The 60948-nt window shown below is 42.8% G+C and overlaps 1 protein-coding gene across 6 annotated transcripts; it reads right to left on the reverse strand.

Moving 5' to 3' along the window:
* Positions 1-13897: 13897 nt before the first annotated feature.
* Positions 13898-56269, reverse strand: SLC25A14 (solute carrier family 25 member 14). Of its 6 annotated transcripts, none has more exons than XM_033944223.1 (11): positions 56121-56267; positions 54913-55008; positions 40764-40855; positions 36571-36718; positions 33617-33711; positions 31899-31984; positions 25643-25738; positions 19372-19496; positions 19053-19188; positions 15601-15681; positions 13898-14037 (listed from the first exon to the last, which is right to left on the reverse strand). In XM_033944223.1, the coding sequence occupies exons 2-11, from the start codon at positions 54975-54977 to the stop codon at positions 13996-13998; spliced, it is 966 nt and encodes a 321-aa protein (XP_033800114.1). In that variant the 5' UTR covers positions 54978-55008; positions 56121-56267; the 3' UTR covers positions 13898-13995. The 6 variants fall into 6 exon arrangements, with proteins under 6 accessions (XP_033800114.1, XP_033800116.1, XP_033800117.1 ...); XM_033944225.1 differs by lacking the exon at positions 54913-55008 and adding an exon at positions 48142-48228 and having other exon boundaries at positions 56121-56266; XM_033944226.1 differs by lacking the exon at positions 56121-56267 and adding an exon at positions 48142-48228 and having other exon boundaries at positions 54913-54979.
* Between the last annotated feature and the right edge of the window lie 4679 nt (positions 56270-60948).

Here is a 60948-nt window from a genome sequence, read left to right on the forward strand (position 1 = left end):
TAGGATTGCCAGTGAGAGGGATTTTCAGTGGTACTAATCATAATATTATTGAGTTTTTTAATAGCTACATGTACAGGGTGAGGCAAAAATAAGTAACCCTATAGAGTTTTTGTTGTTTTTTTTCAGCAACTGCTTGCAATTTCAATGTGAAATTTTACAGCTTTATGTGGGTGGAAATAGAGCTTCTCTGGTAGCAGTGATTTTCAAAGCGCTAACTGGATAGCTGCCCAAAACGACTTAAGATATCATAAAGGCTATCCTAACTGTATCTGGTTAGTTATCCAGTTGGTCTGAATTAGAGAATCACAAATAAACAGATAGAGGAACCAGTTCAAAAAATACTTTCCACTTTCAACGGTGCTCAGAATCCAAGATGGAATGTAAGAACTCAGAGTGGGGGATTAACCCCTACCAGAACTCTTGTGGTATCTATCATTGCACCATGACTGCTGTGAAAAGTTGTTTTGAAACATTGAATACAATAAGTGATACTTTGTAACTTGCACACTTTCAAATTGCTTATAATGTATAAATGATTCAAGGTTAAGTAACTTAGCTGAAGATTGCTGCTAGCGTTAGTTTGGCTGGGTCCTGACGCGTTTCGCCTTACTGGCTTCCTCAGAGAACCCGCATACAATCTTGCATATTGTTATTTATCCTGGTTTGAAATCAGTGAAATTTTCTTTTCCTGTGACTTTTCTCTGAATTAGAGAATGACACAGGGAAAAAATCTGTCCCCGTCACCTCCCCGTCCCCCCATCCTCTGCACCGCCCCGTCACCGCTGTTTCCTTCACCACCCCGTCACCGTCACCACCATCCCTTTCACCACCCCGTCACCACCACTGCCATCCCATTCACCGCCCCCGCAGCATTCATATAAGCCTTAGTACTGTAATATTTAGCTTATTCCTTTCTTATAAATCAAAGTTTCTGCTGCTGAACTAGAGAAAGAGATGTTCAGCTGGCAGGGCTTTGTTTATAAATTTTTATCAACACAACTAATATACTACTTTATCCTAAAGCAATAAATAAATAGAATTTTTTTTTTCTACTTTTGTTGTCTGGTTTCTGATTTCCACATCTTCTCATTCAATTCCTTCCATCCACTGTGTGTCTTCTCTCTGCGTCTTCCATTTGCTGTTACTGTGCTTCTCTCTTCACCCCCCCAATTGGTCTAGCACCCATCTTCTTCCCTCCACTCCCCCATAGTCTGGCATCTGTCTTCTTCCCTTCCAGCATCTTCTCCCCACTCTGTCTTCCACATTTCCCTTCAGGGTTTGTTCCTCTCCACCCTCCTTCAATGTCTGTTCTATTCCTTTCCACCACCACCCTTCCCTCCCTCCTTTACCATCTGTTCTTTTCTACCACCCTTCAGCTCCTCTCGTGTGGCCTATCTATCTACCTTTCTCCCTCTTATTTTCGTGGCACGTTACAATGTAATTTGTGCAACTGGAACCTGCGAGCTCGGTCCCTGTCCCATCCCCACAAACCATCTCGCTTCTGTGCTCCTATTTTCCCCATTTCTAATATCTCCCCTATGTATGTGCCATTGCCCCCCACCCCCCTGTGTCCATATACCATCCCCATGGCAAGTCCCCTTTATGTCTCTGTTCCTATGCCCCATGCACATAATTTCCCCTCTTTCTGTTACCTTCCTGTGTCCAGATTTCCCCTATCTTCCTCTTCCATACCAGTGTGTCTCTGCTTTTCAACCCCATCTAGCTTCTCTCCCTCTTTCTTCCCCCCCCCTGCTTCCAGCATCTGGCTCACCTGCCTGTCCTCCCCTTTCTTTCCTGCTGTGAATTTTTCTTTCCCTCTTCATCCCCTTGGCCCAGAATCCTTTTCCCTTTCACTCCCTCCTTCCAGTGTGAGCTGGAACTGGCTGACAATATTATATTTTGAATAACTAATTTGTTTGAGGTGTTGGCTAAGGTTGGTTAACAGATCTTTGAGCAGGCCTGGTTCAGGACCTAAATGAGGAAAGCCTGTTCCTGCTTTCTGCACGAACCCTTGTCTCACCACTATAAAGAGCACGTTGATTAGATAAAACTATTTTACAATTTAAAAAAACCAAAAACAAATACTGCTGTCACGCTGAGGGATGAAGGTCAGAGAAGGAATTATAGGATTCCAGAATCATTGGGGGGGGGGGGGGGTTATAAAATCAAATCACCAATCTGACCAAAATAAAACAACAAAATGGGACAACATACTCCTACAAGAAATGCTAAACAGAGGCAGTAACACGAGCGATCGCGCGGTCCCCACAGCCCCCACCCGCCCGATGGTAGCGTTTAGCCCGCTCCCTCCCTCCAGCTCACCTTAGTTTGCAGGCTTTCTTTTTCAGCGACCTGCACGCTTTCAAAGAGCAGCGCACGCGCGGCTGCTCAGTGTTCAATCTTCTGCTCTGATGCAACTTCCTGTTTCCGATTGCGTCAGAGCAGAAGATTGAATACTGAGCAGCCGCGCATGCAAGTCGCTGAAAAAGAAAGCCTGCAAACTAAGGTGAGCTGGAGAGAGGGAGCGGGCTAAACGCTACCATCGGGCGGGTGGGGGCTGCGGGGACCGCAGGGACCGCGCGATCCTTGATGCCTCACTGTGGAGACAAGACCATTCACCGCTCCGGCCTTGTCCCCGTCCCCGCAGCCACTGCTATATTTCTTTCCCCGTTTCAGCGGGTTACCCGCGGCTAAATGCGATAGCCACGGGTAAACCGCCACCGTGTCATTCTCTAGTCTGAATATCATTTTTAACCAGAATGCTGATTAGGGCTATATCCAGATACTGGTGCAAAATGTCTCTTTTTTCTTTAACCATACTGTGTGGTTTAGTTTAGTTGATATAAATATAAAAAAGAAAATTTAAAATCTAAACTGTTTACAATAAAAAATAAGGGAAGGGAAATAACAATATAGAAATAGGACATGAACAACACTAAACAGACTGAAACACAAGGATAAAAATATGAGGAACAGTTACAATAATTCAAAGGTTCAAAATGGGTGGTAAAACACAAGAAGAGGAATTAGTTCTGTCTTAAAGTCTGAAAAGAAAAAAAAAATCAAATTAAACCATAATTAAGAAAAATCTAAGCATTAAAAGCTTGAAAGAAATAATGAGCTTTTAATTGGGCTTTAAATCTTAAGAATGAAGTTTCAATTCTTAAATAGTAAGGAAGAGAATTCCATAAAGTTGGTGCCATAACTGAAGAAGATGAATTTCTACATGTATCCAAGAATAATTGCTGAAAAGAAAGAACACACAAAAAACTCCTAAAACGAAACTGCCAAAGAAAAACTTCAAAGGAACCACAAAAAGGCAGGAATAGTCAAGGGTCTCAAGGAACACTCATAGGAGATCACTGTAGCCAATAAAACTAGAAATTAATAATATATTGAGTGAAACGGGGCATTCTCAGTGTGGGGAATCCGGGACAGGAGGAACAAAACCTCCACCACAGAAGCTGACCAAGCAGGAGCAAAAAGCCCCTACCCGCACACCATCATTGGTGTACATAACTGATAATACAGTGACAAGTGAGCAGTAAAAATAAAAACAGCTTATAACAAACTTTTAAATAATTGCTAGAGTGAAGTCACTAAGAGTGCTCCTTGAAAACCCCCCCCCCAGTCAACTCCCAAAGAGCAAATGTTGAAAACTTAGCTTGAGAGCTGTATTTGTAGCTGCTTTCATCAAAAGCGCAGGCTTCCACAACGAACAGGAGGCCCGACCAGTCACCACAATTGAAGACCTCCTGTGGCCGGGTTGAAAAGAAAGAACAGACAATAATTGCTTCTGAGAGGAACGAAGAGTCTTCTGCGGAGCATATTGATCCAAAAAACTAAACAAAAAAAAGATGGAAAACCTGATGATTGGATCTGAAAAGTAAGTATATTGCATGTATAATGAATGCAAAATAGGACCAGGAGGATATGCTCTGCTTTCAAAAGGGGAGGCGCCATTTTCCAAACTTTGTTTTCATTGCAGTGGGTTGATTTTTTCCATGCGAAGCAGCACTTTGTTCCTTAAGAAGCAGGCTCGGCCTTTGAAATGGAGCCCGTTGAACTTCACTGGCATGCGGAACGTTTTGGGGGCGATTGATTGTTCTTACAGCCCGAAGATAAGTACTGCATTGGTTGAAAGCTACATCTTTTCCCCTGCAATATTGTTTGTACATTGCTTCGGCGGTGACCTTTAAACAGATGCTGAGTGTGTTTAAAGATAGCAGTGACTTATGATATACTATGAGTATTCCACAATTATTATTTAGTCACTTTATTATTTAGCTTCATTTTGCACTATCACACATGACGGTTAGGGCCCGGAGATGTAACACAAATTACCCTTTGGGGTTTTTTCAGTGACAACTTTGCAATAGGGTCTATTGATTGTTCCCTACTCTAGTTGTGAGTTGTGATTACTGAGGGCCCTTCAACATAGGGAAATGCAAGGTCATGCACGTGGGGAAAAAAACCCCGATGTTCACATACAGAATGGGGGGGAACACCGCTAGGGGTCAGTAACCTGGAGAGAGACCTGGGAGTGATGGTAGACGCAACACTGAAGGCATCGGCGCAGTGCGCCGCAGCCTCAAAGAAAGCAAACAGAATGTTGGGTATCATTAAGAAGGGTATTACGACCAGGACGAAGGAAGTCATCATGCCGCTGTATCGTGCAATGGTGCGGACGCATCTGGAGTACTGTGTCCAGTACTGGTCGCCGTACCTCAAGAAGGACATGGCAGTACTTGAGGGAGTACAGAGAAGAGCAACTAAACTGATAAAGGGAATGGAAAATCTCCCATATACCGACAGATTGAAGCAGTTGGGACTTTTCTCACTGGAAAAGCGGAGACTTAGAGGAGACATGATAGAAACCTTCAAGATCCTGAAGGGCATAGAAAAAGTAGACAGGGACAGATTTTTCAAATTATGGGGCACCACAAGTACAAGGGGGCACTCGGAGAAATTGAAAGGGGACAGGTTTAGAACAAACGCTAGGAAGTTCTTTTTCACTCAGAGGGTGGTGGATACATGGAACACACTTCCAGAGGCTGTTGTAGACAAGAAAACACTAAATGGTTTCAAAGAAGGTTTGGATAGATTCCTAGAAGAAAAAGGGATTGAAGGGTATAGATAGGTATAGACCACTACTCAGGTAATGGGCCTGATGGGCCGCCTTGGGAGCGGACCGCTGGGCAGGATGGACCTATGGTCTGCCTCAGCGGAGGCAACTTCTTATGTTCTTAACACCAAATTATTTAACAGTCTAATTCTTTTCCGTGGCTATCGCTACACACACTGCAAGGAGAGATTTTCTTGCCTATACATTATCATTTCTCCTTTTGGGCTATTATTTTTGTAAAATCCTTATTCAAAAGGGGAGTGACATGATCAAATTTTGAACGATTATACAGAAGTTTCACAGCAGTATTTTGCACAAGCTGTAATCTATGAAGCTGATAATTTGGAAGATCTTTAAGAATGGAATTACAATAATCTAGAGAATACTAAAGAATGAAGAGGAATGCGAAGAAATGAATGAATAGAGCAAATATGACGAAGAGCAAAGATAGATGAGGAAACCACTTTAGAAATATGGGAGTGAAAAGATAACATATTATCCAATATCACCCCAAGGATCTTAGTAGATGCAGTAAGTTTGAGAGAAATGCCTTTCATGGTAAAACTTGACAGATTTGGAACTGGCTTGCCAAAAGAGAAAAATATTACTGCAGTTTTTTCTGACTTGATCTTTAATTTGTTTTCTGTCAGCCAATCGACCACACTGCCCAGTTTCTCGGAATTAAGAGAATAGGTGTGAGAAGTATGTGAGTCCAACGGAAGCAAAAGCTGTATATCATCAGCATAAAAAAAAAAAGACAAACCCAAATGATTGAAGCAGAAGTGTCAAAGGGGCCAAAAATATATTAAAAAGTATAGGGCCCAGAACAGGTCCTTGAGGACAAGGCAGGATTAACCAATAGGCCTAGTAGGCATGTGCCTAGGGCCCGAAATGGTCAGGGGATCCCGATGAAGGAGGGCATCAACATTGTTTTTTCCAAACGGTGATGGGCATCGATTGGCAATGCGGCCCCCCCCCCCCCCCCATCGATGGAAATTAAGACAAAGCAAGCAACGCAGGTAAGAAAGGCAATGGGAACTGTAATTTTGCAAGCGGTGCTGCTTGCACAAAGCTTCCCTCTGACGCAGCTTCCTGTTTCCGCCTGGGCACATGGTGGGGTGGGGCGGGGCAGGGGGCCCAGTGTACTTGTGTGCCTAGGGGCCCTCGACAAATTAATCCTGCCTTGCTTGGGGAACTCCTGATTCGAATAATTGTGAGCTGGAAAAAGTGCCAGAATAGTGTACAGCATAGGAACAATCGGAGAGATAAGAATGGAACCACTGGAAGGCTATCTCAGTGATCTGTAGGTCTTTCAGTTGATTCAGTAAAATAGATTGGTCCACCAAAATGAAAGCAGCAGACATGTCCAAAGAAAAAAAAACCTGCATCCTGATTAATATCAAGAATCTGCCTGATATGATTTAAAAGACCAAGAAGAGTATGTTCAGTAGAATGAAATGAACGAAAACCAGACTGACGATGATAAAAAGCACTGGCATTTGTTAGGCTAGCATTTATTTAAAAAATGCCGACTACCCCAGGGGTAAATTTTTAAATCCTGCTTATAGAAAAACTGGAAGCTAGTAACATATGACTGAGCTAATCTGATATCTGTATCCCTATATGGATATAATGTGTGTTGTAGTATGTTTAATCAATTACGGCCTCTTTTACAAAGCCGCGCAGCAAGAGCCCTGAAGCCCTTTAAATCTCTATGGGCTTCGGGGCCGTTAGCGGAGCGCAGCTTTGTAAAAGAGGCCATTAGAGTTTGTATATTTATCAAAGGGTAAAGGGGATAGGACTTGATATACCACTTTTTCTGTGTGGTTACAATCAAAGGAGTTTACATATTTTGAGACAGGTACTTATTTTTGTACCTGAATAATGAAGTATTAAGTGACTTGCCCAGAGTCACAAGGAGCTGCAGTGGGAATTGAACTCACAACCTCAAGGTGCTGAGGGTGTCAGGTCAAAAGTGCGCTGGGACAAAGGCACGCCCAGACAATTGAGCGCAGCGCGGAGGCATGCGCCGCTCAAAATTACTGTTTTTAGGGCTCCGACGGGGGGGAGGGGGCGTTGGGGGAGACCCCCCCACTTTACTTAATAGATATCGCGCCGCATTGTGGGGGCATTGTGGGAGGTTTGTAACCCCCCACATTTTACTGAAAACTTCACTTTTTCCCTGTTTTTAGGGAAAAAGTTAAGTTTACAGTAAAATGTGGAGCGTTACAACCCCCCATAACGCCGGCGCGATGTCTATTAAGTAAAGTGGGGGGGTTCCCCAACAAAACCCCCCGTCGTAGCCCCTAAAAACAGTAATTTTGAGCGGGGTGTGCCTCCACGCTGCACTCAATTGTCTGGGCGCGCCTTTGTCTTTCGCGCCGTTGTCTATGAACCGGTGCTGAGGCTGCTGCTCTAACCATCAGGTAACCCCTGAAAGGCAAACGGCAATAATACAGGCAGGTCAGAACTACCACTTAGGTGGCTATATTTAGATCAGAAAAGGACAGAGGAGTTTACAAAAACGCTTATGGGGGTCGATATTCAAAATGGTTGAAATGGCCAGAAATGGCTCCTGGCTGTTTCAATCGCTTGTCTGGGGCTGACCAGGCATATTCAGTGGCACTTAACTGAAAAGTAAAATGTCCACTTAGCACCCTAGCCAAAACCAACTACTTTGTGAGTGTTCTGGGGGTGGAGTCTAAGTGCCGTTATCCAGCACTTACCCTCCCCCCCTTTTACTAAGTTGCGGTAGAGGTTTCAACCATTGCCTAGAACGCTAAATGCTCTGATGCATTTAGCACCCCGGACCACAGTAGAAACCTCTACCGTGGCTTAGTAAAAGAGGGCCTTAATCAGCTAGGATAACTGTATATATAGGATAAAAGAAAACACAGTCCTATCGTTATGCAGTTCATTGTAGTGGTTAAGTGCTGACTATCACACTTAACCGGCTATGTTTTCTCCAGCTGCATACAAGGGCTGTTCAAAAAGTATCAGACTTTTATTCATAAAAAATGCTCATATTCAGATACAGCAATCTTATACTAATCTCCTTCAAAGTAGTCCCCTTGGGCTGCCACACACTTCTTCCAACGATTCTGCTTCTGTTGGATGCAGCGCTGGAACTCCTCTTTTGAGATTGCTCGCAACTGGTCTGTCGCATTCTGCATGATGTCTTCTCTTGACTGAAATCTGGACCCTTTCAGGGGCATGTTCAGCTTGGGGAAAAGCCAGAAGTCACACGGAGCCATGTCGGGAGAGTAGGGAGCCTGAGGAATCACAGCTGTGTTGTGTTTGGCCAGGAAACTTTGTATCAAATGTGAAGAATGGGCACGTGTGTTATCGTGATGGAGCTGCCAATTGCCCGCTGTCCACAGGTCCGGCTGTTTGCGTCTCACAGCGTTATGAAAGCAATGCAGAACCTCTTGGTAGTACCCCTTGGTGATTCCATGATCCTGCATCACCAGAGTCCTCACTTGGCCAATGACGATCTCATTTCTGGGCCTACCAGAACGTGCTTCACTCTCCACTGAGGTGCGGCCATCTCTGAAGTGGTTGTACCACTCCTTTATCTGTGTGATGCCCATTGCTTCTTCCCCGAAGTCCTGGTGAATCTTGTGGATCGTTTCCACTTGGGAATCGCCAAGCTTTACACAAAATTTAATGCAGTAGCGTTGTTCAACTTTTTCTGTCATTTTGCCAAAAATGAAAATCGGACGGCGCTCACTTATACTTCCTCACACATTGGCGGTCTGCCGGCGACTGACAGCTTCTGTAGGTGGGAAAAAATTCAAGCATGCGCATTTGTGCAATAGGGTCGCCTACATACGTGCACCAAACCATGCCTCTCTAGCTTTATTTGTTTACATATGAAAAATTAAGGTCCGATACTTTTTGAACAGCCCTCTTATGCCTGGATATTCAATATATGTGCCACGTTAAATCCAGGCTTAGCGTATGGGAAACTCCCACATTAGAACACGTTAAGCCCAGATTTTAGTGCACTTCAGTAAAAGGGCCCCTATCTTTTCTGTTAATGTGGCAGTTAGGATGGTGCATTAACCGTTAATTGCAATAACTGTTGCTAACAGGGAATGAAATGAATGGGGACGGCGCCTTGCAACTAAAGCAGAGCTAGTTACCATGCATCAACTGTTAACATGGCAAATAATGTGTCGCAGGTAACATCACTCAAAAATATACAATTAACTGGATTGCAGCATCTGCAATGCAATTAAAAGACAGTAATGATACCTTTGAAAGCTGCCACTTTAAACCCTTTCCCACTTGCTGTCTGACAGCAGCCATCTTGCCCAAGATGGACTGAATTCATGTAATTGGCTTCAAAAGCCCCTGTTTTCCTCAAATTGTTTAACCTCTGGTATAAGTGCCTTCTTAATAGCCATCAAAGCAGACCACGGTGTATCCAGAGTTATATCACACTTAACCGCCTCAGTTATATCACACATCACTCGCCTCAGTTGTAGAAAAAGGTTTTGTGTTTTTCCTGTTCAAAGGCCCAGACCTGGAAACATTTGCCTGGGCCTTTGGGAGCACTGAAAAACTAGATCATGAGGCTTTGATTGCTTAGTTCAAACCCAATTGATCTCTGAACTCCATAGGGATAGAGGTTAAGGGATTGGGACTTGTTAGACCACCTTTTTTTTTTTTGTACGTCAAGCATTTTCCCTATCTGTTCCGTTGGGATTAAAGGTCACAAGAAGCAGTGCAGGGTTTGAACCCACAACCCACAGGGAGCTGAGGTTGTAGCTCTAATCACTGCACCACACTCTCCTCCTCTGACATAATTCCAAACTCCACTGCTTGCACTATAGAATCTGTCTCAGCCAGCACCATGTACAAAGTTTTTTGTGAAGAGGTCATGAAAGAAACCTAAGTTGTTAGCAAAGAGATGCACACAGCGAACTTACTACACCTTTAGCATTGATACTGCGTGCTGCTTTGACTGTCCACAACCATGCACTGCAGTCTTCTTAACTGAAGCTGGCTGCACATGCTGCATATAGAGCTCTGCCTCACATTTAGACATATCACGTAATGCAAAAGAAGAACTATCCAAAGTAAGTCACAATAACAGCAGAACTACCTGATTAATGTTGTCCAGTAGATGCCATCTTGCCCTCCCCCATGAATATCTTTTTGTGAGAGGTACTGTTTGCTAGTTAGAGGTCTATAAAATACTGAGTAGAGTGGAACAAGTAAACATGAATCACTCGTTTACTCTTTAAATACACAAGGTCTAGGGAGAACATAATGCAGCTACTACATTGTAAATTTAAAATAAATCAGAGAAATTCATTGCTAGAGAATGTGATAAAAGCAGTTAGCTTAACAGGGTTTAAAAAAAAAAAACAAAAAAAACCGTTTTGGACAAGTTCTACCGGAAATATCCATAAACCGTTATTGAAATGGATTTGGGAAAATTTGCTGCTTATTTCTAGGATAAGAAGCATAAAATCTGTTTTACTCTTTAGGGATATTGCCTGGTACTTGTGACCTGGATTGGCCACTACTGGAAACTATATTAGGCTTGATGAATCTTCGGTCTCCTTATGTTCCTGTGTTCTTATTTAGTTTCCAGAGGTCAAAATAAGTTCTGGTGAATTGAGCCTATTTTGATTCTGGAAACTTAAGGTTAATAATCATCAGTGATAGCACTTGCATCCCATGTACTGACTAAATGTATCTTTATTGTAAACCGTTTCTATCCTATGTACTGTCAAATGTATCTTTATTGTAAACCGCTTCGAACTTCACGGTATAGCGGTATATAAGAAATAAATTATTATTATTATTATTATTATAAAGCACAGTTCACACAAACAAATATACTACTACATATTGCATAGCAAGTTAACAAGCCACATTTAGGGAGCACCATTATCTGAGCCAACAATCCAAGGGGACACCACGTTTGTCCATGTAACGGTTGATCGCAGGATTTTTTGGCCTTGTGATGGCTGACTGCAACTTAATGTTGGTAACCAAATGTGATGTCCCTCTCTCTCTCCCTCCTTTCCTTGTCCCTCCTCCCTCCCGTGTCCCAACGTGCACCTCTTCCTCCATTCTGTATACAGAGCTTGTGCCCCCGTCCCACAGGTTTACCTCTATTTTGGTCATCTCCCTCTTCCTCGAGCTGCGGATCCTCTGTGCTGCATGCGGCTGAGCTGGAAGCTTTCCATCTGACATCAGAGGGACTTCCCTCGAGGTCAGAGGGAAGGCTTCTGGCTCAGCCATGTGCAACATGGAAGATCTGCAGCTCGAGGGAAAGGACCAGAACAGAGGTACATCAGCAGGAAGGGGGCACAAACCCGGGACACAGAACAGAGGGAGGGAGAAAGAGGGGCACGTTGAGACATGGTAGGGAAGAGGGACACAGAAGGAAGGGAGAAAGCACAAACTATGGAGGGAGAGAGAAAGGGGGGACACCATATTTGGACGCTAATGTTTGGCCACCAATATTTGGTCGTGTAACGATTGGCTGCCAACATGGCCGACTGTGGCTGCAGCCAAACATGGTTGTGGTCAAATGTTAGTGGCCAAACATTAGCATCCAAACGTTTGTGGCCAAATGTGGAGATTTGATAATCTCAAATTCATTACACACTATAGCGATGTCAGAACAGTCCAGAAGTTTTTATAATTTAAAGTTGTTCAAAAACAAACAAAAAAAAAGGAACAAATGCCAAAAAATCAAAACTCTTTTTTGTTGCACAAGTCTTCATGGAAGATACAAATTTCTGGCCATGGAGCATGACATTTCATGTTTTCCCTTCCATATTTCCTAAATATGCTAGGGCAATTCCGGTCCTTGAGAGCCGGAGCCAGGTCAGGTTTTCAGGATATCCACAATAAATATGCATGAGATAGATTTGCATCTCATGGAGGAGTGCTTGCAAATCCATCTCGTACATATTCATTGTGGCTATCCTGAAAACCTGACCTGGCTCCGGCTCTTGAGGACCGGACTTGCTTACCCCTGTGCTAGGTAAATAAGTTACTCTCCAGCACCTGCTGGTATCAGACTCCTCTCTAGAAATCCTGCAAGATTCTGTACATCCTAGTGGACTCTTAATCGTTTCCAGGTTAATGCATCAACGTAATACCTCTTTTTCTAATACTCAAAACTACCCAGTGTGCATGTTCTCCAATATTTCAGACACTGAAGAAAAGCCCAAAAGGCCTCACCAACGACATTAACAAACACAGCCCAAATGTTCTGAGGAACAGATGCCAATGATAAAGCCATGGATCAATCAGGATATGCTTTATTGATGGAAGTGATTATGGACTGCAATCACGTCCATCAATAAAGTGTATCCTGATTGATCCATGGCTGTATCATTGACATCTCTTCCTCATGACTTTTGGGCTGTGTCTGCAATATTTCAAACATACATATGGAAAGTATCTTTTCAAAAATATTACTGTTTAACCATGAATCTTAAGGTAGTACTTCTTCTGAATGTCTGGAGCAACTATATTTGAAATAATATCACAACATGTTAATTGACTATACCACTGATGCACATGGCACAAGTTAATCTTTGAATACAACAGGGCCAGATTTTAAATGAGCATGTTAAGTGGAGGGGAGGGGAATATTTGCCACAATAAGGTCAATCTTAGAGTTGAACATTGTATTAGTATCTATATTTTGGGCGTCTTTGTAAGCACTGATCCAAAGTTATACATTGTTTGAAAGTTTAATAAAGTGTTAATGATAAAGAAACCCAATAATGGGGGTTCTTGAAGGCATTTGGAGGTGTGGCCAGAAACTATGAGAGAATGAGTAGGGAGGAATGAGGGAAGAAGTTCTCATTCATTGCAGACATTATTGGTTAGGGTGGTTCTCTCTAATGCACCAGTCCAGACTTTCCCCTCCCCTCTCAGCTTTGGGATTGCTGCCACTGTCTTCTGCCATTGGACAGCTGCAGTAACAGCAGCTGTAACAATCTGCACAAAACTCAGGATGGGACCCATGAGCTGGTGCTTGGTCACATACCTTGGAAGTAGAGAAAGACACGGGGACAAATTTTTCCCCCGTCCCCGCAGGAACTCATTTTCCCCATCCCGTCCCCGTGAGTTTTGTCGCTGTCCCTGTCCCATTCCTGTAAGCTCTGCCTTAGCCTCACAAGCCCCAGACTCTTAGGATTTTAAAGTGTTTGAGACTTGTGCAGATGAAGACAAAGCTTGTAGGAATGGGGCAGGGGCAGGTAAAGAACTCGCAGGGATGGGACGGGAAAATGAGTTCCTGCAGGGACGGGGGAAAAATTTGTCCCCGTGTCATTCTCTACTTGGAAGCCTCTCCCTCATGTGGCCTCAGTGGCAACAGGAAACTCATACAGAACGGGGGGGAGGGGAGGCAGAGCACTGAAAGTTCTGCGACCGAGTGCTAGCTCACTGGCCCTGTTCTGAGTCTTGTGCAAATTCTTACTGCTGCTGTTACTGCAGGCAACCTATGAATGAAGAAAGCAGTAGTGCCAGAAAGCCTATATAGTGATAGCGCAGCCTCAGTGGTGTTTCTGCACCTATCAAGATCTGACACCAGAAGCAACTGGTGCCTATACCTAAATCCAGACCTGTTATACCATCTTCCAAACATCGTTTTACCTGGCTTCAAAGATAAGCAGCTAAAAGCAACCGGAACAGAAGAGAATCTAACTGATATAGGATGAGCATTACTGCTTACAATCTGTATGAACGAAACACTGCACAATTTGAAATAAACGGAGAACAGCAGCACGATAATCGCTCTCAAAAACATGATGTGTAAATGTTTTACAACAGAATAAATATTACTGACAAGAATGCAGGCAAGAAATATACTTATATTCCCAGTCATGTTATAAAGGTATTCTTTTCAGCTGTTCGTAAGTAATAAAAAACTGAAAGCGTGGTCAAGGAAGGTAGACTTGTACAGCTGATTCACCCAGAGATCCATGCATGCGATCCACTCGGCCTTTTTGACCAAGCAGACCACCTGATCTGTAGTCAAGTCATTCAGTCACAATAGCCAACTTATGACATCGGGTTGGTAGATGGACTACGCTTATGTAAATTGTATATTATGATGGAGCCCTTTGTTTATAACTTATTTCAAATGCTCTTCTAACGCATGTCCTACAAATAATTAAACAAAATAATAATAATAATGAGATAGATATTCAGCAAGCGATGATGAGTGGGGTTTTTTTTAGCCACCAGTGGCGTTATTTCTAGATATTCAACACCGAGCCATGTCCAGGCACTAAATAACTGGGTTTGTGTGGCCGGCTATTACTTATGTGGTTAAGTGCGATATTCAGAACTCAGTCACCTAAGCCACACTGCATAAAGACAGGACTGAGTTTTATACAGTTCGATTTGGCCGCTTTAGGTGGTTAAGTGCTGAATATAGGCACCTAACCACATAAGTGTTAACTCCACCCCAGACAACCCACAAAATAGCAGCCAAGTAAGTGCTGTTGAATATCAGCAGATACCCCCCCACCCCACCCCACAAGTGGTTTAAGCAGCTAAGAGCTTCTCCTGGCTGGTTAAATCGCTTTCACTCATCTTTAAGGCTATTAGTCTTCATCTTGCAAATATTACTTCTAATGTTACTTCTAATCCCATTAAATATGACAGGAATCCAACAGACATGAGAAAAATTTGAGTTCACGGATAATTAATTGATTACAAGACTTAGGGCTTCCATATTATGTTAGTGCTGCTAAGGAGTGTCATAGGGACATATGGTTGTCAAAGTTACATAAAGTTCTTGAGATAAGTTCAGGGATGACAAAAAGCCTATAACAAAATGGAAACTAGGAGACAGAAATAAATATCTACATTCTCTGCTGTAAACTACAGGCCAAGCTCTACTCAATTTCCTCATTTGGTGCAGCAAAGAATCAATCACAGCTGTTCTTTCCATTAATAATAATAACTTTATTTTTCGATACCGCCATAGTCAAGACGACTTCTAGGCGGTTCACATCGAAAGAAGGCTGAACATCCAGCAAATTATAAATGCATGAGGCGGAATGTTACAGAATAAAAGGGTAGTAAGGGGAGGAAAAGTAAGAGGGATTGCCTGAGAGATTGCTTCGGGTTTATAGGGGGAAAAGCGTGGTGAGCGAAGGTCAGTCTGTTTAGGTCAGTGGTTCCCAGGCCAGTGGGGTTTTCAAGATAGCCCTAATGAATATGCATGGAGCAGATCTGCATTCCTGGCATCTCCATTATATGCAAATCTCTGTCATGCATATTCATTAGGGCTATCTTGAAAACCCGACTGGCCTGGGGGTCCTCCAGGACAGGTTTGGGAACCACTGGTTTAGGTGATGAGTTTGTCAAACAGAGTGGTTTTGATTGATTTTCGGAATGCGTTGTAGGTCTGTCTAGTTTTATTAATGTAAGCAGCGACCCAGCACAGACCTAAAATCTCCATTCTATAAGGTGAAGGATACAATAATATTCCATGGTCCCAGTCGTAACCAGTTTGGCCAAAATCCTTTATACAGTGCAAGAAATCCTTCGCTCTTCCAGGTCTTCAAAAACAAAAGAGAAAGAAAAAACCCACAAAATCATCCCAAGGGATAGCTAGGTTGGTGACTTTTTAGAAGCAGATAAGACGCAGTCTAAATAAGGTGTCACACCAGTCTCTAACAGAATTATTGGGTGAAAGCTTTTAATTTAAATTAAACTTCACTATTTCTATTCTGCCTACACCTTAAAAGCTCAATACAGTCAAACCTCGGTTTACGAGTGCACCAGTTTGCAAGTGTTTTGCAAGATGAGCAAAACATTCGCAAAATCGGCGCCTCGGAAACCGAGTTTGACTTGGTTTACAAGCGCCACCCCCCGTGATCCGGCATCCCTCCCTGCGATCCTACATACCCCCCCGAGCACTGCAACGACATCGCTTACCCTGATTGGGCACCAGCACCAGCACCAATGCACAGGAGGTGCCGGTGCCCGAAGATCCTCCCTCTTCTGGCCTGGGCTGAGCTTGGCGGTGCGTCAGAGATCCTCCTTCTTGCTTGTGCTGGGCTGGACTGGGCTTTGAGCATTTGCACATGCTCAAAGCCTTCTGGTCTCGCTCTCTCCGAGATTCTCAGATTCAGAATCTCGGAGAGAGCGAGACCAGAAGGTCTTGAGCATGCACAAATGCTCAAGGCCCAGTCCAGCCCAGCACAGGCAAGAGAGAGGATCTCCGACGCACCGCCCAGCCCAGAAGAGGGAGGATCTTCGGGCACCGGCACCGGCATGTCCTATGCGTTGGTGCTGGTGCCGGTGCCCAATCGGGGAAAGGGATTTCGTTTCGGTGCTCGGGGGGGATGTAGAATCGCGGGGGAGGGGGAGGCGACGTGAGCGGAGGGGGAGGATGCCGGTTCGCAGGGGGGGATGGAGCAGCGCCGGTAGCCTTGGGGGGCTGGGGGGGAGGAGGTGGAACGGATCAAAGCGAGTTTCCCTTACTTCTTATGGGGAAACTCGCTTTGATATACGAGCAATTTGGTTTACGAGCATACTTCTGGAACAAATTATGCTCGTAAACCAAGGTTCCACTGTATATAGATTACAGCATTACTATTCTACTGTACATGTGCAATAAGGAAATAACAACAAACCTTTCTGAGCCAAATTCAGAATCTCAAAGAACTCAATCATGACTTTATAAATAAAAATGTCTGAACAAACAGCCATGTTTCCAAATTTTTCTAAAAATGTTATCAAAAGATTGACATCTTAATTCAATTGATAACATGTTCCAGCTGGCTGGACCCTGTCCTGGAATCGCCTTCTTCCTAGTATCACTTAAACAAATATCCTTTGATGATGATGTTGAATATCGTGAATACAAATATCTTTGAGAAGTACCATATATACTCGAATATAAACTGGGATTTTGGTGGTCTCGGATTATATTCGGGCCAGCACCCCCCTCCCAGACTTATTGCAGGCCGCTACCAGGCTCTGCACCCTGCCTCCCTCCCTCCCACGGAAGCCAGTCAGGAAGCCACTCAGGACCGAGCAGCAGCACCAAAGTGCGCTCCTGTTCGGTGTCGCTCAGAGGAGCTGAAGAAACCAGAACTCGCGGTGGCCACAGCAGCAACCGACCAACCAAGTTAGCAGTGGGGCAGGAGTGCAGAAAGCTCACTTCTGCCTGCTACACCTCTGGACCACTAGGGAGTGGCAGAGAAGGTACAACGGACAGGGTAGGGAGGGGAGTGCAGGGTGCAGAGCCTGGGAGGGAGGGAGTGAAGGGGCCTGGGTGCAAAGGGAGGGGGGAGGGAAGCTGGGTGCAGAGCCTGACAGGGGAGGGAGGGTAGGAAGGGGGCTGGATGCAGAGCCTGAAAGGGGAGGGAGGGAGGGAGGGAAAGGGGCTGAGTGCAGTGCCTGGCAGGGAGGGGGCTGGGTGCAGAGTCTGACAGAGGAGGCATGGGGCACTAAGTGCAGATCCTGGCAGGGCAGGGCACTTGAATATTAAGCCGCCCAACTTAAATTTGAGCCAACCATTTTTCCTCCTTTTTTGGGGGGAAATGGGGGGGTCTCAACTTATATTCAAGTATATACGGTACATCCAGTGGATGTGAACTCATGTCCTCAACAGCTGAAGCCTCAATAAATTTGTAAGGTGTCGCCTGCCTTTGAAGTAATCTCACTACACTTTCGACCTGGTTTACAGCACAGCACAACTACTCATGAAAGATCAGCAGAGTCCACAAAGAGAAGTACTAAACATTCCACAGGCATAGAGTTCCAGAACAAGGCAGAAAAACCCACAATTTGCACATCAGCAACGCTTCTGTGAAAATTATTAAGAGGAGGAAAAGCCTCAGATCCCCCCCTCCACCAAACCGAGAAACTCAGGTTGAAAACAGGTGGAGTTTTACAGGGTGTAATAAAGTCACTGGCATAAAAAACCTCCTCAATAATATTTCAATAGAGTTTGGGGAACCACCATGTTTGATCGAGGAGTTGATTTGAGAGATTGACTGTGATTTCACATCCTGAGGCAGCTTATAATTAGAGAAACGCTGGCCACCGTCGATGTGCGGTGTCTTTCTGTTTACTCAATAGAATTTGGCTTTTCAGATCATTTTCAGATCATAGGGGTCCTGATACAAGGCAGAGTATATCCCACTTGCATTGCACAAGGCTTTTCTCTATTGAAATATTATTGAGGAGGTTTTTTATGCCAGTGACTTTATTACACCCTGTAAAACTCCACCTGTTTTCAACCTGAGTTTCTCGGTTTGGTGGAGGGGGGGATCTGAGGCTTTTTCCTCCTCTTAATAATTTTCACAGAAGAAGCGTTGCTGATGTGCAAATTGTGGGTTTTTCTGCCTTGTTCTGGAACTCTATGCCTGTGGAATGTTTAGTACTTCTCTTTGTGGACTCTGCTGATCTTTCATGAGTAGTTGTGCTGTGCTGTAAACCAGGTCGAAAGTGTAGTGAGATTATATTGTTTGGTTTTTCGAGGGGCTTGTGTTGTGTTTGCCTGCCTTTGAAGGCCATTTTAGAAGATTTGCAAAGCATTTGCATGCACAAATGCCCTATGCATGTGAAGAGCAATTAAAAAAAACTGCTACTTACACATGTAGATCTGCCACAGGCACTGTTTTGAAGGGGATGTGCTGCGGGCATGTTTATTTATTGTATTTTAACAAATGTATATACCTAAGTTCTGTCACCTGATTGGTGAGGCCCGACTTTTGTGCAGGAAGAGGCGGTCAGAGCATACTGGAATTTATTTCCTTCACTCGCCGGTGCTCCGGCTGCTCTCTCCTGCCTCTCCCGCTGCCATCTCCTGCCCAGTCATTCACAGTTGGAAAATACCATGAATGACTGGGACCGCGAATCGCCGACCGCAAATGATGGGGGGAGCACTGTATTGGTTTTCCCTTCTGCTGCTTACCTTTAGGAGGCCATCCAAAGTGCCCTTGTAAACATTCAGGTTCCCCGGGGTTATTCTCTGGTTCATTATACGGGTTCGCACTACATCAATTGGATTAGAGGCCAGGGCTCCAGCCAAGCCACAAGTAAAGCTGGAACTGCAAAAAAGAAATGCAAACTTTAGGACAACTCCCTGCAACACAGAAAGGAATGATACTGAAGACTGCTAGTTTACATTCAAAAGACTAAAACCACTCTAGGAGCCTGTACCGTCTCATGTGTAACCCATGTATTTGTTTCCAACAGCATATAATTCATTTAACTTGACAATTGATACCTACATGAAGTGTGCAAGAATGGTGTCTCCTACCAACCCTGATAAGATTAAATGCTTTTTAGTAATATCATAAACTGGAAGTTCCACTCCAACGACTATAGCTGCTCTCTGAGCCGTCGGAACAACTCCCTGTGCAAGAAAGGAGACAGAAAAGCAAAAGATGAAGAAGTCCTGAGAACTGCCAGCATGTGTAGCCTATATACAATTAACTATACAGAACAGGGAATAGTGCATGCAGGGAACAGCATAAGCCTAAGGAAGAGATGCACAGGACATAGCCCAGCAGAAGAGGTGAATATGAGTTTCTAGGGGACAAGATAGAAAGGTTGTGACATGCTATGTATAGCCTTAAAGGAAGAAGCTTCTCTAATCCAAACATTTAAAAATTATTTCCATTATTTAAAATGTATTGCTTAAAAGAATGCTAGAATATTTTAATTTTGGTTGTGTAACATACATTGACTTACTGAAGTTATAGGGCCTGATGTCCTGCATGTTAATGCATACACATAAACATAGAATATGATGGCAGAAAAGGGCCGTCGGCCCAACTTGAAGGATGACTCCCCTAGTGGTAGTACTTCAAGATCACAGCTAAGGTTTATGGCTGCCATTTTGGAGCTGGAATAGAACCAGACTGGGTGGGAGCAGAAGAGGACCACTACTGCTCCAGACCCATTAACCCAACATGGATGGCAACCCTAAGTCCCAGAGGTTTTCAGGGGGTTCTAGATGGTGGAAGGAGGGGGATTTTGATTATGGAAGGGGTTTGGGTGGAGAAATCATCTCTGTTTGGGGGAGTCAGAATTGAGGGTCTTGATTTGTGGATTGGGTGGAGGGATCATCTTTGGGGGATCAAGATTGAAGGCTCCTCATCAGGGAGGGGCTGCCTGGATAGGGGGCATTGCGATTGCTATTGGAAGGTGAGAGGGGAGTCTTGGATACTGGGGACATCAGGTGAGGAGATTTTAATGTCAGGTGTATGAGAAAGTGTGCACATAGTGTTTGGGGTGGTTAGGTGATGGCGTTATGCTTGTCAGAGGGTTTTGGTGTAAATGAATGGGGAAATGCTGAACTGTAGGGCAGGTGCAGACTGTCGATAGCACCACTGTACTTTTCCGCCTTCACTTATGGTGGCAGAATTTGCAACAGCACTATGGGCAGTCATGACAACTGGTGGGCAGTCATGACCGTGTGCTAGCTGTCTTCCATGGCCACTCTTCAGCTCCACCCATCATGTCTATCCTTTGTCTCTTCCAGGATTGAGTAGCTAGTGTGAGATTTTTAACCCATTGGCTGTTTTAACATCAATTAATTGCTAGTACAGGTTTGCACTAACATTTAATACTCAGTAAAACTGGTGCCAGCTCCTTAAAGAAGCTTGGTAAACATATCCCTTAGTTAGTATGTGGGAAAGAGAAACCCAAACTATAGCTATGTGTTAGGAGTCACTGTCCAAGAAAAGGATCTAGGTGTCATTGTTGAGGATACATTGAAACCCTCAGCTCAATGTACGGTGACTGCTAAGAAAGCAAACAGAATGTTAGAAATTATTAGGAAAGGAATGGAAAACAAAGATGAAAATGTTATAATGCCCTTGTATTGCTCTATGGCAGGGGAAGGGAACTCCGGTCCTCGAGAGCCGTATTCCAGTCGGGTTTTCAGGATTTCCCCAATGAATATGCATGAGATCTATTTGTATGCACTGCTTTCAATGCATATTCATTGGGGAAATCCTGAAAACCCGACTGGAATATGGCTCTCGAGGACCGGAGTTCCCTACCTCTGCTCTATGGTATGGTCACACCTTGAATACTGTGTGCAGTTCTGGTCGCCATATCTCAAAAAAGATATAGCAGAATTAGAAAAGGTATAGAGAAGGGTGACAAAAATGATAAAAGGGATGGGACAAGTTCCCTATGAGGAAAGGCTAAAGTGGCTAGGGCTCTTCAGCTTGGAGAAGAGATGGCTCAGAGGTGATATGATAGAGGTCTATAAAATACTAACCCCCTCTTCTATTAAACTGCGCTAGCAGTTTTTAGTGCAGAGAGCTACGATGAATGGTCTGCGCTGCTCCCAACGCTCATATGAACTCTATGAGTGTTGGGAGCAGCGCGGGCCATTCAGCGTGGCTCTCTGCGCTAGAAACTGCTATCGCATTTTCGTAGAAGAGGGGGGTAAGTGGAGTGAAGTGGGTAGATGTGAATCACTTGTTTACTGTTTCCAAAAACACTAGGACTAGGGGGCATGCAATCAAGCTACTAAGTAGTAGATTTAAAACAAACTGGAGAAAATATTTCTTCACACAACGTGTAATTAAACTCTGGAATTTGATGCTGGAGAATGTGGTGAAATCAATTAGCTTAGCGGGGTTTAAAAAAGGTTTGGATAATTTCCTAAAAGAGAAGTCCATAGGCCATTATTGAGATGGCTTGGGGAAATCCACTGCTTATTCCTAGGATAAGCAGCATAAAATCTGTTTTAATACTTGTTATCTAGCTAGGTACTTGGGATCTGGGTTGGCCACTGTTGGATACTGGGCTTGATGGACCTTCGGTCTGTCCCAGTATGGCAATTCTTATATTCTGAGAACATTCCCCCACTGACAATTATGGGACTTAATGCCTGTTAGTGTGTGTTAACTACATATTAATAAATCTAGTCCATATGTAGTTTGATGTTCTACAAAAGCCCCAGGCATGGGGGCCTTTTCTCAAATGACTCAATAATATTTCAGATTTCCTTGAGAATGAGAGAGAGTAGACCCTATGAAAACTGGTTAGAGACCTTTCAAATTGTTTATTGTGGTCATCAAAAATCTATCTGCTGGTACCATGGAGTGGCATTTTCAATACAACATCCAAGTCCAATTGTAGATGCTTTGCTGAAAACTTCTAAAATTGTCATCCTGAACGTAACAATCCTGACCAATTTTTGAGCTAGAAAAATGTCTATTTTTTGTTTCAAAAATCACTAGTTTCCAGATATTTTTGTGTTCAGTACATATTTCTTCAGGTACCATTAAAAAAGAAGTCCTAGAGAAAAATGCACAAAAACAAATCACTTAGGCCTCCTTTTACGAAGCCGCGTTAGTGGCTTTAGCGTGCGAGACTTTTCATCACGCGCTAACCCCCGCACTAGCCGAAAAACTACTGCCTGCTCAAGAGGAGGCGGTAGCAGCTGGGGTGGATGGCGGTTTAGCGCGTGCTATTATGCACGTTAAACCGCTAACGCACCTTCGTAAAAGGATCCCTTAGTAAATCGACCACACAGATTTACCTCCAGCAGAGAAGAGGGGCAGCCAAGAAGTCAGTGCAGTGGACTTCAAATAAAGTGATCCAGGTATAAATTAGAGAGTTGCACGGGGACAGAAATCCCACCCATCCCCGCCAGGATCCTCTCCGTCCCCACCCGTCCCCAACAGGATCCTCTCCGTCCCCACCCATCCCCACAAGGAATTACCTCCATCCCCGCCCACCCCATAAAAAGCAGCAATTACTTCAGACAGGATCATCAATTCCACAGCTTCTTTTGTGTTTGCGCTGCTGTTTTCCTTGTGGAATCTCATTGTGAACCCTTTTTTTGTTTTCTGTTCAGGTAATTAACTTATAAACCCCCTCTTTTACTAAGGCTGACATGTCCTTTATATTATATGAATGAGCCCTGCTTCCAAAGCCTTCCATCCCCGTGGGAGTCCCGTGGGCCAGAGGGGGGTCCCCGTGGGAGTCCCGTGGGTTAAGGGGGGATTCCCACGGGAACTCCGTGGGACCTGCGGGATTCCTGCGAACCCCGTTCCCGTGCAGACCTCTAGTATAAATCCCAACTTAACACCCTTATTTTGTACTGTGAGCCCTCCAGGAACACCTAAATTTTTTTTTATTGTAAATCGTTTAGATTTGCCTTCTGGTTTTATATTTGCGGTATATTAAATCAATTTAACTTGAACTTAAAAACATACTGTATCTAACTATACGTTGGTGCAAAAGATCTTAGGGCTGTAGGTGTCTCCTATCTATAGATACAGTTGGTATTTTGTGGATTTTGAAAGGCTCACAATTTCCACTTCCAAGTGTACTAGTTAGAGTGGGATATGGACCTATGGACCTGGATCCCTTTCTCTATAGTCCATTGAACTGATCACCAGCCTTATCCTGGGACCATCTTGCTGCTCTAATAGGAATGGCCATAGAAGTTGTCACAGAGCCTGGTATGTATGGTCATTGTCACATCTTTTGGGGGGAGGGTGATAGGGGGGTCAGTGACCACTGGTTGATTAAGAGAAGGGGGGGTCATGCCTTTATTCCTCCAGAGGTCAGCAGGTCAGTCATGACAACTATGTGTGGCTTAGTTAAGATTGAAACGGGTCCAAATAAAAACATCTCAATTTTTGCCCTAAACATTTTTTTTTCTTGTTCCATTAATTCTGAAAAATGTCCAAATTCTGGGGCCTGCTCAAATCCTTTAATACCAGAAACAAATCCCACCCAAAACATGCCCCGTTGCGATTTAAATGAACTGCAAAGAAAAGCTTCTCAGAGTTTCAAAAGTTGTGATGTGATCGTTTTCCTGTAAAAAAAAAAAAAAAAGTCCATCTGCCACGCTTGCCACTTTTGGGATGTTTTTCTCTTTAAAAACGAGCACCAACGAGTTAATTCAATTCTAGAAATGTGTCCACACTAATCTAAACTGTCAACATATTAATCAAAAATGAAGAAAGCTTATTGAGTATATGACCAGAAATATCTTATAAAGGAGGGGGGAAGGGGGATTGGGACTTGTATACCGCCTTTTTGTAGTTTTACAACCACACTCAAAGCAGTTTACATACAGGAACTTCAAGCATTTTCCCTATCTGTCCTGGGGGGCTCACAGTCTATCTAATATACCTGGGGCAGTGGAGGATTAAATGACTTTGCCCAGGGTCACAGGGAGCAACATAGGGGTTGAACCCACAATCTTAGGGTGCTGAGAACATAAGATTTGCCGCTGCTGGGTCAGACCAGTAGTCCATCGTGCCCAGCAGTCCGCTCACGCGGCGGACTTTAGGTCAAAGACCAGTGCCATATTTAAGTCTAGCCTTACCTGCGTATGTTCTGTTCCAGTAGGAACTTATCCAACCTTTTCTTGAATCCCTGAAGGGTGCTTTCCCCTATAACAGCCTCCGGAACAGCTTTCCAGATTTCTACCACTCTCTGGGGCTGTAGCTCTAACCACTATTCTGCACCCTCATGCAAATGCAGGAACAGTTCATCCACTAATGCTAGGAGTGTGGTCTCTGTCTCACAACCCTTTCTAAAATCAGTAGGAGCAGTACAGTTGCAAAGGACATAAGAGAGGCAGGGGAGTAAAAATCATTCCCCTCCATTTTCTCTCCAGTGATGGCTATGACCAAGGGGGCGAGAGCTCTACTGGGCAGGTCAAACAGAATAAAATTCCATGTTGTCTATAGCTGTTCTCCAGGGGTCTTTTCCTGGTGCCACTATTCATTTCTATTTACACAAATGACTTTGCAGGCCTGGATTTTGGCATAAGCAATGCAGACAATGGTTTCTGGTTCCAAATTTTAGAGTACCATGCTGCTATGCTGACTGCAATATTCAACTGTTGCCTGGACCAGCTGCAAAATAAAAAAGTCAGTGTGGGGCCTCTGAGCCAAGATACACTTGCAGGTCCTACAGTGGCCTTGCCCCACAGATTTTTGCTATATTTATATAAAATATCAAGACCAGCCTAAAACATATAACACAAAGCACATCATATTGGAACATCAGATGTCCAGTTCCCTAATCTCACTTAAACCTACAAAATCCTCACAATCTGCCCCATTCATTCTACCCCTCTATTTTCCAGAAGCCTAAAGTCTCATGAATCCTTCCACTGTTTTCAGATCAATCTTGATGCCTTCTGTTCCCTCCTCTTCTTCCCTCATTTCTTGAACTGTGCTCTCCATATAATTGTTTCCTGGTTGAATTATTCTAATATCTCCTTCCAGAACCCTTCTACTTTCTTTTCCATTACTTTCCCAATCACATCTCCTCCACCAAACTCATCTTCTTCTACTGCGTTCTCCCTCATGTTGCAGCCTAAATGTCTCTGCCCTCTCCTTTCAACATTTTTACTTTGCTCTCTCTTCTTGAGAAGTCTTCTGCCTATATTCCTACTGAACACTCCTGAGTCTTCAACCTATACTTTTCACTTTTTAAATTCTTCTACCTTTCTTATTCTCAATTCCAGAATTTTTCTCTTTCTCTTCCTGGTCTCCTGCAGGTCCTTACCCTCCACAGACCACGAGTTCCTTCTTGCTGGTAAATATTTATAAAGTTGCTAATCATGCCTCCTTGAATTAAGCTTCCTTGTGCCTGCATACGAATCTGAAAAACACACAGAAAAACAAGGGATAAAACAAAAAAGAAATTCATTTTTTATAGTCTTTAGTTCTCATAGAGGGCCATTTTCAAAAAGGACATTCAAGTTTGATTTGGACGTTTCCAGCAAAATGTCCAAAATCAGAAGTACAAAAACAGCTATTTTCATAAGAAGGAACGCTAGACGCCTAAAAAATTTTTTTAAATAAAATTGTCCAGACTACCAAAACGTCCAAAGTTATACCCCATTTTTGGCCAAGGACTCCTTTTACTAAGGTGTGCTAGCTTTTTTAGCGCATGCACAAGATTAGTGTGCACTAGCCAAAAAATTACCGCCTGCTTAAAAGGAGGTGGTAGTGGCTAGCGCATGTGGCATTTTAGCACGCACTAAGTGCATGCTAAAACCACTAGCGCACCTTTGTAAAAGGAGCCCCAAAAAACTATCCAACTGGGAAATGTCCATTTGGTCTGAATCTGGATGTAGGAGGGGCCAACCTTGTAATGGACTGGCCACACAGCCATACCAACAGAGCAGTGAGGCACCTTAGAAAGCACTGCTGTGAACTTCATAAAAAGGGTGCCAGATGTGCATCTCACCATAACCCCCTTTTAATTTATGGTGAGCCCCCCCAAAAACCTACTATACTCACCTAACGAACATCCCAATAACCCTTATGGTTGATATATAGCAGTATAGTAGGGTTTTGGTGGGTTTTCATGGGCTCATATTTTCTACCATCTATGGTTCACTACCCACTCACCAGCCTCACCAGCTTTCCCATACCAAGTACTGCTGTTCTATAGACAGGTATGTACTTTTTCATTCAGATTTTTGTGGGGTAGGAGTGGGTCTGTGACCACTGGGGGAGTGAGGGGGGTCAGTACTTAATTTCTCCAGTAGTCATCTGGTCAGTTCGGGTACCTTATTGGCACTTAGATGATTCTAAAACAGGTCTAGCCAAAATCATCTAAGTTTTATTTTGGACGTCTTAGGAAAGGTTCAGTTATGGCCTGCAAAACATCCAATTTAAGCCTGTCCATAACCTGCCTCGGCTCCCAACACACCCACTGAAACTTTGAACACACAGTGGCCTAGAAGTCCTGCTAGATATCCTGGAAGTCAGTTTTGAAAATTAGTACTTGGATGTTTTAGGTGGACAAAATGTCCAAGTGCCGACTTATGCCGGACGCTGGTTTTTGTACATCCAAGAGTTTTGATTATGCTCCTGATAGTGTGGTGCTCTAATTAATTTAGACCAGGGGTCTCCAAAGTCCCTCCTTGAGGGCCGAATCCAGTCGGGTTTTCAGGATTTCCCCAATGAATATGCATTGAAAGCAATGCATGCACATAGATCTCATGCATATTCATTGGGGAAATCCTGAAAACCCGACTGGATTTGGCCATCAAGGAGGCACTTTGGAGACCCCTGATTTACACTATACCTGGTCTTGGCTTGGACATTATCTGCACTTTCAGAAGAAATGAAGGGATAAATAAGTGACCTGTGCTTTATTTCTCTTCAATAGGCAGACTTCTTTCTTCAAACATGTACACAATGTTAAATTTTAAGCATGATTACTGAAATGTTAATATGATTACATTACATTACAGATTTCTATTCCGCCATTACCTTTCGGTTCAAAGCGGATTACAAAAAGAGTTATGGAAGAAGGGTTACAACGTTAGATCATATGTAGACTGTATTGGAACTACAATTAGAAGTTCAGAGTTCTAGCTAATGTATTGTTCCTGGAGTACATTCCTGCTTCTTCTCTAAATCTTGAGCTCAAAAGCTCTAAGAACTATCTAGTTATGCTTAATTTCATAAACCACAAGTCAGATATAAGTATCTATTGGGTCCTAGCTGTCAGTGTGGAAATCACTTTTGTAAGATGTTTTTTTTGATTCCATCTTTTGACTGCAATACTTAGGGGTCCTTTTACAAAGCCGCGCTTTCGAACACACACAGGATTAGCGCGCTCTAGCCAGAAATCTACCGCCTGCTCAAAAGGAGGCGGTAGCGGCTAGCGCGTGCGGCAATTTAGCGTGCGCTATTCCGCGCGTGAAGGCCTTAGCGCAGCTTTGTAAAAGGAGCCCATACTCTTCAGTGAGGTGAAAACTGAGAAGCCATTTCTGGCTCTGGAACTACCAAAACCAAAGCAAAAGAACCCTTATTTTACATATGTATTATTGCAATCCACATTAATTTTATGTGGAATATAAAGCAATATATAAAATACACCCAATATACTGTACTGCTCTATTGGATTTTTGCAGGCCAAATGCATGACTCTATAGTTTTTAGCATTATGGGGGAATTATCAATGTGTGCTACTGTTAAGATGAGTTATTTTTCCACAAGTTGTGCTATTTTAGCACAGGGTTCAATTATATCTAATGAGACCTTGAGCTAAAGTAGCACAACTTGTGGTAAAATAACCCAACTTTACAGTAGCACACATTGATGAATTCCACCCTCCCCCCTTAAATCTTATTTTCCAAATTCTATTGTTCATCATTTATCAAGACTTTCTATACTGCCTATAATACAAATGTATATTCTAGGTTGAGTACAAGACAATATTTATTTATTTATTTTTATACCGCTTATATCCTAAGTGGTTTACATTGAATAGTAATCAGGAATTTTAAGTATTTCTAAAAAAAAACAAACACAAAACCTAACAAACATATAAAACAAAGAAAACCAAAAGTAGAGAACATAAGAATGGCCTTATTGGGTCAGATCAATGGTCCATCAAACTCTGTAGCCTGTTCTCACGGTGGCCAATCCAGTTCACTAGCACCTGGCCAAAACCCAAGGAGTAACAATATTCCACGCTACTGATCCAGGGCAAGCAGTGGCTTTCCCCATGTCTTTCTCAATAACAGACTATGGATTTTTCCTCCAGGAACTATCTCCGCTCTTACTAAATCCTCTGGCAAGAAGATACCATTCATACAAAATTTTAAAATAAACATTTTTCATTTCGCTCTATTAGGCAGTCTGGTCATTCAGTTATCCACCATATACCATCATGAACTAGCTAAAGTAAAACAATGAGTCTTTAGAAGTGCTTTAAACTTGGGGAAGAATAATTCAGCAGGAATTAGGGGAGGAAAGTCGTGCTATACTTTTGGAGCCCGATAAAAAAATGCTGAGTTACAGGTTGATTCATGTGAAGCACATTTTGGATTAGGCAGAACTAATCGGTTACAATCTATAAAATGTAAGGCACAGATAGGTAGGTGTACAAGTGTAATTAATGATGATAAATACAGAGGTTTGTCTGAATACAAAACTTTATGTGTCAGAATCAGGATTTTAAACCAGATCTGATATTGGATGGGTAACTAATGAAGGCGGATGAATACAAGAGTGATATGATCAAAATTTCTTTGCACAGCAGAGTACTCAAGCTGCAGTGTTATACAACATAGAAACATGATGGCAGATAAATACCAAATGGCCCATCTAGTCTGCCCATCCGCAGTAACCATTATCTCTTTTTCTCTCTGAGAGATCCCACGTGCCTATCCCAGGCCCTTTTGAATTCAGACAGTCTCTGTCTCCACCACCTCTTCCGAGAGACTGTTCCATGCATCTACCATCCTTTCTGTAAAAAAGTATTTCCTTAGATTCCTTATCACCTCTTAACTTCATATTATGCCCTCTCATTGCAGAGTTTCCTTTCAAATGAAAGAGACTCGACTCTTGTGCATTTACATTACGTAGGTATTTAAACATCTCTATCGTATTTCCCCTCTCCCGCCTTTCCTCCAAAATATACAGATTGAGATCTTAAAGTCTGTCCCCATATGCCTTATGAAGACCACATACCATTTTAATAGCTTTCCTCTGGACTAACTCCATCCTTTTTATATCTTTTTAAAGGTGTGGCCTCCAGAATTGTATACAGTATTCTAAATGAGGTCTCACCAAAGTCTTATACAGGGGCATCAATACATCCTTTTTCCTACTGGCCATAACTCTCCCTATGCAACCTAGTATCCTTCTAGCTTTCTCTGTCACCTTTTCAACCTGTTTGGCCATCTTAAGATCATCACATACAATCACACCCATGTCCCGCTCATGCACATAAGCTCTTCACTCTCTAATCTGTACTGTTCCCTTGGGTTTTTGCAGCCCAAATGCATGACCTTGCATTTCTTAGCATTAAATTTTAGCTGCCAAATTTCAGACCATTCTTCAAGCTTCACCAGGTCTTTCTTCATGTTATTCACACCATCCGGTGTGTCTACTCTATAGCGTTTGCAAACATCGTAATTATTTTGTAATCGATGCAGAAAATGAGACCATTCCAAATTCCTGATCTTTGCCCTATACTGTTATCAGGGCGATTCCCATAAAACTTCTTACTTCAATAGCAAATTAATTATGAAAAGGTGATAATCGTGAGACACAATCAACGTATCTGATTTATTCTCTTGACACACTGGGGCTAACTTTGCCCGATGTAAACAAAGCTGCTGTCACTGCTGAGAGACTAGTTCCATTTCAACTGCCGTCCCAGGCCCAGCCATCTCAATGAAAGAGTACCAGGAACAAATTAAAATCCCTTATTGGTACACTGGGTACTGCAGAGAGCTCTGGAGCAGAAGCTGTTCCCTTACAGAGGCCTAAGGTCTTCACAATGGAATTGATATGGGATGCTTTATCTAATATGCAAACTTCTCTTGGGAACCAAATTCAGCAACTTTCCACACAATGTACTACAGTATTTTCAGAAAATTTGGAACTTAAGACCAAGGTAACAAGTTTAGAGAGTAAAGCGAGCGACTTTGAGATCAAGATAAAAACCTTGGAAGTACAAGCTCTAACTTGGGCTAAGGACAGTGCTAGTTTGCACTTTAAGCATGAAATGATGGAAAATTCTATTAGGAGAAGTAATCTCCAGATTATTAATTTTCCTAAAGTCCATCCTATTTCTGCCTTAGCAATGTTTAAAAAGTATCTGAGTGAAATTCTGACAGTGCCTGAAATCTCATACCCACCTCTCTCAAAAATATATGACCTTCCTACAACAGTTAAATCTCAAAATCTTAACCAGCAGAATGTGTCTGCTGATAGTTTGGATTTGACTAATTTCCTGGAGAGGTCGGATACTGAGATCCAGGTTCCAGCCACATTGATTGTACAGTTTGATATTGACTCTGATAGGGAATGGATGCTTAAGATGTTCTTTAAATATAAGGATGTACCTTTTCTGACGAATATTATAAGAATGTATCCAGATGTTTCTCGTTCTACCCAAATGAGAAGGAAACAATTTCTCATTTCGAGGCCTCAGGAAGTTCAGTTAGGGGCATCTTTTGTTCTAAGATACCCCTGTAAGTGCGTGTTCATATATAAAAATAACAGATATGTTTTTTATGGGTTCACAGTCAGAAGCGCACGAGACAAACGTGCGCCGACATTTGAGAGCGGACAATTGAGTGCAAGACTTCAGCGCACCACTCTAAAAGCTTATTTTAAAGGGCTCCGACGGAGGTGGGGGGAACCCCCCACTTTACTTAATAATTTTGGCGCTGCCGTTGGGGGGGGAGTTTGGGGGGTTGCAACCCCCATTATACAGAAAACTTAACTTTTCCCTGAAAAAATCAGTAAAAAAGTTAAGTTTTCTGTATAATGTGGGGATGGGCCCTTTAAAATAAGCTTTTAGAGCAGCGCGCTGAAGTCTTGTGCTCAATTGTCCGCTCTCAAATGTCGGCGCGCGCTTTTGTCCCGTCACCTTTTTATGAGCCGCAGCAGTTGTCTAAATTTATTTTGGCTAGAGAGCAATCAGTATCTACCGCACAAGTCTTGCTGTTTTCAAGATAGCTCAGGAAAAGAATTGTTCATGAGAAGTCAGGCCTCCATTCTTTATTTCCTTGTTATTTGGTTTCCTATGTTTTATTTCAGTTATACTTCAGCTACGTCCCCGAGATATATAGAGGATTAACTATACTTTGTAATAAGGAGATACCTTTAAATAATTTGGAGTCTTATATTTCATTTTACATTGTATTTTTCTTGCAAAAATTGTCAATTGTTAAAATTATAAATAAAGAATTAAAAAAAAAATCCCTTATTGGTCATAATATGTTGAATTTTCCAGAAACTGCAGACATAAAGAAAACCAGGCTGTGTATTTCAAGTCGTACCTTTAGCACATCAGTTGGGTTAGCAATAGAGGAGGATATCACACCGGAGATGACACCACAGATCATGTTTACGAGTAGTGTTTCATCTATAGTTTGAAGAAAAGGTGGGTAGTTAGTAGACACAATTGTTTACTGTTACTAAAATGTTCCCTATTGCCACACTGTTCAAACTTTTTATAAAAGATTTTGCCTTTCTAAAGCTCCAGTAACTTACTTAATTGTGAGGCTCTATTTCAACCACAAATATGAAAGGCACACAACCTCAACAGCTCAGCTTTCACCTGAAAAACATTAGTTTATACCTTGTGCGCCTCTCATTCTCATTTGGCATTCATGTCTACTTCCACGTCCACAGTGACACTTTCTCCCACTTTTCTTGGCTCGTGTGAAAAACTGCAATACTGCGGCAATTATTTTGGTTCTAATCACGATTTGCATGGGTAAATACTGGCACATACGTATATCTTGCATGCACATAGAAACCCAATTTTAAGAAAGTCCATATTTACATGTGTAAATTGTGACTATGGGCAAGTGACAAGGAGGTATGGTTTGGACCTGTTTTGGGCAGGGCTAGCACAGAGCAAAAATATACATGTGTATTTCCCATTTTAGAGGTGGAAAGCACTTCTATGATCTCCAGACCAGTAAATTGATAAATCTTTTGAAGGTCCTTTTACTAAGCTGTGGTAAACACCATGGGGCAGATTCGGTTAAGGACACCAGACTCAGCCGCTGCCTAAGGATCGGTTGAAAATTGAACATCGGCATCCTATACAGAATTGTGTCTACCCTAACGGACAGACATCTAACCCTGCCTAGCTGCCTCGATTCTCTAACTGGTGCCCATGTCACAAGTGCTGATTAGAGAATCGCCATCAGCTGATCACAGCAAGGAAATCCCCCTGCTGTGAGCAGCTAGGAAGCTGCGGTAGGGAACCCCCCGTGTAGTCCCCCGGCAGGAAGGTTGCCTACTTTTTCCCACCGTAACCCCCAACCCCCCCCCCAAGAATTCTCCTGGCAGGAGGGATGCCCACTCCGTCCCGCCGGAAACATCCCTTGGAACCTCCACCCCCCTCCCCAATTGGCAACACCCCTTTCTAGAACCCCCAACCAGCAACCCCTTCTCCAGACCCCCAAACTCCTCTCAGGCTTATAGACCCTCCCCCCCACCCAGTACCTCTTCGTAGAAAGTCCAGCCAGAGGGATGCTTAGACCCCCGGCCGGCAGGCTTGCCTCACCATAATAGCAGGCCTTCCCCTTCCCAGTGCATAGCTGGCCAATCAGAGTCTTAGGCCACTCCCAGTGCACCCCAGGATGCACTGAGAAGGAGGCCTAAGATTCCAATTGGTCCGGGTGCCTAAGGCATCCCGTCTTCAAAGGGGGGGGGGGGGTTCCATGCCACAGCTGCTCAGGTGATCGCGGCAGAGGGATTCGCTTGCCACAATCAGCTCAGCGGCCATGTCTATTTGAAATGTAGGACATCATTTTGCTGGCCTACATTTCAGGCACTGCAGCCTTAGGGAGATGCCTGGGGCTGCTTAGGCTCACACAATGCCACTTCAAGGCGAAACCATGCCCATGCACAGCCTGACTGCTTTTTACTTCTAATATTCTACTGGTACATCATCAATTTACTTCTGGGTTTTCTCTTTTCCTTAGTTTGAAAGTCTCTGCTTGGGCCCACCAAACCAAAAAGCAAAAAGATCAGTACCAACCTTCTATTCGATCTACAAATAATTGTTTCAGACTCTGGTAGATGCCTATTTTAATAGTACCATAAGAGGCTTGTCTCAACAAAGCAGGTGCAATACTGTACAGAAGAAAACAGAAGGCAGAAAAGGCATTAATGAGCTCATCATAGTAAAAAATTGACACATAGAAAATGAAGGCAGAGGCCATATGACTATCCAGTCTGCCCAACCATACTATCTACTGTCTCTTCCTCTCCCATTGAGACCCTATATACTCCTAACCTAATCTAATAAAAAATCAAGTACAGTGGAACCTCGGTTTGTGAGTAAGCCGGTTTGCGAGTGTTTTGCAAGACGAGCAAAACACTCAGCAAACTTTTGCCTCGCAAACCGACCATGTTCCGGTGTACGAGCACCTCCCCCCACTCCAACTGGCATCGCACCCCCCTGAACCAGCATCGCACCCCCCCCCCGGCGAACGTCCCCCCGCGAGAACCGCAAAGCACCCCTGTGCTGAAAGCGGCATCCGCCCGCCCTTCCTCCCAAACACGGTCCTTACCCCTTCTGCTCGTTGTAAGGGTGAATGCGAGCTCCCGCCTCTTGCCTGGGCTGGGCCTTGAGCATTTGCGCATGCTCAAGGCCTTCTGGCTCTCGTTCTCTGAGAGAATGAGAGCCAGAAGGCATTGAGCATGCGCAGATGCTCAAGGCCCAGCCCAGGCAAGAGGCGGGAGCTCGCATTCACCCTTACAACGAGCAGAAGGGGTAAGGACCGTGTTTGGGAGGAAGGGCGGGCGGATGCCGCTTTCAGCAGGGGGGTGCTTTGCGGTTCTCGCGGGGGGCATTCGCGGGGGGGGTGGTTGCGATGCCGGCTCAGGGGGGGTGTGCGATGCCGGTTAGAGCGGGGGGAGGGGGTGATGGAGCAGCGCCGGTAGCCTCGGGGGGGGGGGGGGGGAAATTGGTGGAACGAATCAAAGCGAGTTTCCATTCATTCCTATGGGGAAACTCGCTTTGATATACAAGTAACTTGATTTACAAGCATGCTTCTGGAACGAATTATGCTCGTAAACCAAGGTTCCGCTGTACTTTTTGGAAGCACCTTTCTTTTAACGCCATTATTACTATGCGCTTTCTTTTTATTTCATGGTTTGCAATTTTTATCTACTTTATTGTTTCTTTTTTCATTAGAATCTTCATTATACACAGTGACAACACTTTTTTCTAGAGGTAGGAGTTTCCTGGTTTGTACTTTTTTCTAATGGCATTTTTTTTATTTAGATCTTCTGTTTCTCTTTTATTTTGGTTTTTGGATCATGGCACTCTTAAATGATTTTGTGTTATACTGATCCCTCTCCTCTTTTAGCATAGTGATCCTAGCCATGTGAAGGTGAAAATACTTGAGAAGATCAGAGCTTAGAAAATCCCTAAGCTATGGAAGCTGCTCTGGCTCAAAGGGTAAAAGCTCTGTTCCTATCTTCCAGAGGTCATGGGTTCAAATTCCAGCACATATTTTAATTGTGGCATTCTACCTTGCAGGTGCACCTTGATGATCTCACAATGAGGTCAGTATTGTGCAGCTGCAAACCTCCATTTGCAATGAAGTAGAAGCCATGCTAAGGACTGTATCTGTTTTTTTCTATTTTTTACCTTTTTGCAATCTATATTTTTTTCATGTGCTTTCTTTGCTTTCAAGAATGAACTGATTGGAGCACTGTTTAGTCAGAAAAAAGGTAGCTTTTTAGTAAGAAACATAAAGCTGTATTTTCATGTGCTGTGCTTCAGTTAATGAATCTTTTCCTCTAATTAGCAAATAGCATTGCTGTTTGTCCGCAAAAATAAAAGGTTGTGCATGCAATACGCGTATATCTGTTTTGATGTGCCCTGTTTATGTGGTGCCTTATTAAATGTATTTTGAGCTTAATAAAGCAAAAAAAATAAAAACCCAGAGAGCTATTTAGCAGATTGCATTAAGGGCATCCAAAGAGTGCCTAAGTTCTGTCCATAGAACTCAGATCTATTTAAAGCCCAAACTAAGCTCAAAAGGAGACCTGGTTTTCATTCGCCTTCAATGTAGGCCTGAGATGGACACTCTAGCTCGCTCAGCGTTATGCAAATGAATCAAAGGACATCTATATTGAAGCCTCATCCAAACCACACTCATTCCACGCCCACGCCTACTGAGTTAGGCGCTAGTTTTTCAAATGGGTGTCCATGAAATGATGAACGCGTCTACAAAGTGATGCCCAGATCCTTTGGACGCCTAAGTGCCAATTATCGCTCGTTAAGGCTCTTAAATGGCCTATTATCTACTTAGTTTGGATGCCTAAGTCATGCTCTGTGTTAGGCGTCCAAACATGGTTGCAAGCATTTATCCAGGTACAGTAGAGCACCGATAGTTGCCCCCTTTTACAGCATGAAAATGAACGGAGAAAGATTGGAACAATGGTCAGCATCAAACGGAGAACCCCAAGGCTCACCACTCTCTCCAATATTTTTCAACTTACTAATGTCAACACTAGGATACTTATTAAACAAGAACAACCTCACTTCTCCTACACAGATGATATTACAATATGCATTCCTTTCTACAAGAAAGAAAAAAAGATTAACAAATCGGTAGAGAAAGTCACTTGTCAAGTTGTCGACTGGGCTGACAACATGAAACTGAAACTAAATAAAGAAAAAAACCAAATTAACTGAATATTAACCCATAAAATATTAGCAGATCCTTAGTGCTTCAGGAAATTTGGCATCTATAATAGGACAAAATACTCTAAACTAGATTGCAAATTTTCAGAAAGTATTGCCACATTTTTTTTCTAGCATTATATTCCAATGAATAAAGTCAGGATAACTTATCTGTTATGCCCCCAGACATGTAATTGCTATGCCTTCTTCTCCCCACACCACTCCACCCCAGCCCACAATCAGGATTCCCTACCTTCTACCTACATACACCTCCCCAATTGCTGTATACATACCCCGAGTATAGAGCTAGGAGACCTTCTTCCTGGTAGATTCGGAATAAGGCATGAAACATGCCTCTGTATCTTATCTCTTTGTAGCTAACATCAATACATTGTCCTTGAATCTGAAGACGTGTTTTTGTTAGGTCAATTGGAAATGTACCTGAGAAAAGAAACCAAAAATCAATCTATTAGGCAACTGAAAGCCTTTTGATATACCGACTCCTTTATATTAATTTGTTTTCCTAGTTACAGTCCCAAATACCACGATGAAGTGGTTAGAGCCCATGAAATACTGGCCACCGTAGGGGGGGCTGTGTTATGTAATGTAATGTAATGTAATGTAATTTATTTCTTATATACCGCTAAATTCCGTTAGGATTCTAAGCGGTTTACAGAAAATAGACAATAAAAATAAGATAAATAAATAAAGAATAGGTACTTTGTAATTCCCTTACTGTCCCGAAGGCTCACAATCTAACTAAAGTATCAAAGAACAAACAAATTAGCAAAATAATAGAGAGGAAAATAAAGATAGAGGAAAAAATGAGATATGAAGCATCCTAACAAGAATACATTGAACTCTCAATACCATATTGTTAAACAAAATGTACATTACAAAATAATAATGTAATGGAAAGAAACTAATTAAATAGAAAATAATTTTAAGAATTAAATCAAATATAGAAATATAAAAATAAAAATAAACATTAGAAATGAGGAAAAAAGAAAAGGTAGGGGAAGGCATATGAATAGAATGTATTAATAAAACAAAAAAACTTAGGGGGTTTGCAAAAGCACAAAAGTGTTACAATATTTCATAAGGAACATTGAAGGTTTTTTATGCCTGAGATGTGTGTGTGGTAGAGCTATTGTCGCTGGCACTCCATGATCTGAGGCTTTTTCCTTCTCTGCTATGAGAAAGTGTTCACAGTTATTTTTTTTGAGTATTTTGGGGGAGAGGTTTAAATTTAGTGTTTGTATGCCAACATGTGATTTCAGAACATGCATGCAAATGTGCTAGAACATACATGTATTTGTCAGCCATTTCACAGACATACTGTACACATCTATGTTTTTGAAGCTGTCACAGAACCCAATATCCTTACTAATACCATTTGGGGGAGCAGGGGGACAAAAGCACTGGAGGATTAAGAGGGAGATCACCCCTAGTCCTTGCAGTGAAGCACTGCTAAAAACAAGAAATTTTCTAAAATCCTAGACATCCCCAGGAGCAGATGGAAATCCTGACGTTCATGCTGGCAGTCATGAACACTCATTCCGCTTCTGAAATGGAGAATATACATGTATCTTTTTTCACAATCCATAGTTCTGCCCAAAATACACCCAGACCCTGTTCCCTTTACATATATTCACGTTTTAGATATTTATATCCTGACTTTCTAAATTTGGGATTCAGATGCGTAATGTAACATATTAATCTAAATACATGTTTCTGCATGTCCAAAATGCAAATTGGACTTCTAACATGAAATTGTTGGCATTTACATATATAGGTTGCCAAATAACCATTTACATATTAAGTACCAGCATTTACATGTTCTTTGTTTAAAATAGCTATTTCTACTGTATGTGCTGCAAACCAAATGATCACCTTGATGGACATGGTCTGATGAGGACCAGCCAGCACGGTTTCAGCAAAGGCAGATCTTGTTTGACGAACTTGCTGCCTCAACCACTTCAATCTAAAGTACAACAATAAGAACTCCCGCAGAATTCATCTGTTCGCCTTCCCCTCCCTAAAACTATGTCATTTCAAAAGTTCCTTGACAAAACCTCCTTCCAGGCGGCTAAACTGATCCCATGGCTAGCCCAAATTGTGCTCGACGCCCCCACCTACCTTGACTTCAGACAAAAAACTCAAAACACACTTATTCCACGGACAGAACCCTTAACACACCCTCTTCTACTTCTTCAACTCCCATCAATGCACGTGAATCTCCACCTACTCCTTCTTATTGTACTCTCCTAACCTGTTAAACTTCAATGACCTGTATTTTTCCTGTAAATAAATATTACCTTCCCATTGTACACTCTTGTATATTCCTGTCAATTTCAATGACCTGTACATTCCTAAACTGTTAACTCCAATGACTTCATTGTTTGTAACCTAATTAATTGATGTGAACCGCCTAGAACTCCCTGGGTATGGCGGTATACAAAATAAAGTTATTATTATTATTATTTGAGGGAGTAAACAGGCAGACAGACAAGGGCGACCCGGTCGACATTGTATATCTGGATTTTCAGAAGGCATTTGACAAGGTTCTGCATGAATGACTACTTTGGAAAATTGCAAGCCATGGAATCGAGGGTGAAATACTCACATGGATTAAAAAACTGGCTGGAGCATAGGAAACAGAGAGTGGGGGTAAATGGACAATACTCGGACTGGAAGAGCATCACCAGTGGGGTGCTGCAGGGCTCGGTGCTTGGACCCATGCTCTTCAACATCTTTATAAACGATCTGGACATTTGTATGACGAGTGAGGTGATTAAATTTGTGGACAATACGAAGTTATTCAGAGTAGTGAAGACACAGGGGGATTGCAAAGATCTGCAACGTGACATAATCAAGAAGGAGAAATGGGCATCGACATGGCAAATGAGGTTCAACGTGGATAAGTATAAAGTGATGCATGTTGGTAACAAAAATCTCATGCATGAATACAAGATGTCAGGGGCGGTACTTGGAGAGACCTCCCAGGAAAGAGACTTGGGAGTTCTGATCAACAAGTTGATGAAGCCATCTGTGTAATGCGCGGTGGCAGCAAAAAGGGCAAACAGAATGCTAGAAATGATAAAGAAGGGGATCACGAACAGATCGGAGAAGGTTATCATGCCGCTGTACCAGGCCATGGTGTACCCTCACCTGGAGTACTGTGTCTAGCACTGGCCGCCGTACATAAAGAAGGGCACGGTACTATTCAAAAGGGTCCAGAGAAGAGCGACTAAAATGGTTAAGGGGCTGGAGGAGTTGCCGTACACTGAAAGATTAGAGAAACTGGGCCTTTTCTCCCTCGAACAGAGGAAATTGAGAGGGGACATGATTGAAACATTCAAGGTATTGAAGGAAATAGACTTAGTAGATAAGGACAGGTTGTTCACCCTCTCCAAGGTAGGGAGAACGAGAGGGCACTCTCTAAAATTGAAAGGTGATAGATTCCGTATGAACGTAAGGAAATTCTTCTTCACCTAGAGTGGTAGAAAACTGGAACGCTCTTCCAGAGTCTGTCATAGGGAAAACATTCTCCAGGGATTCAAGACAAAGTTAAACAAGTTCCTGCTGAACCAGAATGTATGCAGGTAGGGCTAGTCTCAGTTAGGGTGCAGGTCTTTGACCAGAGGGCCGCTGCGTGAGCGGACTGCTGGGCACGATGGACCACTGGTCTGACCCAGCAGCGACAATTCTTATGTTCTTAAATGTTTATTCCCTGCATCGTTATACACATTTTACAAAAGATTGAGCCTTTTATAAAATATTCAAGACATTGAGCATGTTTAGACTTGGACATCCCATTTTGTCTCTAGATGTCCTATGCAAAAATCAGGCTTTACTCTGAAAGCCCTAAAAGTAGTAGGTTGAAACTGCTGTGTCCATAAATGTAGCCTTAATTCAATCCATAATCAAAAGGTTCACTAAATTCTCTATAAACACAGGTATAATTACAAGAATGGGATAAGAAAGCCTCAAAGAGCTCCAGGCTAAAAAAAACCACACAAACCCCTAGAGCTGAACTCTTCACTGACATAAAATTTCTCCCATCCTATGGGAAAAGTGACTTTTATCTCTTAATTATATTATACTTTTTATTCAAATTATACAACAAAACTCTTAACTGACAAGTGCTCTGGAACTTTTCATGATTTTCAAAAACTGTGTAGGCCCATAATCAATGATGGCCAGCATTTCGCTATGCTGCTTAAGGAATCACATAATTATACTTGTGTTCATATAGAGTTTAGAGAACCTTTTGATTTTGGATTCTGGTCTACAGTTTATGGTTCTCTGTTTTCCTCACTTTTTATTTAGCTGTTTCTAAGTTCAACCCATCACAGTAGCCAAACATTTCCAAGGGGGAACACATAAGCAGAATTGAAAGATGACTAGCATTTTCATATCTGTTTTCTACATAAAATAACTGGGAGAGTTTGTCCATACTTTACCTTCAGGATTGGGAACTCACCAAATTCTGCAACAATTGAAGCCAGCCCTCCATAAACAAAGGGTTTCCAGTTCAGACCAGACATTGCAGAACCTGGGACTACTTTCTTATCTCTGTTTAGGCAAAGAGACACTAATTACATTAGCTAGAACGCTTTTTAAAGCACAACATAATACACAAGTTCACAAGAGATATGCTAGTGTTGAGGTCAGTGGACAAATAGCTTTGCAAAATAAATTTGAGAACTCAAACATCAACTGTTGATGTTTCTTCCAAAATTGATTCCTCCACCGTTCATTTTGCACAAAATAACTCCCATTTCTGATTACATTTACTCACCTTATCAATCTTGTATGAATATTTGTTCCACGTTACAATACATGCATTCTTTTGAAAATGCAGACATATGCACACAGTTCCAAATGCTGGGTAAAGGTTCAAAAATGGTATTACTCTAACCCTCATATAGTGGGGCAATTTTATTAAAGCCCATTTCCATAGGTAATGCAATATTACATTACACCTAAGCCAAACTAGTCCAGAATGAATGGGTTATGTCCATTTACAAGTAGATGGAAACAGAGAAAAATAGTTCCAAGAACTTCGCCCTTTAAGGATATCATGCAACCTGAAATGTTCAGTATTTCTCTCTGTCTCCTAGTGGATGTCTCATGCAGCTCTTTCTTGGTGATTGTTTGGTAGCTTCTGATCTGGTTAATTCCCCAGCTTGGGTGACACCTGGTGGTGCTGGGTCCCTCCCCCTCCACTCCTGACCTCTGAGGTGACTTTGGAGTATGGAATGAGGCAAATGTTTATTGGAATGTCTGAGTGTGGCAGTCTTCTGCATTTACTTTTCCTGCTTCTAGTTTAACTTCACTGAGGTAAGCTGCTATGCTTTTCTTGCTTTCTTTTGAACTTGAAGCTTGCATACCTGTAATTTAATTGTGTTTTGGGTTTTTTTTATTGCTAACCAAAAAGAATTATGCTGTTGCTGCCTTTCCAGTATTTTTGTTTTCAGCTTGACAGCTTTCTTTTCTCCTCCCAAGTGTTTGTTATCGAGAGGACTGTTTTTATTTTTCCCGACATCTCTCCTGCCACAATCATTCAGGGGTGTCAGCAGGGGATTGGGCATCTCTCCTGCCACGATCATTGGGGCGGAGGGGGATGGATGGTTCCACAATTCTCTAACCAGCGCTTATGACAGACGCCGGTTAAAGAATCATGTTTTTAGGTGAAGGACTGGTCCCTCCCATGCCTAAAAGGTCTTATTTTGGGCGTTTGGGACTTGGACGATTTTTTTAGAGAACAGGGCTTAAAGGTAGACGTAATGGTGGTTTGGGCGAATAAATGCCTGAACGTACAGGTAAGCCATTCTCGGAAAAAAACACACTCCCAAAACACATTTTGGACGTTTTTTTTTGAGAATGGACATTTCTCTGTTGCCTACTTTGGGCGCTTAAAGCCTTAGGCCAAAAAGGGACTTTGACTTTTTTTAAAATTATGCCCCCACACATCTTTTTTGAGATGCAGCGGCCAAAATTGGTGTGCTGGACCAAGGAGTGATACAAAGGCATTATAATATTCCCATATTTGTTTCCCATTACATTCCTGATAATTCCTAACATTCTATTTGCTTCCTTAGCCACCACTGTACACTGAGCTGAAGGTTTCAACATATCCTCAACGATGACATCTCGATCCTTTTCCTGGGCGGTGACTCCTAATGTGGAACCCTGTATCAAGTAGCTATAGTTCAGTTCACTTTCCCACATGCATCACTTTGTACTTGCTTACATTAAACATCATTTGCCATTTTGATGTCCAGTCTTGCAAAGTCCTCTTGTAATTGAACAACTTTGTGTCATCAGCAAATTTAATTATCTCAGTAGTTATTCCCATCTCTCAATCATTGATAAATATGTTAAAAAGCAGTGGTCCTAGTACAGACTCCTGGAGATCCCCAATATGTATTTACTCTTCTCCTTTAAGAATACTGACCATTACATAGAGTAGATAGTTCCAAGTCTAATAGATGCTGGCACTGTCATCTGGAAGTTGGGACATTGGATCATTTGATACTAAAATTTGTCCCTTGATACTAAAATTCTGGATATCTATTTGGGATCAAGTTAATAATTTATTAGAAAATCCAGTGGCACTATCATATGATACCATTTTATTTGGAAAATCTATGAAGGCAAAAAGTCAAATTTCGGCAAAAAATAACAAACTTTTGTTTATAATGACGGGGGTTGCCATGCAGCTTATTTTAAAGAATTGGAAAAATTGGGATAGATTAAATTATTCATTCTGGTGGGAATCCCTATGTTATGTCTTTTAAATGGAAAAGTTTATGGCCATTCAGAAGGGATATTATAAAAAATTTATGGAAGTTTGGGAACCATTAACTAAATATTGTAAGGATAGATTTATTTATATAAATGAGGAAAACATACACATCCGGGGAGGGGGGGTATGTTTTGGCACTGGTTAAGAGGTATTACATAGGTTGTTTACAGGTATTTTTATAACGTGTTGATCAATTGGAAAATGGGTGGGAGAAAATAAGTCTTGTCTTTATTCTATTAAGTTTATTGTGCTGTAATGTTAATATTTTATGTAAATGCATTATCTCTTGTGTACAATTGAAGTTTTAAAAATGAATAATAATAAAAAAAGAATACTGACCATTTAACATTACTCTCTATTTTCTTTTTTTTAAATAATCTTTATTCATTTTAAAAGCCAACACAAAGTGCAACATATTATCATACTAACAGAATAAACAGCACTCAAATTCATCAAATGATATAGTAAGTACATATCCCCCTCTCCACCACCTCCCACCCACCCATACTGAGAGTGTAAAAACACTCATGCAGATTAAAGGATAATACGTATGATCAGGACATATAAAATTACAATCATATGACAAGATAAGTATATATTCCCCCCCTCCCTCCCACCCATCCTGGATGTGTATAACTTTCATTCAGGAATCAAGGGTAAGACTACTAGTCACTTCTTGCAAAATTTTGTTAATGTGTCCCAAATTTCCTTGAACTTCTTATAATGTCCCATATACATTGAATTCATACATTTGAACCTATGGGTTTGGCATAAGGTTTCCCACCAAAAGCTATAGTTTAACCTGTCCCAGTTTTTCATAATAAGTTGTATGGCAACTCCTGTCATGATGAGAAATAATTTATTGTTATTTGGTATTATCGGACTCTTGGACATTAATAACGTACCAAACAATACTGCATCCTATGTCAATGCCATTGGGAAATCCTATTGATTTGACCCCGAATGGTTTGCCAAAATTTAAGTATCAGGGGACAAAAGAAGAGCAGACTCTCTATTTTCTATCTTTTAAGTTTCCAAGTTTTATTTAAAATTTGATTAATCGCTTAATCATACTTCAAAGCGATGTACATTATTTAAAAAACTTTACAACTTTCAGGGGGAACAAACATGCAAACAATACTCAATGAACATAACATACACTAAAAAGGGGAAAAAGGGTAAGAAATACAATAATTAACAGAAAAGAAATGAATAAGGGGTTAAACATCAGGAGGGGATAAATAAAAATAACAGAGCATAAAATTGAAAGGAGCAGACCAAATCTAAGAAACTAGTCAGTCAAAGGCATCTTTAAAAAGAAAGCACTTTAAACTTACTCTTAAATCTGTTTATAAGACGTTCTTCTCTTAGATAAATGGGCAAGGAATGCCATGTTTATGGTGCTGTGACGGAAAAAAATATACTGTCGACGTGTACTAATGATTTTAAAAGAGGGAACTGTCAATAAGTGTTGATCACTAGATCTCAGCATTCTGGAAGAGGCATAGGGAACCAAGAGTCTATTGATAAACGTTGGAGCTTTAAAAAGAAGAGATGTCAAAGTTAACCGACATATTTTATAGGCAATGCAATGAGCTACCGGAAGCCATAATAGGAGATTACCTCCTATCCCATAACTTTCTAATTTCCTCAGAAGTCTTTCATGAGGTACTTTGTCAAATACCTTTTGAAAATCCAGATACACATTATCAACTGACTCACCTTTATCCACATGTTTATTCACCCCTCTGAAGAAATGTAGTAGATTGGCGAGGTAAGATTTCCCTCGACTAAATCCATGTTAGCTATGTCTCATTAATCTAGGTTTATGTATATGCTCTTTAATTTTGTTGCTTTTTTTTTTTTTTATAATAGTCTCTACCATTTTGCCCGGCACCAACATTGGAGTCACCAGTCTATAAATTTCCTGGATCATCTCTGGAACCCTTTTTAAACATTGGCATTACTTTGGCCACCTTCCAGTTGTTTTTAATAATGTATGCATTTATTGCTTCCATGTGATTTTAATTTTTGTACATCTGAATTAAAAGCTCTACTCCTGACGCAGCCTTTGGAAGGTGAAATGTGGCCACGTCAGGTATGTGTTTACAACAAATTTATGCACCTTTATAGTTTCTGGTCTGCTTTGTTTATTGATTTGCCTGTTTGCAGATCATTGCCTCTTTCTGTACCTTTAGATACCTGTGCATTTGTAAAGTACTTCCAAAAATATATTTTCATATAATTCAACTGATGAAAGAACATTAGGGGCTCCTTTTACAAAGCCATAGTTAATATTCTTGTGTGGCAAATGTGATGCAGTCCATTCAATTTCCATGGGCCATGTCGCATTTGTGATGTTTGGACTCGCTACTGCGTCTTTGTAAAAGGGGCCCTAAAATACAAGCTTTTCATTCTTCTGGAGACAGAAGGATTTAACGTTTAAGGAAGTTCTCACCACATCCATTTTCTTATAGATCACAGTTTTTCAACTGCCGGACTGCAAAAAAATCTTACCGGTCCGTGAAGGATTCGGGTCTCCGCCGCAACAAAAGGTGCTGGCGTCAGCTGACATGCAACTTCCTGTTGCCGTCGCTATGCCGGGACTCCTGCCGCATATGTCTCCTGCTCATGCCTTTCTCCTGTTTCCTTCCAATTTTCCCCCTCTCCTGTCAAGTAGTACCTTCTCCCTTATCCAACAGTAACTCTCTTCCGTTCCCTTTCCCTTCTCCCCTGTCAGCAGTATCCCCTTCCCCTCCCTTGTCCAGGAGTACCCCTTCTTCCTTTCCTCCTCCCCTTATCCAACAGTAACTCTCGTCCCTTCCCTTTCCCTTCTCCCATGTCAGCAGTACCCCCTTTCTCTCCCTTGTCCAGGAGTACCCTTTCTCCCTTCCCTCCTTCCCTCTCCAGCAAATGTTTCCTCTATGTAGGCTAGCAGCAGCTCTGTGTGCTTTTAACTTCGGCACACAGCTGCCCCTAAGCAGTATTTTAGCTGCGATTTCCTGAGACAGCCTCGGGGCCTTTGCTAGGCTGGCTCGCTTCGATGATGCGATGTGGGCCAGCCTACCAAAGGCCCCGAGGCTGCCTCATGAAACCGCGGCTTAAATACTGCTTAGGAGCAGCTGTGTGCCGAAGTTAAAAGCACACAGAGCTGCTGCTAGCCTACATAGAGGAAACATTTGCTGGAGAGGGAAGGAGGGAAGGGAGAAGGGGTACTCCTGGACAAGGGAGGGGAAGGGGGTACTGCTGACATGGGAGAAGGGAAAGGGAAGGGACGAGAGTTACTGTTGGATAAGGGGAGGAGGAAAGGAAGAAGGGGTACTCCTGGACAAGGGAGGGGAAGGGGATACTACTGACAGGGGAGAAGGGAAAGGGAACGGAAGAGAGTTACTGTTGGATAAGGGAGAAGGTACTACTGGACAGGAGAGGGGGAAAATTGGAAGGAAACAGCTGGCAGGGAGATTAGAGGAGGGGAAGGAGTCAGGATGGAATGGAGAGATCAGATGAAAGAAAGGGGAGAGACAGAGAAATGACAAAGTAGAGAGAGATTGATGCTGGGAAGGGGGGGTCAGATGAAAAATAAGGAAAGAGGGACAAAGATGCTAGATTTGGTGTAGGAGAGAGGGGCATAGAAAGAATGCAGATACCATATGGGAGGGGGGAGAAGGCAGACATTGGATGGAAGGGGCAAATGCTGGATTGAAGAGACAGAGGGCAGATGCTGGATGGAAGAGAGTGAAAAGACAATGAAAGCAGAAACCAGAGACGACAAAAGGTGGAAAAAAATAATTTTATTTCTATCTTGTGATTAGAATATAGTATCCTGCTAGAGCTGATGTTAGACATAACTGGGGAGTGCAAAGCCCAGGCAGTGGTTCTTTAGCTTCCAGCTGGCTTAGGGCTCTCTCTGACCAGGAGGCAGTTGCCCTAGTTGCACTCCCCCTAACATCATTCCTGCCATGTGTGACTGCGGTATTCTATTAGCATGATATTTGTGTAGCATTCTGTAATAATTTGGCTTATTCAGTTTTCTTGATAGTAAAGGGGATATATGTGAAGGGGAAGGGAGACAGGGGTTTTGTTGATCCTTGCCCTGTATTATTTATATTTATAAAATGATAATTGTACAGAATATTGTTTCTTTTTATACTTTAATAAAATATGTTCAATATAAAATCATAACTATTTGAGGCTTGTGCGGATGGGATCAGAAGGTAAACGGGACTGAGCTCGCGGGGACGGGGCGGCGATGGAGTTTTTAAAAATTTCAGTCTTATTAGTTTGCCGGTCCATTAAATAATTATTTTATTTCTGCCGGTCCATAGGTGTAAAAAGGTTGAAGAACACTGTTATAGATGACCATATCTGGACACTGCTAGTCTGCTTCCTTTTGTTTGTTGATACAGCTGTACAAGTAAGCAACAACTCAGGGAAAGCCATCAAAAGTGAATGTGTATTTGAAACATAGGCAGTGGAATAAGGTTGGCCTTGGTCCAACCAATATTTTGCTCAACACAGTAGCAGCAATTAGAGATTTTGGGATGAGAGCAACAAATTGGTTTATTTGGTTCTGCTAAATCAAGTGTTATTCCACTGCCCCTGATTTGAAAAGCTTTGCTCTGAACAAGAAGGGGTTTTTTTTAATTTTAAGGGATTTACCATACTTATTTTTCTGCAGCTTAAAAATACAGCATATCGGTGAACAAAAGCATTGCTAATTCCTTCCAATACCAGCTTTCTTGATGGATGAAATCCGCAATACTTTGAGGCCATACCCATAAGGCGGTTAAAATTTTAAGCTGAAATATACTTGAACAGAGCTTCCCAGACTATGAGCCAGGACCCTCAATGTGAGGTCACAAAACCTATGTTTGAAGTTGCTACCTGGGAAGGCTCTCATAAGTGCATCATTATTCTGCACCTCTGGGGGATGGAGAGAGATAGGGGGTTTCACACAATTTCATTTGGCTGCAATCATGGGGTCACGACCACAAAAAGATTGGCAAGCACTGTACAAGAAGCTTCAGGCACAATGGACTTTAGAACTTACTTCGTATCTGTTTCCCTGAATCTCCTAGCATGTCACAGAAGGAAAGGCAATGTAGTTCCTAAAGCAGCAGCCCACTTCTAAAGGGAGCTAGAGAGAGAAAGATTTTTAAAGAAAAAAAAGCATTTGAAGCAAATTTCTCTCTGAAAAATACTGAAGTCATTCAAAGTAAATAAGAGGGTCTTTTACTAAGGCACGCTAGCCCATTTAGCGCATGCTAAATGCTAAAGCGTCCATAGAATTGTTCTTATCTTATTACATAATTACACATATTAACCAACTTTATTAAGAGATTCACCCAAGGTGGTGTATAGCAGGTACACCTCGACACAAAACTTACAATTTTGTTAACATAACAAAATTATAATTGGATGCTATAGATCAGGGCTGCCCAAGTCCGGTCCTCGAGATCTACTGGCAGACCAGGTTTTCATGATATCCACAATGAATATGCATCAGAAAGATTTGCCTGACTGCCTTCTTGGTATGCAAATCTCTCTCATGCATATTCATTGTGGATATTCTGAAAATCTGGCCTGCCAGTAGATCTCGAGGACCGGACTTGGGCAGCCCTGCTATAGATTATTGACGTTAACTAGCAACAATTTGGATTTGCGTGTGCATCATGCTAAGCGCTATTCTATAAAGATCCACATGCGAAAAGGGGGTATGGGTGTTCAGTACAGATGCATGCAGTATTACTGAATACTGTGGACCTGCACCTAAAAATTACACACTAGGGCTTATGCCAGATTTCAGTTGGAAATGGGCAATAAGTGCTATTCTATAAATGGCGTCCAACTTGGATGAATTTGTCTCAGCTAATAAGCATATTTTGAAAGTTTAAGACTATATTAAATGCATAGAAATTTGAAAAGTTTTGGATTGATGCGAGATATATATGGTGAATATCTTGACCTCTGACGGGAGTTCTGATCGACAAATTGATGAAGCCATCCACTCAATGTGCGGCAGCGGCGGCGAAAAGGGCGAACAGAATGCTAGGAATGATAAAGAAGGGGATCACGAACAGATCGGAAAAGGTTATCATGCCGCTGTACCGGGTCATGGTGCACCCTCACCTGGTCGCCATACATGAAAAAGGACACGGTACTACTCGAAAGGGTCCAGAGAAGAGCAACTAAGATGGTTAAGGGGTTGGAGGAGCTAACGTACAGCGAAAGATTAGAGAAACTGGGCCTCTTCTCCCTCGAACAGAGGAGATTGAGAGGGGACATGATCGAAACATTCAAGGTACCGAAGGGAATAGATTTAGTAGATAAGGGCAGGTTGTTCACCCTCTCCAAGGTAGGGAGAACGAGAGGACACTCTCTAAAGTTGAAAGGGGATAGATTCCGTACAAACGTAAGGAAGTTCTTATTCACCCAGAGAGTGGTAGAAACTGGAACGCTCTTCCGGAGGCTGTTATAGGGGAAAACACCCTCCAAGGATTCAAAACAAAGTTAAACAAGTTCCTGCTGAACAAGAACGTTCGCAGGTAGGACTAGTCTCAGTTAGGGCCCTGGTCTTTGACCAGAGGGCCGCTGCGTGAGCGGACTGCTGGGCATGATGGACCACTGGTCTGACCCAGCAGCGGCAATTCTTATGTTCTTATGTAAAGAATTACTTGAGATTTATTTGTGGGATATGTGATGGATAATTTTTTTGGATTTCATTTTGCATATCCTTAAGATTGTTTTTGAAATAAGTGCCTATATTCTAGTTTAGCCCAACTTGGAGTACCATTTATAGAATGATGCTCCCTTTCCCTTTCCCCCCCCCTTTTCCCCCCCATGGGTCTGCAAACCTGCCAGCAACAGCAATGTGAAAAAAGGCAGCTTCCAGCCAGCCCCTGGTTGTCCCTTCAGTCAGTATTCTGCCCACAGGTAATTTCATCAGATGAGATGGGACCAAGAGAAGGAACACCAAAGGGCTGGTCAGAGGCTGTCTCTTTTCATGTTGCAACTACCAGCATGTTGCAGGATTGCAGGGGGAAGGGGATAGGCAGTGATACCAAACCACAAGAAGGGCACCAGTGAAGGTAAAAGGGAGTAGAATGCTGAAGAAAGTTGGCTCATGATGCCACGATCCTTTCAGCCAGACCTGGGGGGGGGGGGAGGGGGGTAAAGGATTTCCTGACTGCAATGACTTTTTTGTAACCTTTAGGATAGGGTAGCTGCTATGCTATCTGACTACTGATATCACAGTGTAAGTAAAGCCATCAATATGTGATAGGACAGAGTACACTACAGGGTTTTAAAGAAGGATTAGATAAATTCCTGAAAGATAGGGGGATTGAGGGATACAGATAGAGGTAGAGATGGGATATAGAGAGAGTATAGATAGAGACCAAGGGGATTAAAGGGTTCAGACAATGATCACCGTACAGGTCATGGGCCTGATGGGCCACCGCGGGTGCGGACTGCTGGGCGCGATGGACCTCTGGTCTGACTCAGCAGATGCAACTTCTTATGTTCTTAATATTTTGCTCAACACAGTATCAGCAACTAAAGGGCTTGGGGAAAGGGCCACAGGCTGGTTGTTTGGCCCCTCCAACCAAAAAATTGTTCTGTTGCCCCTGACTGCAAACAAGCCAGATTTTTGGGATATGCATAATAAAAAACATAGAAACATGACGGCAGATAAAGGCCAAATGGCCCATCTAGTTTGCCCATCCACAGTAACCATTATCTCTTTCTTTCTCCAAGAGATTAGAGAGTTGCATGGGGACAGAAATCCCACCCATCCCCACCCATCCCCGCAAGGAATTACCTCCATCCCGCCCGTCCCCTTAAAAAGCAGTAATTACTTCTGACAGGATCATCAATTCCACAGTTTCTTTTGTGTTTGCGCTGCTGTTTTCCTTGTGGAATCTCTTTGGTGGAACCCTTTTTTTGTTTTCTATTTTTGTTTTTTTGTTTTCTGTAACTTATAAACCCCCTCTTTTACTAAGGCTGACGTGTCAATTATATTATATGGACGAACCCTGCTTCCAAAGCCTTCCATCCCCGTGAGAGTCCTATTGGCTAGAGGGGGTCCCCGTTAGAGAGTTGCGCGGGAACAGAAATCCCACCCGTCCCCACCCGTCCCCGCCAAAGTCCCACCTGTCCCCACCCATCCCCGTGAGGAATCCCTCCATCCCCACGAGGAATCCCCTCCGTCCCCGCCCATCCCTATAAACTACAGAAATAGTTATTTCATTTAATTATGCTACTGAATTAAAGGCTCTGGTAGAAACCCATTTACAAATAAGCAAAAAGACTTTATTAATTTGGAAATATTAATTGGGAAGAATACATACTTTGTAAACGGGTTTCTACTAGAGCCTCTAATGTTTATAAATTTTTATCAACACAACTAATATACTACTTTATCCTGAAGCAAAAAAAAAAAAAATAATAATTTTTTTCCTACTTTTGTTGCCTGGTTTCTGCTTTCCTCATGTTCTCATTTAATTCCTTCCATCCACTGTCTCTCTTCTTTCTGCGTCTTCCATTTGCTCTGTTACTGTGCCTCTCCCTTTCTCCCCCCTCCCAAATTGGTCTGGCACCCATCTTCTTCCCTCTGCTCCCCCCATAGTCTGGCATCTCTGTCTTCTTCCCTGCCAGCGTCTTCTCCCCACTCTCTCTTCCCCATTTCTTTTCAGCGTCCTTCTCCCCCCATCTTCCCCATGTCCTGTCAGCATCCTTCTCCCCCCTCTGTCTTCCACATGTGCTTTCAGTGTCCTTCTCCCCCCTCTGTCTTCCCCATGTCCTTTCAGGGTCCTTCTCCCTCTCTGTCTTCCCCATGGCCTTTCAGTGTCCTTCTCCACACACCCCCCGTCTTCCCCATGTCCTTTCAGGGTCCTTCTCCCTCTCTGTCTTCCTCATGTGCTTTCAGTGTCCTTCTCCCCCCCCCCCCCCGGTCTTCCCCATGTCCTGTCAGCGTCCTTCTCCCTCCTCTGTCTTCCACAAGTGCTTTCAGTGTCCTTCCCCCCCCTCCTTCTCTCCCGCCCTGGGTGCAGCACAGCCGGCCAGGTCCCCTTACTTTTGTGGCGCTTCCCCGAACGAACGACCGACCGACCGACAACAGCCCCAGTCCGACAAACCTCCCTGCCCTTAACCGCGAATCTAAATTACCTTCTTACAGCTGCTGTAAGAAGGTAATTTAGATTCGCGGTTAAGGGCAGGGAGGTTTGTCTGACCGGGGCTGTTGTCGGTTGGTCGGTCGGGGAAGCGCCACAAAAGTAAGGGGACCTGGCCGGCTGTGCTGCACCCGGGGCGGACCGCCCCCTCCCTTGGTAGCCACTCGAGGTTTGAGGCTACTCTCCTTCTCCTTACCTGCCCTGCCTGCAGCACAGAGCCGAACGGAAGTCTTCCCGACGTCAGCGCTGACGTCGGAGGGAGGGAGGGCTTTGTTTAAGCCCGTGACCCGAAGGGGGAACCCGCGGGATGCCCGCGGGTCCCGCGGGATTCCCGTCATCCCCGTTCCCGTGCAGCTCTCTAGTTCCCGTGAGAGTCCCGTGGGTCAGAGGGGGGTCACCGTGGGTGTCCCGTGGGTTGGGGGGATTCCCACGGGAACCCTGCGGGACCCGCGGGATTCCCGTGATCCCCGTTCCCGTGCAGACCTCTACAAGAGATCCCATGTGTCTGTCTCAGACCCTCTTGAATTCAAACACAGTCCCTGTCTCCACCACCTCTTCTGAGAGACTGATCCACGCATCTACCACCCTTTCCGTAAAAAGATATTTCCTCAGATTACTCCGGAGCCTATCACCTCTTAACTTCATCCTATGCCCTCTCATTGCAGAGTTTCCTTTCAAATGAAAGAGACTTGACTCATGCACATTTATATTACGTAGGTATTTAAATGTCTCTCAATAACAAAAACAGTAATAACAAAATATAATTCAAAACACTAGAACAAATGTTATTCTCCAAGTGGTGGAAGTACCCACTGAAAACCATTTATTCAAAAATGGAAAAAAAAGCCTCAACCATTAATCATAGACAGACGACAACCCAATGAATTTTTAAGCCGTTCTTATTCTGTATCACGGGCAAAAAACTCCACTCATCAAAAATAGGAAAACATCCCACCATTGTGCACAGGGAAAAGGAAAAATAGAACAAGAGACTAAAGATCACACTTATCTTCACAGATGATGATTGATTCCATCCAGTGACATGATGTTCTTATTAAATCACCCACAGCATTCAAGCGAAGATAAATGGCTATACTTCCAACAAGGCTCTTGTTTCGCCAACCTGTGGCTGCATCAGGGAAAATTCCAAGACAGGCTCTCGTTCTTTCCTGCTCCGTCCACTACTGGCATCAAAATGGCTCCTGAATTAAAGCTCCGCGTTACATGACGTCACTTCTGCAGGAAACATCATGTCTCTGGATGGAATCAATCATCTGTGAAGATAAGTGTGATCTTTAGTCTCTTGTTCTATTTTTCCTTTTCCCTGTGCACAATGGTGGGATGTTTCCCTATTTTTGACGAGTGGAGTTTTTTGCCCATGATACAGAATAAGAACGGCTTAAAAACTCATTGGGTTGCCGTCTGTCTATGATTAATGGTTGAGGCTTTTTTTTCCACTTTTGAGTAAATGGTTTTCAGTGGGTACTTCCACCACTTGGTGAATAACATTTGTTCTAATGTTTTGATTTAAATGTCTCTATCATATCTCCCCTCTCCCGCCTTTCCTCCAAAGTATACAGATTGAGAAATTTCCATGTCCACTACCTCCACCATGTGGAAATATTTCTCATACGTATTCACTAACAATATCTTGAAAATCTGGCTTGTTTGTGGCCCTTGTTTGAATTTTGAGATGCCTGTCCTTTCACAAGAAGGCATGAATGTCTAGTTAAGGAAATAATTACATTACCTCAAAAAGAGGGTCTCTCTCATAGACTGGTTCCATCCAGACTAACATTTACCATTTCCTTCTAGAGCAGCGGTCTCAAACTCGCCCACCAGGTACTATTTTGAGGCCCTTGGTATGTTTATTATAATCACAAAAGTAAAATAAAAGTTTCTTGATCATATGGCTCTTTAGCTATAAATTACAATATTATTATTAAGACTTGGCCAAAAGGAAAGATTTATAAACTATAAAGAGTTTTACTGCATGCAAAATTGTCATTTCATTAATAAGACATTAATTATTTTTTCTGAGGCCCTCCAAGTACCTACAAATCCAAAATGTGGCCCTGCAAAGAGTTTGAGTTTGAGACCACTGCTCTAGAGTCTAGATTCTCTTTTATTCATTTATTTGTTTGTTATGGACTCTTTCTCATCAGGATGTTATATTAGCTCAGCAACAAATTATTTTAATATAACAAAGTGACAATGTTACCCCTACAGGATATGACTCACTGAGGTAGGGGTAGGATCAGTTCCCAAAGGGATTTTTATTATACACTAATTTTTATCATTTTATGACACAATATATATCCCTATCACCAATATATAGGGATAATTCAATATAAAACACTGACTCTCTAATACTAATACCACATAAATAACTGTTAACTATAATTATTTTTGTTCATGACTTGTATATTATATATATATATATATTTTAAATACTCAGACCCGCAACCATGTTCGTTAATGTGAAACCACACTGACATTGCCCTGGGGACCATCATAGTATTTCATTGTCCCAACCGCCACGTAGAAGTTTTAAAACTTATTTGAAAATTTAACGCTAACCTAAAAAATAATAAATAAATAATAAAATAAAAAATGAAAATAAAACTTATCTGCGTGTTAGTGCATCTCACTTTGTGAATTCTACGGATCCAGGCTGTTGTAACGAGTTGCAGTATTCCCCTCCTGACGAAGGCATACGAAACTCGAGTCGAGCGGCTCACAGCAGTCTGCATGGAGAATAATTCTTTGAGTTTTTAAATGCCATTCTACCCTTGCCAGTGCAATTAGGGACTAGATGACCGCCATGATATAAGAAGAATAAGAATACACACACTAACACGCAGATACGTTTATTTTCTTTTTTTTTCAAATTACTTTTTTAGGTTAGCGTTAAATTTTCACTTAAGTTTTAAAACTTCTACATGGAGGTTGGGATAATGAAATACTATGATGGTTCCCCCGGCAAGAAGGGACTTTGACACCCCTCTAACTAAACACTATATTACTATTTATTATATGGATCATGTAAGTACAATTCAACTAATTTCTCTAGCACTTTGAAATCTCTTCTGTAAGGAAGCATAACATTATGCAGAGACTGAATTCAGGAAGGAATAAAATTCCCCTGCCTGCAGGTCTTTCATCCACCCCATCTTTACAAAAACACCAGCAATAGCATGAAAACAAGATCCCTCCATAGAAATACTTCTGCTGAAGATAACAAGATCACAGTGTGCTGATAGTGGAGGCAGAGAAGAGGAAACTGACACGTTTTCGCAGCGTTATTGGAATAAAGCAGGGGTCCCCAAAGTCCCTCCTTGAGGGCCGAATCCAGTCGGGTTTTCAGGATTTCCCCAATAAATATGCATGAGATTTATGTGCATGCACTGCTTCCAATGCATATTCATTGGGGAAATCCTGAAAATCCGACTGGATTCGGCCCTCAAGGAGGGACTTTGGGGACCCCTGGAATAAAGTCTATGCTAGGGAAGTTCAGCAGTGCCCTGTCCTTGTCTCCTTTCACCTGGCATGCCTTGTCTTCTTTTTTTCCACTGATGCTGCTATCACTTTACTGCCAGATTTCAGGAGCTGGTGCTTAGTCACGATTTGCATTTTGGCTGCTCCATAATGCTAGCCACCTCAGATCTCTACTGCAGTTGGTGGCTGAAGGCATTACCTCACAGTACCTCACTCTCCTTATAGTGAAGGGCGACAGAAAACCTCAATCACCTTCCCCACACGGGAGAGGTTAACCCCCTCCCCCCCCCAAAAAAAAAACAAAACATCAGAGTCTCTGTCCCGCAACGTCAGCAATTTGCGAGCTCGTGGAGAAATCTACCTGTTTTCCTGGCACGAGATAGCGCTGCATTTTCACGGCATCGGGCTGTGGCTCGGTTCCGGGACTGCTCGGTGATGTCAAAGGGGGAGGTGACAGATGCGCGGCCCCCCCGCGATCCGATCAGCTGATCTGCACGGGAAGGCGAGGGAGCAGGAGCCGACCTAGGGATGCAGGATCTCGCGAGCACTTGTCTGCTCTCTTCCTTATGTGACCTAGACCTAGAGAGAATACAAGGTAGCTAAGAGAGTGTGAAAAGATAACATGCAAGAAAGGCAGCGGGATGACTAAACAGCTATGCTAAATTATGTCAGACTGCGTAATTTATTGGTAGGACAGTCTGTACATGTGTTGCCAAAATAATGCACATAAAATGAGATAAGATCATCAAATTCAAAGCTATGCTGTCCCACAGTATATGTTTGTCAGAGAGAGAGAGAAAAATAAAGAGAGGCCTTGGAATTACAGGCAGCTCGAGTGTCCCGGATCTTCTGTGAAATCCTAGGTCATCTGTTCTGCCAGCTTCAGTGCTAAATCCCAGATGTTGCTGAATCTGAAAGGCAGGGACTTCGGGCATTAGAAATGATGTATTTGATTCCATTTCAAAGACTGGTGCAACAGCGCCAACAGTGTGCAAAGCCATCTTTCTCCTGCCATTTTCATCACAAAGACTTTTTTTTTTTTTTTTTTGGGGGGGGTGGAAGGGTGGAAGGTTCACCCAAGAAGCTGAAAGCCTGGAGATGTCATCTGCCAGTACAGTGAGCAAATCAATGCTAGGATTTGGGCTGGAGTAACGGTGTTTGGCCTTTTGGGTTGGATTCCCACCCTCTCCTGTTGAGAACATCTGTGTTAGATGGCATTTGTCTTATAAATTACCTGTCTTCCCGAGATTTGCTCAGGGGCACCCATGAAGTGTCATCTGCCAGCAGTGTGAGCCAGTCAGTGCTGGAATTTGGGCTGGAATAATGGCGTAGTGTACTCATCCCCTCTTGGTGACATTATCACGTTTACACAATGTCTTCCTTATAAAATGATAGAGACAGGTGGCACCTTATACAGACACAGGATCTGACAAAGTGGACACAGTGGACTTAAACACTCATGCTTCAATAAGTTGGATAGTCTATAAGTTGCCGCCTGCCTTTGTCATTTTTTTGTTACATTACACCAGGACTGCCCAAGTCCAGTCCTCGAGATCTTCTGGCAGGCCAGGTTTTCAGGATATCCACAATGAACATGCATGAGAGAGATTTGCCTGCACTGCCTTCTTGGTATGCAAATCTCTCTCATGCATGTTCATTGTGGATATTCTGAAAACCTGGCCTGCCAGAAGATCTCGAGGACTGGACTTGGGCAGCCCTGCACTAGACTAACGCAGAAAATTTTTATCAAGGAAAATACCTTATAAAAACATCTGTCTTCCTCTTGTGCATTGCTTCAGGCGCATGACTGAAGGGGCATGACCTAAGGGGAGAAGCCTTTTGGTGCCATGACAGGATCTGTAAATTGGAAGAGCATCAAGGTCTAGACAGGGAAATGAAAGACTAAAAGTAAGTTCCCAGTAACTGTGAACTATCATGGGACCTCTGGACAAATGTTTGTTGCCTCCAAGTTCTTAAGTTAGCAGATCATATTGCTCTTTGGGGTTTCTATAATTCCTCTCCCTATAAGTCCCCTGGAGAGGACTCCTCTGCCTTCTTCTGTTGGGATCTGTGAATGTTTAGCCCACTGTCTAGGGGCTTTTTGCCTCCCCATTTTCATGTCTCACCTTGGGCCCCCTCCTCGATCCTCATACTCCATTACCTTCCGAAAAAAAATTGCTAGCGAACTATTATGGACCAAATTCCTAAACCTAATTTCCACCATTCCTAGCCCTCCAAACCCTGAATCCAACTGGCACAACTGGATCACCCTCTCTGAGACCACCTACCACTCTCTCGCACCACTATCCACTAAAACTGTCTCCTACTCCCGCAAGGCCCCTTGGTATCTCCCATATCACAGAGAACTGAAACAGAAATGTCAAATACTGGAACGCAAATGGAAAAAAATCCACTGACAGACAGTCCTGGAGGGTTAATATTAAGTCCTACAATACCGAACTAAAAAAAGCAAGGAAGAACTACTGCAGTAACAAAATCTCCAGATCCAACAACCAAAGTAATACACTGTTTAACATCTAGCGCTCCATATCCTCTAAACATGTATCCACCATACTCCCTTCCTCTCCATCTGCCAACGATCTAGCAAAATTCTTCAATGAGAAAGTCACTACCTTACGATGCTCATTCCGACTAGCACCCTCTTACAACTCTCTGGTGTCTACCGACTCCAACCTGACTCTAACCGTCGCCAACCATATTCCAGTCGACAGATCCTGGACCGCCTTCGAGCTCGTATCTGATTCCCAGGTCGTTAAACTCTGCCTCAAGTTGAAATCCTGCAACTGTACCTTGGACCCTTTCCCCTCCTACCTATACGAGAAAATTCCCACACAAGCCATCTCATCTCTCAACAAACTTATAAATTCTGCCCTACTTTCAGGTCTATTTTCTGCAGAAATGGGACACATTGCCTTATCCCCACTACTGAAAAAAGCGGATCTAGATCCCTCCACACCAGCCAGCTATCGCCCAATAGCAAATATTCCTCTCCTGACCAAGATGCTGGAGTCCATCATATCCACCCAACTCTCATTCTATCTTGAGAGATTCTCCATTCTCCTACCCTTCCAACACGGCTTCAGACCCAACTTTAGCACCGAATCCCTACTGGCCTCATTAATCTCAAAGTTCCAACAACTTCACTCTTACAATAAGTTCGCTGTTCTTCTTCAATTCGACCTTTCTGCGGCTTTCGATATTGTCCATCATGATATACTAATTCTCCAACTTTCTGAAATTGGCATAAACTCAACAGTCCTAGATTGGTTCTCAAAATTCTTACGTTCCCACTCCTACTTTGTTAACATGAATGGCTCCTCATCCCTCCCTTGGAAACCGATTTGTGGAGTTCCCCAGGGTTCACCTCTATCTCCGATTCTTTTCAATGTTTATATGTCCTCCCTGAAACTCCTCCAACTATCCCCCTTGGAAACACTTTACACTTACACCGATGACATCCTTGTCCTCCTCGAGACTGACTCTAACCTCACCAATCTCTCTGAGAACATCCCTTCATGTATATCAAACCTCCAATCCTGGGCCCTCACCATACAAATGAAACTAAACGAGACCAAAACAAAACTACTATGGCTTGGCCCAAAATTAGATCAGCTACCCACCCTCATCCCACTTTCCTCTGGCACCACTTTGCAGCTTGAACACTCAAGCAAAGTTCTGGGCATCATCATTGATTTTAAACTGTCCTTTAACGACCACCTTAACTCCCTAGTAAAAAAAATGCTTTTTCAATCTTCACATGTTAAGGAAAGTGAGATCCTGCTTCCATCAACAACACTTTGTTGTCCTCGTTCAATCCATTATTCTTTCCAGACTGGATTACTGTAACTCCATCTACCCAAGCCTAACAAAGAAAAGCCTTCATAGACTCCAGCGGATTCAGAACACCGCGGCTAAACTAATCTTCACAAAAAGCAAATTCGACCACGTCTCTCCGCTTCTGTCTAAGCTTCACTTGCTCCCAGTAATCCTTAGAGTTCACTACAAATGTGCCTGCCTAACCTTCAAGTCTCTACACGGCATCTTTCCTCCCCTTTTTCCACTATCTTGGAACTCCTCGAATCCCAACACCACCAGATGTACTCAAAAATTCAAACTATTCTTCCCCTCTTTAAAGGGCATATTCCATGCAGGAAAATTAGGGACATCCCTCTTCTTCAGGATCATCGAACTCTGGAACAGCTTTACTTTCCCGCTTCGGAGTCTGACCTCCCTCCAACTCTTCTGAAAACATTTAAAAACATGGCTTTTCTCTAAAATGTAATGACCTCTCCCTCTTCAATATACTAAGTCTCTCTAAACTTCTCTGTACCAAGTTAAGAACATAAGAATTTGCCTCTGCTGGGTCAGACCAGAGGTCCATCCCGCGGCGGCCCCTCAAGCCTATCACCTGTACAGTGGTCCCTGACTATTCCTATAACCTACCTCAACTCCTATCTGTACCCCTCAATCCCTTTATCCTCTAGGAACCTATCCAAACCTTCTTTGAAGCCCTGTAACGTGCTCTGGCCTATCACGGCCTCCGGAAGCACGTTCCAAGTGTCTACCACCCTCTGGGTAAAAAAGAACTTCCTAGCGTTTGTTCTAAACCTGCCCCCTTTTAATTTCTCCGAGTGCCCCCTTGTACTTGTGGTTCCCCACAGTGTGAAGAATCTGTCCCTGTCTACATTTTCTATGCCCTTCAGGATTTTGAAGGTTTCTATCATGTCTCCTCTAAGTCTCCGCTTTTCCAGGGAGAATAGCCCCAGCTTTTTCAACCTGTCCGCATATGAGAAGTTTTCCATACCCTTTATCAGTTTAGTCACTCTTCTCTGGACACCCTCAAGTACTGCCATGTCCTTCTTGAGGTATGGCGACCAGTACTGGACACAGTACTCTAGATGCGGGCGCACCATTGCACGATACAGTGGCATGATGACTTCCTTCGTCCTGACCGTACCTTTCTTAATGATACCCAACATTTGGTTTGCTTTCCTTGAGGCCGTCGCGTATTGTGCCGACGCCTTCAATGTTATGTCTACCATCACCCCCAGGTCTCTTTCAAGTTCTTCTACTTCTCTTTGGAGTTCCTTTCTATATCAATTCCTGTAAACCGTGCCGAGCTCTACTTCTGTGGAAATGATGTGGTATACAAACTTAAGGTTTAGTTT

The sequence above is a fragment of the Geotrypetes seraphini genome, chromosome 5 (genome assembly GCF_902459505.1).
Source record: "Geotrypetes seraphini chromosome 5, aGeoSer1.1, whole genome shotgun sequence".
NCBI classification, from domain to species: Eukaryota; Metazoa; Chordata; class Amphibia; order Gymnophiona; family Dermophiidae; genus Geotrypetes; species Geotrypetes seraphini.

Excerpts from the sequence above, each read along its gene's own strand:
- SLC25A14 (XM_033944223.1), bottom strand. The coding sequence starts at position 54,977 with ATGCCTTCGTCAGGAGGGGAATACTGCAACTCGTTACAACAGCCTGGA. Across the intron at positions 19,189-19,371 it reads ACCATTCTTGCACACTTCAT|TTCCAGCTTTACTTGTGGCT; the intron begins GTAGGTATCAAT and ends TCTTTTTTGCAG. Across the intron at positions 14,038-15,600 it reads TGGGACCATGGAATATTATT|TTTTTTATTACTTACGAACA; the intron begins GTATCCTTCACC and ends CCACGCTTTCAG.